This window comes from Dipodomys merriami, unplaced genomic scaffold (assembly GCF_024711535.1).
Source record: "Dipodomys merriami isolate MVZ:Mamm:240054 unplaced genomic scaffold, mDipMer1.0.p SCAF_116, whole genome shotgun sequence".
Lineage (NCBI taxonomy): Eukaryota > Metazoa > Chordata > Mammalia > Rodentia > Heteromyidae > Dipodomys > Dipodomys merriami.
Genome location: NW_027202449.1, coordinates 1,249,240 through 1,318,370, shown reverse-complemented (window position 1 = coordinate 1,318,370; position 69,131 = coordinate 1,249,240). Strand labels below are relative to the sequence as shown.

Genomic DNA, 69,131 nt, shown 5'->3' with positions numbered 1-69,131 from the left:
CGCTGCCCAGGCCTAGGAGCCACTGAGCCACGATGCGGCTGGGGAGGACTTCGATCTGACTTGCTCCAACTCCTCAGCCTGTGCTCCCGGCCTGCGGGCTCAGCCCTCACTTGCAGCCCACCATGTGTGTTACACCACCAAGAAGGGCGCCAGGAGGACGGGGGGCTCAGGAGCCTCGTGACCCCATGCCAGGCCACACAGCCAGGGCCGCGCTCTGCGGGTCGGTGCGGGGAGCCTGGCAGCCCCTGGGGCGGAGGCTGCGCGTGTGTGCACACCGCACTGCTGTGCGTGCTGCGCTCACACCCAGCGTGAGAGGCAGCGTCTTGCCGCTTCTCAACACCGTTCTCCATTAGATTCTCCACGGAGCCCCACCAAGGGCCGCCAGGGAGCCCCGCCGGCCTTCCCGCGTCTCTGCCCACAGAGATGTTTTTCTGTGCAGGTGATCACACAGGCGACCCCACTGGAGAAAAGAGCACAGGGAGAACATAGCACCCTGGACACAGCCGCCGCCGAGCGGGAGGCTTCTCGTGCTGACTTCTATGTGAGTGGAGGATTTCAGGCCAAAAAGCGACTCTCCTACATCAATCACACACCTCCCATCCCGACAGGAAGCCACACACAAATGCCGGAAAGGACATCAAACACGCCGGCCTGGGCTGCTACATGTGTATGTGAAATTACCGTCAGGGTTCAAAGGAAGGGCTGAGGTGTGGAGGGCACCATGTGTGTGTGTGTGTGTGTGTGTGTGTGTGTGTGTGGCAACAGCACCCACAACGAGGCACAAGGACAGGCTTACACACACACACACACACACACACACACACGCCCTGCTGGGTGTCTGAGCTGTGCTGTGGGCCGCAGGGTGCCAAGGCCCCCACAGCTCCACCATGACCTGCCCTTCCCCCCTCCATTCCTGATGGAAGCTTACAAGGCAGGAGCTCTCCACAGTCCCCATGTATGGAGGGGAAACTGAATGGAGTCAAGGCTCCCTGATGAGCCTGGGGTCACCGAGTGGATTCAAGCCTTGAGATCATCACCATCATCACCATCATCACCACCACCATCACCACCGCCACCATTATCACCAGCATCACCACCACCAGCATCTCCATTGCCATCATCATCACCACTGTCACTACCATCACCACCATCATCACCACCATCATCACCACCATCATCATCACCACCACCACCATTACCACCATCATCATCATCACCATCACCATCATCATCACCATCATCACCTCCACCACTATACCACCACCATCATCACCATCACTATCATCATCTCCATTGCCATCATCATCACCATCATCACCACCACCATCATCATCATCATCATCACCATCATCACCACCATCATCACCACCGCCATCATCATCTCCATCGCCATCATCATCACCATCATCACCTCCACCACCATCATCACCATCATCACCACCACCATCACCCTCGCCATCATCATCGCCATCATCACCACCACCATTACCACTGCCATCAGCTTCACGAGTTCACCAGCCCCTTGGTCACCGGGAGCCCTGGGTCTCCGTGGGAACCTGTGAACAGAGTCTCCCCTATGCTGGCAGAAGCGGCACGCCCGTCAGGGATCCTGACTCACGGAGCAAGGTCAGCCCCACGCCTTCGGACGCAGGTCTGCCCGGTCTGCCCACGTCTGTATCCGTGTTTGTTTCCTTCCAGAGTCCAAGGAGGACGGGGCCACGCGGGCCTCTGGGAAGCCGGGCGACGGAGCCGGAGCCTGCTGGTCCAGTGGCCCGGGGCTGGGGTCCCGCTCTGCCTTTCACTGTCGGAGCCTGAGACGTGCCTGAACCCTTCAGGGGCCCTCGGCGCTGGTGAAGGTGCGGCCGCGTGCGCTCTGCAGCGCTGGTGCGGGTGGGTGAATGGGACAGCGATCCAGACACCAGAAGCTCTGGCGGTGGGGGCGGGCGCTCCGCCTGGGCTCGTGAGGCCGCAGGATGCCGGTTTTACTTTACACGTGGTGGTGGCCTTGCGCCTTTGAAGCTCCTCGGTGTGCTCCACGTCCTGCCGTGTGTGGGGCAGGGAGCTCCGGGCCGAGGTGGGCTGTGCGGCTCGCGGTGTCTGCATGCGCGTTCCTCCTGGAGGAGGGGACGTGGAGGAGCCGGGGGTTGAGACAGGGAAGGCGGCCATTAAACCCTGCTCCTCTCCAGGCCTCCACCACCGTGGAGGCTGGAGCGGGTCTCTGGAAAGTTCTGGGGAGAGTTCCTTCCGAGGTGTCAGCGCTCCCAAACGCAGGGTCTGCAGGCACGCGGAGCAGAGACGCGGCACCAGCGAAGGAGCGGGCCCCCGCGCCCCTGCCGGGTGTAAGGCTCAGGGCCCCGCGCCCCTGCCTGGTGTAAGGCTCAGGGCCCCGTGCCCCTGCCGGGCGGCCGCCCTCCACTTCCTCTTTGCGCGGGGGTGCGTGCAGTGCCGGGCTTCAACTGTCTGTGCTCACGAAGCCCCCGGGTCCGCACAGGTCACACCGGGCACCCTGTTCACCCCAAGGGGGGCTCCGAAGGCATGGAGGGCGCTGGGTGCCTGGGGGAGGGGCGTGAGGGCCAGGGCAGGGTCTCCCTCTCGGGCTCTGCCCAGCCCGCCCTTCCCTCGCTGGAAAGCGCTCCGCCACGCTCCCCCACCCACCCACGGTGCCAGCAGAACGGGCAGACCATCAGGAGTGAACCCCACTGCCTTTCCAGATTCTCCCCCACCCATTGGATCCGCTGGGGTGACAATGAGCAAAGAGTGCGGCAAAGAGGGAAAAAGTACAAAAAGGAGAAAGCAGAGAGTGTGACAGGAGGGAGACAAAATGTCGACTCACGTGCACACGCACACAGAGGCACATGGAGACACACACACACACACACACAGCAAAGGGCAGCTGAGAGGCCCCGTGAGCGTGTAAACACGGGGGCCCAGGCAGCCTGCGAAGGCTTTCCCCTGACAGCCGGTGGCCGCGGTGATGAATTTGCAAAGTTATCTAATTTTCCACTGTTTTAATTAGAGACTTGGGCTCTGAGGCCCAGCAGCTGGCTGCTTTGTGCTGAGTTCTGTTGCCTGACAGAGAAAAATGCCTCCCGAAGCCAGGGCCAAGCTCTCCACCCGTCTCCTGAGCGAGCAGAACTCCCGGGATTCATAAGCATGTGGTACAGCCCGGCCTCTGCGGGGCAAGGGCCCCGGATCCAGGCCTGCTGGCCAGCCCCTCGGAGCCGAGGTTGGGGTACACCACCGTGGCCAGGTACTGGAGAGCAGGCAGAGCCCAGGAATGGCACAGGACAGTTGGTGGGGGGTTCTCTGTGCCCGGTCCATGAATATCGCTACCTGGTGGCTTCTGATTGAGCTCAGCTTGGAGAGGTGACCGCTCTGCTTCTTGCAGACCATACCTTAGACTGCGAGATTTAATTTACTGCTCATCTTCTGCCAAGTGATCTTACACATGGGGGGGGGGAATAGAAGGGGAAGGGGCTGGTCTCTTGATTGGCATCAGACAAGGAACCCGAAGTGAAGGAGCTCAAGGGTCCTCAGAAAACACCTACGATCGGCCAGTTTCTTCTCTTTTTCTAACCGGTTGTGCCCAGCGACGGGCCCGTGTTCACACCTGCAGGCCCAGTGCTCTGGCCGCACGCACCCTGTGACACCCTCTGGCCTCCCTCCCTTCACACTCCCCCCAGGTGGAGTTCCTGACCTGAAAACAGCCTGGCTCAGAGCCACACACACACTGCACACCGGCTTCCAAGGTGCGGGCCGCTGCTTACCTCTGACCACCTGGAGCCGGCGGCCACTCCCACTGCCGCCAGGTGCCAGCCCTTATCCATGGCCAAAATGGATGAAGAGGCTCGTCATGGCCTCCCTCCCAAACCATCGAGTTAAAACATGGATACCACACACACAGCTACAGTGAAGACATGGGGCATCCCCAGACAGCTCTGTGCCAGTAATAATAATAATAATAATAATGAAGTGGAGCTCAAGTGGTAGAATGTAGTCTCAAGTCAAAGAAACTCAGGGACGGTGCCCAGGCTGAGTTCAAGCCCCAGGACTGCTAATAATAATAATAATAATAATAATAATAATAATAATAGAAGTCCAAGGACCTGAGCAGGATAAATGGCTCCCAAACTGCTTAGTGTGTCTCTGGGCAGAATTCACAGATCTTGCCAGGAATAGGAACGAGCACAATGTGGGCAAAGAGATGGGATGGGGTAACCAGAGTGAGGCCCCGTCAGGGCAGGAAGGCACACCGACGATGATTAGCAGATGCACTGCCAGGCGTCCAAAAGGGGAGAGGCCACGAGCTCATGCAACGTGCGAGGTCGGGAGAGGCTGGCAGGACAGGTAGAACGGTGCGGTGTGCTTTACAAAGACCCAGCCAAGGCGTCAGCTGACCGGAGCAATGCACCGAGTGGGTAAACAGCCCATGAGGTGGGGGAGGAGCCCACGTGTCCTCATGGCTTCACCGTCCAAATGAAACAGAACGCTAAAAACGGGACCAGGAGTGTGGAGCAAGTTCCTGTGGTCCAACCTGCATGAAGTCAGAAGGGGAAAGAGAGAAGGAAGAGAGGGAGGGAGGGAGGGAGGGAGGGAGGGAGGGAGGGAGGGAGGAAGGAAGGAAGGAAGGAAGGAAGAGGAGAGGCAAGAAGAAAGAAAGAAGAAAGAGTTGAAGAAGTAATGACTGTAACATTCTCAAATTTGGTTTTAAAAAACCCACAAAACTATACACCAATAATGCCACAAATCTCAAGCAAAAGGAACAGATGATAGGTAGTAAGTGGATGGATGGACGGATGGATGTGGATGGGTGGGAGGTGGATGAGTGAATGGATAGTTGGATGGATGAATGGATGGTGGATGGATGAATGATGGGTGGATGGATGGGCAGATGGGTAAGTAGATGGATGGATGAATGGTAAATGGATAGGTGGATGGTGGATGGATAGATGGATGGGAGGATGGATGGGTGGGAAGATGAATCATGACTACTCGAATGACAACCCTTTCCTTTTCACTAGTAACTGCTGCGGCCTTTGAGCTTTCGGGCAGCCGAGTCAACCATTCCGCTTTTGGATGCATCCATCCTGAGGCGGGCCTCCTGGATCTGCCTAGGGTCGACTGTGCTGGTGCCGGTCCCTTCCGGTCCCCCTGGCTGGCGTGGAGGGGCGGCCTCTGCAGGTCAATCCCACTCTGTGGACGGCCGGTCATCCTGGGTGCTGCTCCCCAGCCCCCAGCCCCCCAGCCCCAGGGCCCTGACCCTTCACAGCGGCCCTCACAGAGGCCTTCGGGGCTCCCGATAAGCGGCCAGACGGGTCTGGGGAGGGGGGCTCGCCCCTTCCAGTGTCAGGCCTAATTAGATCCGAGGGCCCAGGGCCTGCACTTGGGGGCATTAACCATGCCCTGGTGTCGGATGGGAGAGTTCACATGCACACACACAGGCACACACACACACACACCAGGAACGCGATCTCCACAGTGGGCGGACACGGGGTGAGGGGTGCATCCTGCTGAGAAAGGAATCTCCAGCACCCGTCTCTGTGCGCACGGTCTGTCTCCCTGTCTCCCCTCCACTTGGCTTTCCTTCCCCCTCTTCTTTCCGTATTTCTCTATCCCTCCATTGCCTGCTCTCTGCTCCTGACCTACTTGCAGTCTGTCTGTCTCCACAGCTATCGGTGTCCATCTGTCCCAGTCTCTCTCAACTCCTGTCCTGTTTTCTCACACTTTGTCTCATCCCTCCCTCCCTTTCCTCCTCCCCCCTTTTCTCCCCCTCCCTCCTTCCCTCCTGGCCTCGGTCATTCTCCCCTTTTTCCTGTGCCCCCTTTCAATTTCCCCCTTTCCACAAAGACCACATCGGCGCTTGCGCAGCCTCCAAGTCCCAGAGCGCTCAGAGCTGAGCTGCCAGCCACAACCCCAACCTGTCCAACCGGCCCCTGCCCAGCACCGGCCAGCCTTTGCCTGAGCATTAAATGAGATATGGGTAGAGCAGCTGATGCTTCTGAGCACTGTCTGGCTGAGCGCTGTGCTTGGCCCTCTGCTCTCCCTCCCCTCCCAGACACCAGGGGTAGACACCACTTCCAAATGACTGCCCAGTCCCAGCTGTGCAGGCGTTTCTGGGCCCTCAGGTCTCCTAGCTCTATGGGGGGGGGCCCTGCCCACCCCCCCCCCCGCCCCAGCCCCAGCCTCTGCCCCACCGGTTCCTCGGAACCACAGACATTCCATGGTGGCCACACGGTGGATCGCCTCTGAGGAGACAGCCTTCTGGGCCCACACTGCTTCTCGACCCCAGCTCCCACCAGAGACAGGAGAAGCCACGGGCCCGGGCCCGGCCAGACACCTGCTGCCCAGCAGGAACAGACTTTGCACAAGTAAACACCGCGGGCTGGCCAGGGAAGGAATCCATCCGCCGCTCCGGATGTCCTGGACAGCGGTCAAAACCTTCTTCCATCGGCTCAGAGGAAGAAGCATGTCACGTTCACCCGGCCAATTCTTCTTTTCCTTTCAAGTAGAGAACAAAATGGAGTGGTTTCCGAAAAGCCAGAGCAACCTGGAAATACTCCCCGGGCTGAGCCGTCTGATGGCTCCAACCCTTCATGTTTATTCAACAGATATTTCTCCAGGCTGAGCCAATAAATAACCCGGTGCAGAGAACTCCATGCAAACGCCAGGACAGGCCGCGTCCCCGGGACTCCCAGACTGAGGAAGGAGCTCCTGCCCACACCCGGGGCTCCATCATGCCCCCCACCCCCCACCCCTTCCCCACGCATGGCCGGCTGCTGCCCCCACACCATTACACCCCCCGTGTGGCTGGCTGCTGGGTGACAGCCCCAGCCAGGAACTTGTGTGCCTGTCCCTGTCAAGGCCGGGTAGCCGGGATGGCATCACGCTCACCCCTCACCCAAGAATGGGCCAAGATCATCCATCCACCCTTGTATCCACCCACCTACCCACCCACTCATCCATCAATCCATCCATCCGTCCATCTACCTATCCACCCACCCATCCATCTATTCATCCACCTACCCACCCATCCACCCACCCATCCATCCATCCACCCACCCATCCACCCATCCATCTACCCATCCACCCATCCATCCATCCACCCATCCATCCACCCACCCATCTATCCATCCATCTACCCACTCACCCATCCACCTACCCACCCATCCACCCACCCATCCATCCATCCACCCACCCATCCACCCATCCATCCATCCATCCATCCACCCACTCACCCATCCACCCACCTACCTACTCACTGACCCATCCATCCACCCACCCATCCATCCAGACACCCATCCACCTATCCATCCATCTACTCACTCACCCATCCACCCACCCACCTACCCACCCATCCATCTACCCATCCACCCACCCATCCACCCACCCATCCACCCACCCATCCATCCACCCACCCATCCACCCATCCATCTACCCATCCACCCATCCATCCATCTACCCATCCATCCACCCACCCACCCATCCACCTATCCATCCATCTACCCACTCACCCATCCACCCACCCACCTACCCACCCATCCACCCACCCATCCATCCATCCACCCATCCACCCATCCACCCACCCATCCACCCATCCATCCACCCACCCACCCACCCACCCATCCACTCACCCATCCACCCACCCACCCACCCACCCATCCACTCATCCACCCATCCACCTACCCACCCATCCACCCACCCATCCATCCATCCACCCACCCATCCACCCATCCATCCACCCACTCACCCATCCACCCACCTACCTACTCACCGACCCATCCATCCACCCACCCACCTACCCACCCATCCTTCTACCCATCCACCCATCCACCCACTCACCCATCCACCCATCCACCCATCCACCTACCCACCCACCCACCCACCCATCCATCCATCCATCCACCCATCCATCCACCTATCTATCCATCCATTCACCCATCCACCCGTCCACCTATCCATCCATCCATCCATCCATCCATCCATCCATCCATCCATCCATCCATCCATCCATCCATCCATGGGGATAGAGCTCTGGCTAGATAGCTCATGAAAGGACTTTTCTGTGAGGAGACCATTTTGGGGGGACAGGGTGGGGTGGGGCTTACCTGAGTACCCACTTTTTAGTTCAAGCTCCTGGGGCATTTTGAGTGGAGTGTGAAATCTCATTTCTCCAGAGAGGTGGGAACTATTCTGAGCAGCCATTTATCCCCTGTCCCCAAAATAGGTTCCCAAGGCTTGTTGGAGGCAGAGCCCATGAATAATATTTCACGCTACCCCGGGCCTCCTCCGAGGCCCTGTTCCGAGCTCTGGCCTGGGCCAGGCTCGTGTCTATTTTTGCCCCCTAAATGTCTGGGTGCTCATTCACCGGGCCCAGGCCTGTGTTTAATTTGGCAGTGGGGCTCTGGAAGTGGTGGGCAGCGGTGGGGAGATAGTGCCTGGCCTAGAATGAATCTGCATTCCTCTGCGTGGGCTCTCCCCCAGGGACGGGTCTGAGAAGGAGGCTTGTTCACCAGCCAGGCTGGAATTGGGTCCCCGGGGTGGCTGGTGTTCATTCCTCTTGGCTGCCCGTGTAATCCATCATGCAAATGGCCACTTATCTGTGGCAGGGCTCTGTGCCTGGGGTCCTGTGAGGCTGGGCTTGAACTTGGCTATCAGAGAGGGACTGGGCAGTAAGCTGGGAACGGAGCCCAAATCGCCAGCGGCCTGGGAGCCTGAAAGGAGGCCAGAGGAGGAGGCAGGGAGGAGGCCGAGCGCTGACCTGGTCCCTGCCCTCTCAGAGACGCTGCCCCGAGCTGTGGGCACACAGGAGCCTCCAGTGAGGCCGACTCCACTTCCTGCCTCCTCGTCCACCGGCGCGTCCCTGACCAAGTGCTTCCCTGGGTTGCCCCGTCCTGAGGAAAGAGCGGCCGCACCCCCTCCCATGCTGGACGGACGGGCCGTGGTGGGGTGCTGGTGGTGAGCCCCAGCCTCAGACCAGAGCACTGCCTTTGAAGATGAGCCCAGATCCTCGCGTGAGCCGTGCAGCGCCCGCTGGGAGCGTCCACCCACGGGGATGCGCTGTGTGGATGGCGGCAGGGCTGGCAGGTGGAGCCCGGGTAGTGGAAGCAGGGACTGAGCGCTGGAGGATGGTCTCCTGGGGGGGAGTGCTCTGGTCCCTGCCCCCCCCCCAGCTCTGACGGCCTCTGCAGAAGCCGAAGAGTGCAGAGACTTTGCGATGGACCTGGGGCGTGTGCACTCCTGGGGGCAGCGTTTGTGGCGGCGCGGTGTGCTGGGGCTGAGGGGGCTTCTGGGAGCTCTGTTCTCAGACGCTGCGGTGACCGGGCAATGCAGGGCCTTCTCCTCCTCCCGCTGACCGAGCCGCCGAGCACGCGGGCGCGCTGCCCTCCCGGTCCCCGCCTCAGTCCTCTGCGCCACCGAGGTTTGGGGCTGCTTGTTACTGCAGCGGAACGCAGGTGCGCCTGACGGATGCACTGGCCACCTTACCCAAGGCCAGCTGCCATCGAGTCCCCTAAGTCTCCCTCCCTCCCCCTGTGCCACGCGGATGGAGACTACGTTTCTCCTGGTGTGTGTCGCACACCCGAGCGGAGGCCCGGCCGGTTGTGCTGCGGCGGCCGGCTCGGCGGTGCACACGCTGCCACCAGCTGCCCTCCCCTTCCCCGCCCCTCCTCATCCTCCCTGACTCTGTTCCCAGATGGTTGGATTTGGCCCAGGTCCCCGGGGTCTGGCGTGTGCTGTTTGACACCCAGGTGACATGCTGCAGACACCGGGAACCTCTGCGGAGAGGAGGGAGGCAGAGGGAGGCCTCCGGTCCTCGGCCTCCCGCCCCAGCCCACCCTTCCGTTAGGTGAACTTCTGCAGCCTGCTAGGAAGACAGCAGCTGCACGCGCTTCCAAGATTGCTAGGGGCCTGGCGTATGGCGCGCCAAGTTCGCACCCAAGCCCCGGAGATCTGGGCCAGAGACCTGCGAAGCCCGCGGGTCTGGGGTTCACTGGGGTTCACTGCTGGGGGACCTGACATGGCAGGAAGCTCGGGCCAGGTGGTGCGGGGTCTGGGGCCACCCACCTGCGACCTGTGACCTGTGACCTGCGACCTGCTCCCTACCGCCCCGAGCCCCAGCACCACTGTGGAGAGGAGTAAGAAGGCGGTGGCTACCGGGGCAGAACAGTTCATCTGTGAAAGATGTTGTTGTTTTATTATTATTGCTTTGGGTCCAGGGCAGCCTACCGCACCCGCCCCTCCCCCCCCCCCCGCCGGTCTTCTGTTCCCCTGACGTCCTTCCCGGACACGGTTTCAGACATTCTGACCAGTTGCAATCTACCTCCAGTGTAGACAGTCATGGAGAAGTCCCTGGAAAGATCTGTCGGGGTCTGGAAGCAGCAATGCGCAGACGCTGCCTCCCGCGCTTGTCGGTGGGGCCGGAGGTGCGGCCGGCCTTCGTGGCCCGCGGCCAGGTCTGGAGCACGTCCTTTGGGGTGCTTCAAGACCTCACCCACGAAGCAGGTTCGCAGCGGCAGAGACTTACACACACGGCAAAAACAGCCACCGGGCATCCCCTGCAGGTATGGCGGCCGCCTGCAGAGCCCCGGCCTCCACACGGGCAGTCTGTGCCTCGATGTCCCCAGGACACAGGGACCAGCATGTGGAGAGTGCTCCTCATTGCCCTCAGCTCTGAGTGGTGCAGAGGACACTCGGATTCTACGTGGGTGTCTGTCTGAAATGACCGTGGACAGCCTGACGTTCCCCCAGGCTTAGCTACTAGGTCGGGGGTCACTTGTTACACGGCCGTAGGTGACAGATACAGACTGAGATCGATTCCCTATGCTGAGCTATCAGCAGGAGCCTGCCTGTCGCCCGGCAGTCAGCCTACCAGCAAATTTAACATTAGAAGTAGGGGTTCACGCGCAGGAGGCTGAGACCCGAGGACCATGGTTTGAAGCCAGCCCGGGCTGAAAAGTCTGTGAGATGCCATCTGCACAAGGCAGGACTGGGGTGGGGTGCTGAAGCCGTGGAGTGCCCACAGGCCAAGCCAAGCCAGTGTGAGGCCCTGAGTTCAAATCCCAGCCCCACCAACCCGAGGAGGGTCGGAATTCTGCCCGGGGGGGGGGCGTTCTCGAACCCACGGCCCTTGCTGCCCCGGGGCGGGGCTCGGGCTGCGTCACCTCGCCTGTGTTTATGTTTCAGATGATGGGAGGGAGGAAAGGAGGGAGGGAGGGAGGAAGGAACCTTCACCACCACCAGCGCCATCACAGTCATCACCACCACCCTCACCACCAGCCTATCACCCGAACCACCATCCTCCTCCTCCTTTCCCTCCTCCTCCTCTTCGCACTCTCCTCCGCTCTGACGCAATTGGATCCTGAGAGGTTTTGAAGGAAAGAGCTGCGGAGCGAGCTCTGGGCTTGGTGTCGGCCGCCCCGAGCCTGCAACGCTGCTCCCTCCACTCCAAGCGGGCTTGCTCCGGACAGGGGACAGGTCGCCGTGTCCCCGCACCCCACTTTTCTTCCCTGGGGGTCACAGCCAGCGCCTTCCTGTTCCTGAAGCTGCTGCAAAGACTACATGACATAAGTATGTGTTGGCTTTCTAAACCAGTAGTAGGCACAAAATAGCTGCAAGGGTAATGAGCAGGAGGATGGTCATCATGAAGGTGGCCAGGATGGTGGTGATGCTGATGGCGGTGATGCTGATGGTGGTGGTGGTGATGGTGATGATGCTGATGGCGGTGATGATGGTGGTGATTGATGATGGTGATACTGATGGTGGTGGTGATGATGGTGGTGATGATGATGGTGATGATGATGGTGGTGGTGGTGATGATGGTGATGGTGATGATGCTGATGGCGGTGATGATGGTGGTGATGATGGTGATGCTGATGGTGGTGGTGATGATGGTGGTGGTGATGATGGTGATACTGATGGTGGTGGTGATGATGGTGGTGATGATAGTGGTGGTAATGATGGTGGTGATGCTGATGATGGTGATGATAGTGGTGGTGATGATGGTGGTGATGCTGATGATGATGGTGATGATGATGGTGGTGATGATGATGGTGATGATGATGGTGGTGATGGTGATGATGGTGATGATGGTGGTGATGATGGTAGTGATGATGGTGGTGATAGTGATGATGGTGGTGATGATGGTGGTGATGATGGTGGTGGTGACGGTGGTGATGATGGTGGTGATGATGATGGTGATGGTGGTGGTGATGATGGTGGTGATGATGGTGGTGATGATGATGTTGGTGATGATGGTGGTGATGATGGTAGTGATGATGGTGGTGATAGTGATGATGGTGGTGATGATGGTAGTGATGATGGTGGTGGTGACGGTGGTGATGATGGTGGTGATGATGGTGATGATGATGATGGTGGTGATGATGGTAGTGATGATGATGGTGATAGTGATGATGGTGGTGATGATGGTGGTGATGATGGTAGTGATGATGGTGGTGGTGACGGTGGTGATGATGGTGGTGATGATGGTGATGATGATGATGGTGGTGATGATGGTAGTGATGATGGTGGTGATAGTGATGATGGTGGTGATGGTGGTGATGATGGTGGTGGTGACGGTGGTGATGATGGTGGTGATGATGATGGTGATGGTGGTGGTGATGATGGTGGTGATGATGGTGGTGATGATGATGTTGGTGATGATGGTGGTGATGATGGTAGTGATGATGGTGGTGATAGTGATGATGGTGGTGATGATGGTAGTGATGATGGTGGTGGTGACGGTGGTGATGATGGTGGTGATGATGGTGATGATGATGATGGTGGTGATGATGGTAGTGATGATGGTGGTGATAGTGATGATGGTGGTGATGATGGTGGTGATGATGGTAGTGATGATGGTGGTGGTGACGGTGGTGATGATGGTGGTGATGATGGTGATGATGATGATGGTGGTGATGATGGTAGTGATGATGGTGGTGATAGTGATGATGGTGGTGATGATGGTGATGATGATGGTGGTGGTGATGGTGGTGGTGATGATGGTAGTGATGATGGTGGTGGTGACGGTGGTGATGATGGTGGTGATGATGGTGGTGATGATGGTAGTGATGATGGTGGTGGTGACGGTGGTGATGATGGTGGTGATGATGGTGATGATGATGATGGTGGTGATGATGGTAGTGATGATGGTGGTGATAGTGATGATGGTGGTGATGATGGTGGTGATGATGGTGGTGGTGATGGTGGTGGTGATGATGGTAGTGATGATGGTGGTGGTGACGGTGGTGATGATGGTGGTGGTGATGGTGGTGATAGTGATGATGGTGGTGATGATGGTGGTGATGATGGTAGTGATGATGGTGGTGGTGACGGTGGTGATGATGGTGGTGATGATGGTGATGATGATGATGGTGGTGATGATGGTAGTGATGATGGTGGTGATAGTGATGATGGTGGTGATGATGGTGGTGATGATGGTGGTGGTGATGGTGGTGGTGATGATGGTAGTGATGATGGTGGTGGTGACGGTGGTGATGATGGTGGTGGTGATGGTGGTGATGATGGTGGTGGTGATGATGGTGGTGATGATGGTGGTGGTGATGATGGTGGTGGTGATGGTGGTGATGATGGTGGTGATGATGGTGGTGATGATGGTAGTGATGATGGTGGTGGTGATGATGGTGGTGATGATGGTAGTGATGATGGTGGTGGTGATGATGGTGGTGATGATGGTGGTGGTGATGATGGTGGTGGTGATGGTGGTGGTGATGATGGTGGTGATGCTGATGCTAATGATGACGACCAGGCACATGGCTCAAGCAGTCCAGCACCTGCCTGGCAGGTGCAAAGCCCTGAATTCGAACCCCCCTGTGGAACGCCAGGGCTGGGAAGACTCACCCACTGCCGCAAGCCTGGGCATCCCGTGCTCAGTGCGTTGCTTCCTCCCGCGAGTCAGCACTGAACACACAAAGCCAGGCCCTCCGGGGCTGCATCCCGGAGCGGCACGGGAGGCCGGGAGCCGCCGGTCACGGTTCAAAGCCACCCAGAGAACACTCATACCTCAACCCGCCAGCACAAAGCCAGAGAGCCTCGGCGAGCCGAGGGGAGGTCCATGGACCCCCACACACAAGACGCGCCAGCTTCTCTTCTATACACAGCTGCCGGACGCCGGGAGAGGGGGGGAGCCGGGAGGGGGGGCGCCGGGAGGGCAGGGAGGACACCAGGAGGGCCCCGTCCCGGGCTGACATCTCGGGTGGAAGGTTCTAGCCCGGTCAGTCACCAGAGCCCCACAGCTGGGGGTGGGGGGAAGGGAGCTGCTGCTGACATGCAGTCCCACAAGCGCACGCACACACGTACACGTGTGCACACACGTATGCACACCCACCACACACCTGTGAGTCACCACTCACACGCGGTCCTCTCCTGGGAACTGAGCCCCCATGGCCCCAACTGGACCCAAGGCGGAGACCACCCCGGGGGTGGGGAAGGGACTTCCAGAAGCCCAGCCTCCCGCCTGTAAGAAGCATAGGACGCCATCCCTCCAGCCTCCCTCCCCCAGCCTCCTTCCCCCAGCCTCCCCCTCCTCCCCTCCCCCTCCTCCCCTCCCCCTCCTCTCCTCCCGGCCTCCTCCCCCCAGCCTCCCCCTCCTCCCCTCCCGGCCTCCTCCCCCCAGCCTCCCCCTCCTCCCCTCCCGGCCTCCTCCCCCCAGCCTCCCCCTCCTCCCCTCCCGGCCTCCTCCCCTCCCCCTCCTCCCCTCCCGGCCTCCTCCCCTCCCGGCCTCCTCCCCTCCCCCTCCTCCCCTCCCGGCCTCCTCCCCCCAGCCTCCCCCTCCTCCCCTCCCGGCCTCCTCCCCCCAGCCTCCCCCCCAGCCTCCCCCTCCTCTCCTCCCAGCCTCCTCCCCCCAGCCTCCCCCTCCTCCCCTCCCGGCCTCCTCCCCCCAGCCTCCTTCCCCCAGCCTCCCCCTCCTCCCCTCCTGGCCTCCCCCCCCCAGCCTCCCCCTCCTCCCCTCCCGGCCTCCTCCCCCCAGCCTCCCCCTCCTCTCCTCCCGGCCTCCTCCCCCCAGCCTCCCCCCCAGCCTCCCCCTCCTCCCCTCCCGGCCTCCTCCCCCCAGCCTCCCCCCCAGCCTCCCCCCCCAGCCTCCACGGCTGGGGTCCTGGGGTCCCCTTGCACCAAGTCAAGCTGGAGATGAATTACAGCAAGTCGGTCATAAATACTTGCTTTCCCCGGGAACGCGTTTACGATCCTCCCTCTCCTCAGGTGCCATAATTCACACTAATGGGGCCTCCGCGCGCCCCTCCGCACCACAGCCGCTTAAAGGCCGGCGGGCAGGACGGAGTAAATCGCCCGCAGGAGGGCGCGTCAGCGGCACGTCAGCGCCACGCGGCCAGGCCCCACGCCACCTTCGCTCACCGTGATGCCCCGCGAGCTGTGGCTGCTGCAGGACCCAGGCCCGCGTTGGCTGGATCTGCCGTGCGAGCACGCGCAGCCCATCCACGCGCCGTCCATCCACGCCTCCCATCCATGCGCCTCCCATCCACGCCTCCCATCCATGCGCCTCCTATCCACGCCTCCCATCCATGCGCCTCCCATCCACGCCTCCCATCCACGCCTCCCATCCACGCCTCCCATCCACGCCTCCCATCCACACCTCCCATCCACGCCTCCCATCCACGCCTCCCATCCACGCCTCCCATCCATGCGCCTCCCAACCACGCCTCCCATCCACGCCTCCCATCCACGCCTCCCATCCACGCCTCACATCCGCGCCTCACATCCACGCCTCCCATCCGCGCCTCACATCCACACCTCCCATCCACGCGCCTCCCATCCTCGCGCCTCCCATCCACGCCTCCCATCCACGCCTCCCATCCATGCCTCCCATCCACACACCTCCCATCCACGCCTCCCATCCATGCCTCCCATCCACGCCTCCCACCCACGCGCCTCCCATCCATGCCTCCCATCCACGCCTTCCTTCCACGCCTCCCATCCACACACCTCCCATCCACGCCTCCCATCCATGCCTCCCATCCACGCGCCTCCCATCCATGCGCCTCCCACCCACGCGCCTCCCACCCACGCGCCTCCCATCCACGCCTCCCATCCACGCCTCCCATCCACGCGCCTCCCATCCACGCCTCCCATCCACGCCTCCCATCCACGCCTCCCATCCACGCGCCGCCCATCCACGCCTCCCATCCACGCCTCCCATCCACGCCTCCCATCCACACCTCCCATCCACGCGCCTCCCACCCACGCGCCTCCCATCCACGCCTCCCACCCACGCCTCCCACCCACGCGCCTCCCATCCACACCTCCCACCCACGCCTCCCACCCACGCACCTCCCATCCACGCCTCCCACCCACGCGCCTCCCATCCACGCCTCCCATCCACGCGCCTCCCATCCACGCACCTCCCATCCATGCCTCCCACCCACGCGCCTCCCATCCACGCCTCCCATCCACGCGCCTCCCAACCACGCCTCCCATCCACACCTCCCATCCACGCCTCCCATCCACGCCTCCCGCCCACGCGCCTCCCATCCACACCTCCCACCCACGCCTCCCATCCACGCGCCTCCCATCCACGCACCTCCCATCCACGCCTCCTGCCCACGCGCCTCCCATCCACACCTCCCATCCACGCCTCACATCCACGCCTCCCATCCACGCCTCCCATCCACGCCTCCCATCCACGCCTCCCGCCCACGTGCCTCCCATCCACGCCTCCCACCCATGTGCCTCCCTTCCACGCCTCCCATCCACGCACCGCCCATCCACGCCTCCCATCCACGCACCTCCCACCCACGCCTCCCATCCACGCACCTCCCACCCACGCGCCTCCCATCCACGCGCCTCCCATCCACGCGCCTCCCATCCATGCGCCTCCCATCCACGTGCCTCCCATCCACGCCTCCCGCCCACGCGCCTCCCGCCCACGCCTCCCATCCACGCCTCCCGCTCGCGCACCACCCGCGCGCCCCACCTCCAGCCTCCCCGGCCGCCCAGCGGCGGGGCAGCGCGCTCTCCTGGGGTGGAAAGCAGCCCGACCACCTTTGGTGGCGGTCCGCAGACAGGTATGAGGTGGAAGACACTACACGGACGCACAGCTCACGCCAGCTCCGACCCAGGCGCTTCCTTCATAACTCGGGAAGGGACCTCGCCGCCAGGGCGCCGCCCGTGCGAACCCAGAAGGGGCCCGGCGCCATGCGGCCTCCCTGAAGTCAGGCTTCGCGCTCCAAGATGGCTGCCGGAGCTCCAGCCCACACATCCGAGTTTCTCACAGCAGGACAGGAGGATAGATGAGGGGCCGGGACCTCCTTCCGAAGGGCCACACCCCTCTTCAGAACAGGTTTAATGAGCAGAAGTAAGTGTTGTGGATGTGGTGCCAAGAGAGCCTTGAGTGCCCTACCCTGCCTCCTTACCATGAACGTCCTGCGGCGGTGTGTGTGTGTGCTTGCATTAGTGAACAAAGTTCTCCTCTTACTAGCTGTAAACCAGACTTTATTTGAAAAGAGAAGGGGTGGGGAGCCCTGCCCCACAGGAGCTGCGGCTCTTCTTGCGTGGACAAAACCATGGGTCTGCGGCCAGGTAGAACCCGGCTCCCAGCGCCACGGGGGGCCGTGCCGTGCCGCCGCTGTGCCCGGGCGGCGTCCCGGGGGCTGGAAGACGGAGCTCCCTGCGGCGTGTACGAGCATCCCCCGCCTGCTGGCACAGGCCCAGTTCCGGGGTCCCGCTGGGGTCACCCCGGGTGCTCACACTTGTCTCTCGTGGGGTGGGATGGTGGTGGTCTACGGAGAGTTCTGGAATCCAGGCCCCGTTTCGTTGGGTTGGGGGTCTTCAGCCAGTGGGTGGGGCCGGGAGCGTCCTGCTGCCGTGTCTCCCTCTGCTCCTGGCGGTCTCCATCTTCCTGGGCAGGGGACCCGCGGGGTCCGAGCCCTGGGGGCGGGGGCCGTGCCGGGGTCAGCGTGGGAGCAGGGGCAGGCCCTGGGGCTGGGCGCAGCCGCTGGACGGAGCGCCCCAGGCCGGTCTTGCTGGGGCGGGGCCGCTGGACGGAGCTGGCCCGCCCCTACCTCTAGATGTGGGTGCAGCCCAGGCTCTGAGCCGTAGGCGGGCTGTCCCGCTCCCAGGGTGGGCACGGCTGCCACCCGCCCTGGGCGAGTCCGGCCCGGGGTTTCCAGGAGACTCGGGGAGCACAGGGCGGCCAGTCCGAGTTGAGCCGGAGACAGGCGCTTACAAATGACCGCTGGAGCTGGGTGGGGATTAGGAGGGAGAGCGTATTTACATTTGCTGAAGGGCTCATTTGGGTGAGGGATGACAGGCCGTGCAGGCTGGCTTTCTCCTTTCCAGCAAACACTGCAGCTCTGCAGAGGTCAGATACAGTGCAAGGCAGACACCGCGGGGCTGGGGGGGTAGGGGGGACAGGGCTCTGCTAAGCTCCCCCTCCTCCTCCCCCTCCTCACCCCTCCCCTGGCTCCAGGGCTCCAGGCACCCCAGGGCAGCGGCCCACCCCCCAGACGTCCCGCTGTGACCAGGGCCAGGGCCGCGTGGGGCTTCCCACCACCCACACAGCTGGGGGGGGTGTGGGAGGGGGACACGCGGCAGGGGCTGGTGGAGTCTCACCCGCTTCTCCCCCGCAGACGGACGCGTTGAGCAGGGATGGCCCTTGCAGACCCCTGGGTGACTCCCTCCACACGGAGCAACTGTGGCCACGTTGGGTCCTGCGAGGCTTGGCACTCGGTTTATGCAGAACTGGACCTCGATCCCCCCGTGTTTACCTCCCGCGGGACTGGGAGCAGAGGTACCTGTCACAACCACTTGTGGAGATGGATCTCCAAAACACTTTTCACCAGGCTGACTCCTAGTTACCACCTTCAGCAAGTACCCTCCGTCCCAAGTGCTACCAGCTCCAAGCTGGGTCCTCCCTTCCCCCTTCCTCTCCCCGCCCCCCTCCTCTCCCCGCCCCCCCCCCCCCAGCACTATAACCCCATCAGAGAGGCCAAGGACAGCTCAGGCCCAGGGCCTGTGGTCTGGGGATTTAGGACAGAAAACAATGGGAGCCGTCTGGCTCTGCTAGCCAGCTGTGCGGCTGGGGTCTTGTGTGTAACCTCTCTGTGCGCCCGGCCCGTGAGGGGCGCAACGTGGAACCGTGCGTGGAACATGCCGGCGGTTGGGGTCGGTCAGGGCCCTTCCGAACCTGCCACACCTAGGCCATCCTGTCCCTGTCTACGCCCCTTCTCTGTCCCTCCAAAGTATGGACGACACATCCTGGCTCCAAACCCCGGCCTCGCGAGCAGACGGCCAATGTGAGTGATCACATGAACCCCTGAAGTGGGCGGACGTGCGGGGGGTAGCAGCAGGCATCCTGGGGTGTGTGTGTGCAGGTATACCGCTGCCCGGCCTGGGGGTCAGCACAGTGTGCCCCCAGGCCCCGGCCAGGAGCCCCGCGGGAGGCTGAGTGGCCGCCCCGGCCAGGGCGGGCAGAGAGGAGGCCCGAAGAGCTGAGGTCCTGGGCCAGGCCGGCACCACCACTATTCTGGGGTTACCAGAGGGGGGATCCCTCTGGTACGAAGCAGAACCGGTCACCTGTGGGGCAGCGCACCCACCGGGGACCGGAGCAGAACTGGGTGACCGCTAGGTTCTGTCCAGACAGCCATCCTTCCCTCCTTCCCTAACTCCCTCCTTCCTTCCCTCCCTCCCTCCTTCCCTCTTCCTTCTCTTTTTTCCACTGTGCTGCAAGCACTGACATCTAATAATAAAGTCTCATTGCTTTCACTTAATCCCCCTCCCCCCACTGGCCTTTTCCATTGTTGTGGGTTTTACGGCCGTGTCTACATAACCCCGGGGAGAGATTTCTTGCCATTAGAAACAGCTGTAACACACTCCGAGATGGCTCTGCTTCTATTTTAGGGCGCTGTGAGTTCCCACGTGATCCCAGTCCCTCTCATGGGGGGGAAGAGAACCAAGAGGCGCGCCCCGCGTGGACCGATCTCCCGTGGCGACACCTGCCGTGGCTGAGGTAGGATGCGCAGAGCCGCCGCGCGGGAGCCATCGCTCATCCCCACGTCCTCCCTTCCACCCCGAGCCGCTGGTGCCAGCCTTGCTCTACCCAGGCTGGCCCAGGCTCAGAGAGGAGAAGCCACGGGAGGACGGCTCGGCTCTCAGGCTGTGTGCGGCCTCTCCCACGGCGGCCCGGCCTCACGAGGAACGCCACGCGCCGGCCGCTGTAGTCCTGGCTACCGAGGAGGCTGAGATCCGAGGATCCCGGTTTGAAGCCAGCCTGGGGAAGAAAAGTCCCTAAGACCCTTATCTCCAATTATCCGCCCCAAAGCCAGAAGTGGAGCTGTGGTTCAAGTGGTAGAGTGCCTTGAGTTCAACACCAAGACCAGCACGTGTGCGCGTGTGCACACACACTTAAGTGACACTAAAATAAAATAAGACAAAGCAGAACAAAGTAAAATCAAATGACAGAAGAAAGATCCTGCCGGTACAGCGCAGAGCTCCCTCCACGTCGGGGCCCCGGGGTTGCGTGGCTGAGGAGACCAGCAACATGGCTTCAACCCGGGGATTTGAACCTAGCTCTCTTGAGCTTCCAGAAGCAACCCTCGAAGAGCACTCGAGGATGGGCATGTGCCCAGCGGTAGAGCGCCCAGGTTTCACGCCCGGCCCTGCTAACGGAAATCAACTGCACCCCTCCCGGACCCACGCAGGGCGGCCCTGCCCCAGCCTCCCACAGCCGCCCAGGGTGAGGTGGCTGCCACATGCGCGTGTGTCCGTGCCCCCACGGGACACCACGGGGCACAAGCCCAGGCCTTGGGAGACGTTTTAAATATGTGCTGAAGAGCTATTTTTACAAATAGTCCTACAGCGGGCGCCGGTGGCTCGCGCCTGTCATCCTAGCTACTCAGGAGGCTGAGATCTGAGGATCGCGGTTCAAAGCCAGCCCGGACAGGGAAGTGGTGAGACTATCTCCCATGAACCACCAGAAACACTGGAAGTGCAGCTGTGGCTTAAGTGGTAAAGCTCTAGCTTTGAGCAAAAAGGCTTTTTACAAAGCTCAGGGGCAGTGCCCGGCCTTGAGTTCAGGACTCCAGCCCCTCCCCCCATCTTTAGCCTTGACTTGGGAAGTCATCGCCTGCCACAGAAGCACCCCCTGGGACCCTGGGGTCTCTTAAAGGCCGTCACCGGTCAGGGGTGGGGCTGCGGGTCAGTGCCGTCCACCCCGCCGTCCGGACAGCTGGTCAATTGTGTCCGGCCGAATGCAGAAAGCACATGGCGGGCGCTCGCTCCACGTACACAGGCATTGTTCACCCTCCCGCCCCCACCCTGCGAAAGCGCCCTGGGAAGCCCGTAAAACCGCAGCGCGGCACCAACCTTCCTGTTTGTCCAGACCCGGCTCCCGAGGGAAGCGCATCACGGGGGGGGGGGGGGTCACGCCGGCTCGGGCCTGCCACAGGCAATGGGGGGCAGCAGCTCCGGGGGTGAAGGGCGGAGCCCTCACCTGCGCTCTCCTCGGAGGGTGGCCGGGCAGGTGCCCTGTGCCTGCGTGGCAGGAATTCGTCCATACCACAGGTGGGGTCCTTCCTGTCTTCAAGAGGGCGAGGCCTTGGGGGGGTCCTAGCAAATCACCCCGAAACACAGAGCCGTGGGCGGTATGCATTTCCCAGGACCCCGAGGGTTTACACCCAGGACCTGGTTTTGTCTGAAGCCCAAGCGTAAGTCCAAGCCGCCAGCCACTGGCTCCCGGGGGGGGGCAGGCCTGGCCCCCGCTTCTGCTGTCCTGGGTTGTAGCTGGCCCCATCTCTGCCCCCGACCCCCACGTTGGTGCATTTGGGGCCAGCTTCCCTCGGTGTGGGCCTGAGCTCTGAATCAAGCCCTGTTCTGACAGCTGCAACGTTGCCACTCAGCGTCTCCACACACGCGTGGACGCCGGAGGACGCCGTGCACCCGGCTGTGAGACGCTGGACATCACAGCGCTCGGCGGCGCCCTGCGGCCCCGGGGGGGGACGGCAGAGACACGTGTGTACAGACTGCGGGGCGGCCCGGGCGCAGCGCCCACAGCGGCAGGACAAGCCCTGGGCGCTGCCCGTGTCCCGTGTGCACTGTCCCATGTCCCCTGTGTGCTGCCCATGTCCCCTGTGCGCTGTCCCCATGTCCCCTGTGTGCTGCCCATGTCCCCTGTGCGCTGTCCCCATGTCCCCTGTGCACTGTCCCATGTCCCCTGTGTGCTGCCCATGTCCCCTGTGCGCTGTCCCCATGTCCCCTGTGCACTGTCCCATGTCCCCTGTGTGTTGCCCATGTCCCCTGTGCGCTGTCCCCATGTCCCCTGTGCGCTGTGTCCCCTGTGCGCTGTCCCGTGTCCCCTGTCCCGTGTCCCCTGTGCAGTGGGCTGTTCTCTTCCCCTGAGCAGAAGAGATCTAAGCACCCACCTTGTAGCACTGTGGGAGCAGTCAGAGTTCGTCGGGTATCCGGGTCACTTCCCAAAGGCCACCCGCGGGGTGGTGGGTGGTGAGAGCCGCGGGACAGGGGGAGGGGACAGCAGAGCCTTGGGGATGGCCACGGGGACACACGAAGGCCTACTGCACCCGTGAGGGGCTGCAGCCTGGATGTCCTGTGTGGACTCCCGGTCCTCAGGGGACTCGGGGCCTCTGGCCCCCCCGGGCCCAGTCCCAGGCCAGGTCTTCCTGTCTCCACTTCCGTCTCCTCCTAACTACAGGCACAAGCCAGCTCACCTACACCACCGGGCTGAGCTAGGGTCTTGCAGGACTCTTTCTTTATATGGCCACCGCTAGCTGGGATTAGAGACGTGAGCCACCGCGCCCAGACTGCTGGATTGTGTTTTGAGATAGGGTCTTGTTAAGGTTTTGCCCGGGGTCCAGCCACTCTTCCCACAGCGCCACGGTAGATGGGATGGTAAGGCCAGAGCCCTACACACTCGTACTTAAGGTCACCAGATTTCTTCCTTCTTGGTACACTGAGATCAGACGTCAAATTGAAGGGAGGGACTGGGGGGGGGCGTGGGGTGGGAGTGGCGGAGGGCCAAGGCACACCCCCCCCACCCCCCACCCCCGTCCTCCCGTCCCCAGGGTGGAGCAGGGAGGAGGAGGGCAGGAGGGCGGGAGTAGGGATGCGGGGGTGGGGCGGACAGACCGGTGCTTCCTTGCTTTGAACCCACAGACCTGCCCTCCCGTGTAGAGGAAGACTCGGCCTAGCCCCCGCGTGGAGCAGGGACGTCCTATTCTTTAAAGCAAGCCAGTTGCTTCACAGCCCTGCTTTGGACGACTTCAAAAACATAAAGGCTCACGAATCAAAGGCTTCCTGTTATAAATTCACTCCTCCACCTCAGGTGCTGCCTGGGCCGGGAGCCGGAGCCTAAGGTCCAGAAGGAACTGCAGATGCTCTAAAAATACTCTGCCCTGGGTGGCCTGCAGCTGCGGAGGGCATTTCACACATCCTGACACGCAGGATTCTCCTCGCTCCACAGCCTTCATGTCTTCGCTTCTTTGTTTAGTATTGGGAGCAGAGAGAGGCTAGGACGTGGGAGCAGAAGGCCGTGCAGCCGGCCACGTGTGCCCAACTCATTTTGTTTAAAGGATTGAGACTGCCAGGTGCTGGTGGCTCACGCCCGTAAAACTGGGTACTCGGGAGGCTGAGATCTGAGAAGCATGGCTCAAAGCCAGCCTGGACAGGGAAGCCTATGAAATTCTTACCTACAATGAACCATACCGAGAGGCTGGAAGTGGAGTTACGGTTCACGTAGTAGAAAGGCTTGAGTGGAAGAGCTGAGGCATGGCTCACAGGCCCTGGGTTCAAGCCCCAGGACCAGCAGAAAATTAATGAATTAACTAGTTAATTAATTGATTAGAGTGGTGCCAAAGAGCCCTGGAGCTGCCACCACTCTGTGGTCTTGGCGTGACCCCAGCCAGCCCGGGAGCCACGGCGGCCTCCAGGGGGCTCCACGGGCCCCATCCACCTGCCACGTAATGTGGGAGCAACGGCACCGACCCAACAGCGACACACGATGGAAATAAGAAACACGGAGCGAGCCGAGCGGCCGGCCGGGCGCGCGGAGCGCTTGGCTTTAGGGCTCCCTAAAGTAACATTATCTCGTTACAGACATTAACCTCGGGCCTCTCCGTTGCATATTTACTTTTATTGTTTTTTCATTCTGGGGAGGGATCCGTGGGAGACCCCGCTCTGCGAGAACGGGGTCAGGGGTCACACAAACGTTGGTTTTCAAGGTGGCCAAGTGCGCAGCCGCCTGGGGAACAGACCGTGCTCAGCACAGCCTGCTTTTCCATTTAAAAAGAGTAGCAAACCCCACACATTAGTAACGGCTGCGCGGCACGGTCCAGCGGGACACACGGCGCGGGGAGGGGCTGGACACCTCCTCCCTGTGGGCCCAGCCCGCCCTGCGTGGGGCAGCTCTGCGGGGCTGCTCCCCTCTCACCCCCCCACCCCTCCCTCCCCCATGTGGTCCCTGCTGCCCAGGCCGGCTGGAAACGCATCTCTCTTTGCTTATAGGGTTACTTTGGGGCTCTGCTTCAGATGGGGGGCTGGCTGCTTTCACCAGGAAGCCGGGGGGCTTGTGAGCCGGGGAGGGTGGGTCCACCTTCCCCCTGGACCCGGGCTGTGGCCCCAGGACCTCCCCTCCTGCTGTCACTGTGCACCGGGTGCCAGGCCGGCCCCGGCCCGCGCTGCCCCAGCTCTTGCTGCCTGAGACACCTCGTCAGGCCGCACAAGGCGCAGGGCTGGGGTTGGCTGGATACCTGTCCCAGACCCTGGCTCTTCCCAATGAATCCCTGACCGCCGTAGGAGCCCCTGGCTGTGCTGGTGCTGGGAAGGCCCAGGCCCGGGCCGCCAGGACTCTGCCATGTGGGTGGACGGACCTCGAGACCCCTACCTCCCTCTAACGGAGCAGGGCCGCCTCATGAGCTCACTGCCTGACACTCACTGCTCCACACACACCCCGAGCTCAGGAACAGACCGGGGCCTCCGAGTGTTCACCCCACACGGGGCCAGGGTAAATGAGCTGGCCACCGGCAGCCGCTGGGGAAAGTCTCCCCCGACCGGGCGGCAGGGATGGCCGCCTGGGCCCCCAGGGACCTGGAACTCTCTACCTTGGAACGCCAGGATGGCCTCTGTGACAGCAGAAGTTTTCAAAGCCCCGGGGTCCTGCATAGATTGTGCCCTTGGAAGTCACTTCACCCAGCTTTCCACAGACTCGGCTTCCCCCCAGAGGGATTACAGAAAGGAAATGATTTAGGATGCATCTGGGAGGCCCCAAGCGTCCATGCAGATTGATCTACATGTCTGGTACTAAGGAGTGACAGACCCAGCCCAGCCTCCAGGCAAAGACACGAGATGCAGAGGATTCTATTTGGTGGGGTGGAAGTGGGGCCGGCTCTATGGGCTGAGCAAAAGCTGTCGGTGCAGCCAGGCACCCATGGCTCATGCCTGTCATTCTGACTACCCAGGAGGCTGAGCTCCGAGGATCTCAGGAACTCATCTCTAATTAACTAGCAAAAAAGCCAGAAGTGGAGCTGTAGCTCAAGTGGTAGTGTGCCAGGCTTGAGAGAAAAGCAAAGAGGACAAGGCCCTGAGTTCAAACCCCAGTCCCATCCCCACCACCGCCCCTCATAGAAAACAGCAATGATTCTAGCTCAGCACACAGCTGCAGACAAGAGCGGCGGAGCACCTGCACCGCAGGCGGGCGCGGGCGCACTCAACCCGCGCCTACGGCCCCACGGCCCCACTGGGCAGCGTCCTGCACCGACAGGACAGGGCCTGCGACTCCCTAAGTGAAGCCCAGGCCAGGCTGGCGCGGGCAGCCTAGCTCAAGCAGGAAACATCCAGGCCGGGGTCCCCAGGCCCCGGGCCCAGCCCTTCCTCCTCACCAGGGGCCACGGCCCAGCATGCCTTGCCAGGCTTCCTGCTGAGCTCGGCCAATGAGAGGCACCCACAGGGGTGGGGAGGCGGGACGAGGAAGGGGAAGGGGTGTTACTCCCTGGCTTCCTTCCTACTGCGGCTGTGGGTTATGGCTGACCCCCCCAATGGCCCCCGTGGCCGTTTTCAGCCTCCCAGGGCCGTCCCTCCACACGCAGCACCCCGCACCTCACCCCCATTCCGTCGGGGTGGATTCTGTCTCCTGCTGGGATATAGACCAGAAAAAGCCTGCAGCGCGGGCGGGCGTGAGCGTGGCTGGGTGCCGCAGCGCCCGGAGAGGCGCAGGAACAGGGTGAGGGAGAGGGCGGGGGCAGGAGGCAGAGGCAGCGCCGTTTTTATCATCCTAATGTCTGCTCCCAGAGGTCCAGCCAGCTGGAAGGTGACCACATGGGGGGGGGGGTCCAGAGAAGCCAGGCTCAGGTGTGGTTCACAAGAGAATCTTCCAGAAATGGCGAATGAGTGTGGGGAAGGGAGGGGGCCTGGGCGGAGGCCAGTGCCTGTTGGAGGCTGTGACTGGGAGACAGGTGATTTCTGGGTACCCTCTCTTCCTGAGCCTCCCTCTATTCCTGGCCTCCCTCTCTTCCTGAGCCTCCTTCTCTTCCTGGCCTCGCTCTTTCTGAGCCTCCTCTCCCTGAGCCTCCCCTTCCTGGCCACCCTCTCCCTTGGTGTGGGGGCTGTTGCCCTAAAGAACCACAAACCTGAGAGCCCCCCACAGCTCTGCAGGCCGGACGGGACGGCCTGAGCGCAGCCTTGCTTCCCTGCGGCGATCTCTGCGTCTGCAGCGGCCGCCTCGGCCGTGGACACAGTCCACAGATGTGTGGCGCCCTCCCTCCAAGATGGCGTTTGCACGCATGACCTTCCTTCCTTCCCTCTGGGCTGGTCCTGCCTACAGCACAGCCGTGCCCCATTGTGGGATGGAGCAGAACCTCCTCAGCCATGGGGGCGGGCCAAGGGGGGAAGGGTGTCGGGGGAGGGAGGGGGCCCAGGGGAGGGAGGGAGCCACAGTGGGAGGGAGGGGGCCACGGGGGAAGGGGGAGCCACGGGGGGGTGGGGAGCCACGGGGGAGGGAGAGGGTCCGGGGGAGGGAGGGGCCACACCCTCCAGGCCCAGGGAGGGCTCAGGCTGCCGCTGCCCTGATACAAAGTCTGCCACAGGTGCTGCCTGGCCGTGCCTTCAAACACGTGTGCATGCGTGCATACACGCGCCCGGGACAGGGCCCGGGACAGCCAGGTCCCAGGGAGACGAGGGACCCTTAGGACTAGATTCAGAAGTTGGCCGCTTGGGGCAGGATGAGCGTGGAGGAGGGCAGGAGGAGGAGGCCGGTCCTCACCTGTCCCGCCAGGCACACCCCTTTGAGACGCTGTCTTTGATGCAGAGTCTGGTCCTGGGAGAGAGCCGCAGCCGGCCCCTGACCCTGACCCCCCTGACCCCCTCAGAGCTTCCAGGGTGGCCAGGCGACATTCCCCTTGTTTATGTGACCGCCTGTGGCATCTTCTCACCGCAGCACCACAAGGACTGGCGCCCGTGGGTTCTCGGCCTTTTGTTCCCAGCGGCCTCCTTGGTGGCAATGCTCCCGTTTGCTCTCCTTCCTCGGTTCTCCACCTGCAGCCTCTAAGAGGCCCGGGACGGGCCCCCCGCACTGCCCGGCTGGTGCGCCGCAGGGCAAAGCCCGGCCCGGGACGGGGCCCTGCACTGCCCGGCTGGTGCGCCGCAGGGCAAAGCTACCGGATGAGCTGCTCCCCGGTGCCACCCCCACTTCCAGCTCACGCCCATCAGAAATCATGCAGCCCTCACATGGGGGTGAGCGAGCCTCCTGGGGGCGGCTTGGAATAAAAGCCAGCACAGGGGCTGCATTGGGCGGGCGAGGCCTGTGCTGTTCTGACCTCTGCAGGGCACAGGGGAGGGAGGGAGGAGCCCATGACGCACACAGGGGTCCCCTGTGCTTCTGGCAGTGCCCTGGGCCTTCCCAGCAGCCTCCAGGCTGGAGAAAGCCCCGCCATCGTGAACTCACCGTGAGCCACTGAGGGCCTCCACCTCCCCGGCCCCTGAGCAGGTGTTCACCGCCCGGCCGAGGTCTCCCTGCTTACATAACCCTTGTTCCATTTGGAGGGATGAAAAATCTCTCTGTGGTTTATTGTAAACAGGCTTAAGTTCACCCAAACATGGAAAACCAAGGTCAGCAGGTTATTCATGGGCCTCTCTCTCCTCTGCCCACCCAGTCCATCTGCAGCTGTGGACACCTCCCCACCCCCACACCCCCAGACTCAACCTGCCTGCCAGGCAGCCAGGCTCAGGGCCTGTGATGACAGTCCAGGGCCCACTCCACAGCCTGCAGCCCTGTGGTCCAGGTCTCTCCCTGCACCTTCTAGAAGGCACAGGGTTGGGGATGAGGATCTGAGATGCCACCAGGAGTCAAAACTTGTTGACGGAAAGGCAATTATTGCTTATGACAGAAGGGGTTAGGAAATGCAATCCTGTCACCACCAAACCTAGGGAGACTCCACGTGCGGGTAAGGCCACCACATCTTTGTTTTTCAGCTCCCCACGAGTACACCCACTGCAGAACCCCAAGAGAGTCTCTCTCAGCCCCGGGAACAAACCAAGAGGGTGGGAGCAAGACTGAATCCTTCAGCCTCCAGAAGTGGTCAGGCCATGGTGCTGAGGGGTGGCCCTGCATGTCCACCTGTGTGCACAGAGCTGGCCTGACCAATGCCTGGACAGCAGGCTCCAGATGGGACCTGAGCACCATGAGAAGGTCTGGTCACCAAGGATGGCTTGGCGGACACTGGGGTGGGAGTGAGGACCAGGAGGATGGCTGGGGGGGGACCAGGAGGATGGCTGGGGGGGGAGGAACAGGAGGATGGCTGGGGGGGGAGGACCAGGAGGATGGCTTGGGAAGCATGAATGGGACCAGGCAGATTCTCAAGACAGCTACAAGCTGTCCAATTACTGAGGACAGCATTGGAACACTTAACAAATGCCCCAAGCTCCACAGATCCTACTGTGAAACAGGCATAGAAAGGGCGCCCAGCCCTCAGTGGGCAGAGTGGTTTCCCTGAGCACCAGGTCAGGCGTTTCCTTTGCCTTGGTGTGTAGATGCTCCGGTGTCTCTCACTGACTCCGAGACGGGCAGAGCAGAGAACCCAGGGGAGTGCTCAGGACTGGTCTGGCTCCGTGGAGGCAGCAGGAGTGAGCCCAGCCTGGGGGGGAGCTGGGGAGGGCAGGACACAGCAGGGATTCTCTGGGCAGTGCCCGTGCTCCTCGGGGGGAAGGTGGCCCCACACCTCACACCCGCCCAGGTGTTCTGACGGCTCCCTGTCAGGTGAACACACCGTCCTTGCTTCTACTCTAACAGGACTGGAGCAGCCTTAGCTTCCCCAGCTGCTGGTACAATCTGTAAGCCCCACAGGCAACCCAGTACAGAGCGGACACCAGTCCAGACCCTGCCCTCACCAGCTGTGAAGGACCAAGTACTCGCCCCTGTAAGCCTCAGTTTCCCCGTCCACACAGTGGGGATGATGGGACCCCCTTCTCTAGAGGGAAATGAATTGTGCCACATGATGTATGATCCCCAAAAATGACTTCAACAGTGGTAGCTGATGTAGCTTCCATGATGGTGGTGGTGGTCATGGTGGCGGTGGTGGTCATGGTGGTGGTGGTGGTGAATGTCTTAACGCTGGTGGTGATGATGGCAGTGGCAGTGGTGCTGGTGCTGGTGAACTCTAGCTTCGGGTTCTATCTTGTTGCAGGAAGACGCCCCCCCTTCCTATCTCTCTAAAAAAGTGGAGGGTGCCATTGTGCTTTACTCCCCCCCCCAGGTGGCCACCTCTACCTGGCCCCCTCCCTTGCCACTTCCTTCCCGGGCAGCTGGGCCCTAGGAATGTGCCCAGGGCCTGGATGACCGGGTCTTTGCTCATCCTACACAGCAGCTTCAGTAAACACAGGAAATGTGGTTTTGTTCCCACACACGCTGTACAAGACTCCAGTGAAGAGAACCAGCTACTTCCAAAGTCTCAAGCCCAGACTCCAGGTGGACCTCCCCTGAGGCTGCGTGCAGATGATCCCCCAGCCCCAGGGGAGACCTTCCAGACTGGGTGAGGAGGCGGGTGAAAGCTGGTGGCAATCACGCCATGCCCTGAGACCAGTGGTCACTCACCAGTGATGGTGGGCACCACACCACGCATCCATCCTTCATGAGGAAGCACCAGGTAGTGACCAGGGAGCCTCAGGCACCAGTATGGACAAGTCTATAGTCCTGAGGTCAAAGCCTGGCACTGCTGGTTGGAGCTGTTTGATGTTGAGTCACTGTGCCTCAGTTTCCCCATGCCCAAAGCAGGCAGCAATGGTGGAACCCATCTGTGAGAATTGTCATGGAGATTGAGGGAGGGACACATTTTGACTTAGGATTCATGGGCAGCTCTGTGGAAGGATGGACTGAATAGTTGGGTGGATGGCTTATGGATGGGTGGGTGGATGAGTGGTTGAGTGAGTGGGTAGGTGGATGTTTGAGTGGATGGATGGACGGGTGGGTGGGTGGATGGATGGCTGAATGGCTGGGTAGGTGGATGGATGGATGATGGATGGATGGGAAGGTGGATGGAGTGATGGGTAGATGGATGGGTGGGTTGGTGGGTGGATGGATGGATGGGTGGATGGATGGATGGGTAGATAGATGGGTGGCTGGCTGGATAGGTGGATGGGTGGATGGATGGCTGGGTGGGTGGATGGATGGGTGGGTGGGTGGGTAGATGGATGGATGGTTGGGTGAGTGGATGGATGGATGGGTGGGTAGATGGGTGGGTAAGTGGATGGATGGATAGGTGGGTGGATGGACAGATGGATGGGTGGGTGGTGGATAGATGGATGGATGGATGGGTGGATGGGTGGGTGGATGGCTGGCTGGGTGGGTGGATGGATGGATGGGTGAGTAGGTGGATGGATGATGGATGGATGGGTGGAGGGATGGCCTGGTGGATGGATGTGTGGCTGGCTGGCTGGGTGGATGGATGGATGGGTGAATGGGTGGGTGGATGGATGGATGGCTGGCTGGATGAATAGATGGATGGGTGAGTAGGAGGATGGGTGAATGGATGCGTGGCTGGGTAGATGGATGGCTGGGTGGGTGGATGGATAGATGGGTGGGTGGGTAGATGGATGGATGGGTGGGTGGGTGGATGGATGGGTCGGTGAGTAGGTAGGTGGGTGGCTGGCTGGCTGGCTGGCTGGGTGGGTGGATGGGTGGGTAGGTGGATGGATGGATGGGTGGGTAGGTGGGTAGGTGGCTGGCTGGCTGGGTGTGTGGTGGTTGATAGGTTAGTGATGAAGGATAGGTGAGCGATTCAGTCTTTCCTTTTCATTTGCTCAGGCCTCCGTAGAGCCTTGTAGTCTGTGTAGTTCCCTCTCCCTCTATCTGCCAGGAAAGCACTTGTTTCTGACTCTTCCCAGCAGCTACTGAAGGAGAACTGCATTTCTGCACTACTGAAATAAAGGCGTGTGGGCTGGGTAAACCGGGCCCCAGAAGTAAGGTCTGATGCTTGGTTTTTAATAACGGTGGTGACAGTAATAGCAATGTGAGCCCAGTGTGGGTGGTTCAGGTTCCCAGCCGCTCAGGAGGCTGAGGTCTGACAATCGAGGTTCGAAGCCAGACAGGGCAGACAAGTCCTCAAGAGTCTTATTTCCGGTTAACCAGTAAAGAAGTGGGAAGCAAGCCGGGCGCCGGTGGCTCACGCCTGTCATCCTAGCTACTCAGGAGGCTGAGATCTGAGGATCGCAGGAAAGTCTGTAAAACTCTTATCTCCAATAAGCCACTAGAAAACAGGAAGTGGCACTGTGGCTCAAGTGGTAGACGCTCGCCTTGAGCTGAAGAGCTGAGGGACAGCGCCCAGGCCCAGAGTTCAAGCCCCACGACCGACCAAAAAAAAAAAAAAAAGAAGTGGGAAGCATACAGGCCTGGCTCAAGCCGTGCATCTTGGAGTTCAAACCCCAGTTCCAGCACAAAATAATTATCATCAATAATAATAATGCTGTGCTGAAGGAGGAGGCAACGGTGACTTTGATGACAATGCACTAAATGAACACTGTTTTAAAACAGAGTCGGAGGGGTGGGTGGAGGGAGGGAGGGGAAGGGGCTCCTGACGAGGAACTTGGCGTGGCTGGAAGCATTCTGCATTTAAACCCCCGCGCGGCACTGCGGCTGTCATCCCTGCCTGCAGATAGGGAAACTGAGGCACCTGCGTGCGCTCACTTTCTACTAAGATCCACATCAGGGCTTTGATGTGAACCTGCCCCTCACGCATGCCGGGCGTCTGCGGCCAGCCGCGCTTCCTTCCTCCTCCCGCCGTGGCTGGGCCGGGCAGCGTGGCTGAGGCTGGTCCCGGTCGGCTGGCTGCCTCCACGTGGCCTGAGCCAAGGACCGCGAGCCACCGAGCCTGCTGGGCCTGAGAGCCCCGCCACCCGGGGCTCGGGCAGTGGAGAGGTTTCCCTTGCGGGCGGGCAGCGGAAGGAAAGCTCAGATGTGGGAGATGAGTCACCCAGATTCTGTCATAACAACAACAATAATAAAATAATAATGCTGGCACTATCTGGCATCTGGGCCAAGCCAAACAAACGGCCGGGAGCGAGGAGCGGCGAGCTGGAGAGCTGTTGTTTTAGTTTATGGCTCCCTGGGCAGTTTACGAGGCCCATGGTCACCAGCTAAGTGGACGGCGTGGTCGGTTCTGTTAGGCCTGGGCGCCTTCCAGGCCTCAGTGGTCGAAGGAAATCCACAGAGTAACCCCCCTCCCCCGCCACTGTGTCCCAAGACACGAGCTCCTTGGTGATACCTTGGCCACCTCCCATCCCCCACCATGCTCTCCTCAGCGGGTCCCCAACTCTACCCAATGGTGATGGGCTCTACTCAAGGGGCGGGGCAGAGCGACCCCTGGTCCTGGACCTCAGGAAACCTCAGGGCGTGTGCCAGGCTCAGCCCTGGGGAGCTGGTGGCCCAGACGGGGGTGGCCGTGCACAGACAGCGGGGGTGTGGCCAGACCTCCCCACTTTCCACCTGGGGGGCAGGGGTCCAAGGGGAACTTCCGGCCGGATGGGGCTGACGTGGAGCCTGGGAATCTGTGATTTTTCTGCTGCTGTGCAGACAGCACCCACGTTCCCGACTCTCTCCCTCATCCCCATAGGTCTGGCCGCGGCCCCTTCGGCGCTGGGACTGGGGTGCACCAGCCCGGACACCCCCAGGTCCCCCACTGGTGGAGCCTCTGTGTGTGCAGAGAGAACCGTCGGCTCTGGGGCTGCTGACAAGGCAGACCCTGTGCCAGGAGGATTTGCATCAAAGCCTTCTCAACTTTAATGGTGTATGACATTTTTTGAGACAAAATACGGCTTAGCTAATCATATTTTAATAGCTCTACCTTCATAAGTGGCCCGTCTCGGAGTATCGACAGTAATATCTTAATTTCTTAGCTCTGATGAGTCTCCTTCTAACCAGGTATTCGATTTCTCCATTTATACAATTCGCTCCCAGATGTCGGATGCCAGGGCCTCTAAGAACAGCTCTGCGAGTGGACTACTTCATATTGGATGTCAGTTTGGGTGTTCCACTCAATTTCCTGGACCGAGGTAGAAACTCCCCTCCTCCAGACAGAATAGCCAATCAGGCCACGCGGCGGCCCAGCCCGGATTGCCGTGCGCACCACGTGAGCGGCTTCTCTGATTTCGGACATGCAAATGTGGAGCAGATGTAGGAAAAGTGTGTCATTTATTTCCAAATGCAACAGTTATCAGGCTAAGCAACAGAGAGGGGTAACTGGCCGGGGCCGTGTTCACGAGCCGGTCCCTGACGCGGGAGCCTGCTGGGCAGCCAAGGCTGCCAAGGGTGGCGGGGTGGGCGTCGCTGGTGGAGCTAGTCAGACCTGGGGCCGGCGGCGGGCTCTGCCCTGGGCTCAGTGCTGGCCTGTTCCGGAAGGAAGGTGTGCAGCGGGCAATGCAGGCGCCAGGCTCGGCTGTCCAGCCCCCATCCCGGCCGGAACCCTGTGCTTCATTCTGCGAGGTCACTCAGGGCCTTGGGACTCAGAGAAGATTCTTGATCTTGGCGCTGCCTGCTGGGCGATGTTACCGCTGGGGAAAGACTCCCGGGGTACAGAGGCGGGGGAAGACCACTACCCCGATATCCAGCACCCCAGGGGACCAGCCCCAGCCTGGGCGGAGGGTAGGACGTCCGGGTTGGAAGGCATGGACAACGCAGGGCAGTCTTCCTGTAACGTAAATGGGGCAAAGGACATGGCCCGTGTGCTCCGAGCCTCCCAGGAGGCAAGGGGAAAGTTCCCCTCACCCGGTACTGCTTATCCTTGGTCGGAGCATGGAGGAGACGGGCACGAGAGGCTTCTGCAGACAAACAAAGCGCCACGGGGGCAGGAAGGAGGCTCCTGGGTCAGACCCGCTCTCCTGGGATCTCTCTGAGCCTCAGTTTCCCCTTCTGTCAAAGGGGAGGCTGGACTCGGGAGCTAGCGATTTCTCTCCCCTCTCCCTGCAGGGAGTCTGGAGGATGAGGCCAGGGCTGACCCCACCCGAGGCCAGGAGAGCAAGGCTGCGCGTGAGGCTCGAGTGGAACTTGCGCTGTCGGGCCGGGAGGCCGTGTGGGGCGGCGTGGGGGCCGCTCCGGCCTCTTCCTGGTCTGCCAGCCGGAGTGAGGGCTGCATGGTGAGCCGGGCCTCGTGGGCAGCGGTGGCCCCGCTGGCTGTGTGCCCCGGCCTGCGATCCCCGCGCCTCATCCAGGAGGCCATCGCCAGGCTCCGGAACTCCAGAGCCCGGCGGCCGTCCAGCGCCCTGGCCGTGACTCGGGGTGAGCCAGCCGAGACGGACAGGCTCACCGTCCCGGGAGGACGCGTCGGAAACTTACTTGGAGGAGCCAGGCGCCGGTGCCCACGCCTGTCACCCCAGCGACTCGGGAGGCTGAGATCTGAGGAGTGAGCACCAAAGGCAGCTCAGTCAGAAAAGGTCCATCCAATTAACCGGCAAAAAGCCGGAAGCGGAGCTGTGGCTCAACTGGTAGAGCACTGAGCCCTGAGCACAAAAGCCACAGTGGGTGCTCAGGCCCTGAGTTCAGGCCCCAAGACCAGCACAAACCTTGAAAATCATCATTAAAATACCACCTGGGAGGCCCACGTGTGGCCAGCCCCGCTGCCCCCCCGGGGCTCAGGCAGCGGGGTGGACGGTGCCCCGGGGCCTGCACAGCGGTGGCCAGAAGGCTCCGGGCCCTACTGCCTGCGCCCACCTCTGTGCTGCGGAAGATGGGGTGCGCACAGCATGGCGGCCGCTGCCCTCCCCCCGCATCCACCTGCGGCTTCGGGCTGTGCCGCGCCCGGCAAGGAGCAAGGCAGCCCTCTCCCCCAGGACCGCTGGCCTTCATGCGTCCTAAACTGGAAATGCTTCTCCCTCCCCAGTTTCTGGGGCCCCGACTTCTGGAGTCACAGTCCTAAGAGTAAAAGCCAAAACATGGTCTCCAACGCTTCCCGCAGGGCGGGCGGCAGGGCGGGGCGGCGGGGTGGTGGGCTGCGGGGAGGCAGGGCCGCGGGGGACCCCCCCCCAGGTCGATTCTCAGCCCCGGAAGCCTTAGATGTGCATGTAGGTATGTTTATTTGGTTTTCAGCTGTGTTTTTCACTTAAAATCAGGGTGGCATGTCTGATCTCAAAGGGTAAAGCAGCTGGCACACACACTTGGCACGCCTTCCGATCGGGTTAACATCCACAAACGGCTTCTCCAGAGGATTCCCAATCTCACTCCGCAAACGCAGCTCCACACAGCTCCTCCCGACCGACCGCTAGCAACAAGCCTGGGTGGGTTTTTTTTTCATTTGAAAAGAAAAAAGAAAAGAAAAACTTGCCCAGCCCTTTCATGGGAAAACGAGCCGGGCTCTGTGTATCTTTCTGCCACATGAAAGCAGTTCTGCCTTCACTTGTGATGGCCCTGACTACAAAGACAATATCTCTAATTAAAATTGGTTTGGTGGTGTGCGTTGCTTTCAAAGGAAACCATGGACGCAGCACTTGTGACTCATTACCCTCCTTGCAGGGATGAGCCCCCGTTCGGCCTGGTTATTCAGCCCCTTTTGGCAGAGACCCTGATCCTGGCAGCAGGAGGCGGGGTCAGCTGGGAGCCTAGTCAGGTTCCAGAAGGTGGCTTTCTGCTGTGCCATTGGGTGTGGCTCTGGTGGACTGTTCTCCTCTGTGTGTGTGTGTGCGCGCGCGCACGCACATGCGTGCCGGTGCTGGAGCTTGAACTCAGGGCACAGCCCTCTCATCTGCCTTTTTCACCCTCAGGATCCAGGCTCCAGCCACCGGCGCCTAGCGTGGGGTTATTCCCAGGTGATGGAGCCCCTGCGTACTCGGTGAGTGCTGGAGGCCCGGCCGCGGCTTCAGGGCGCAGGGCCCAGCCCCAGGGAAGCCCAGCTGCTTGGCACAGCCCCGCGAGGGCTGGGGCGGACTCTCTGTTTACTGCTTGCCCGGGTGGATCTGGGATCACGTGGCTTTCGGGAACTGTTTCCAGCCAAGGAACAAGATCGCCGAGATCCAGCCTGACATGTTAGCGAAATTAGTGCTTAGCAATAGTTTTGAGAATTCTGTGGTTGGGCGTTTTGTGTTTTGTCCTCTGCCAAAAAAAAGCTTGCTAACTTCTTTGCCTCTCTGCTTCCTGAGAGGAGAAACAGGAGGCGTCCAAAGCATTCGCACGCTGCCTGGCCAAGTCCTGCGCCAGCCGGAGGCTCGGGGAGGAAGGCTCCTCCACTCTGGCTGTGCTAGCAGAGACACACACACACACATACACAGACACACACACACACACACGGCATCACTCACACACACACAGACACACACACACATACACATGGAGTCACACACACACACAGACACACACACGGCGTCACTCACACACACACACACACAGCGTCACTCACACACACACACACACACACACACACGGCGTCTACCACCTGGTCCTAAACACAGCCCCCCTCTCCCCTGCCCCTCACGCTCCCACCCACCACAGAGGGAAGCTGGATCTTTGGTTTTTTGAAGTAACGTGGCATTTCCCATCTCTTCCTTCCTCACCAGCAGCGCTGGACCAGCTAAGCGAACCAGGAGGAAATGCTACGCAGCCAGCAAAAAGAGCTCATCACTGGCAGGAAGACAGGACCGGGTCGCACCACGGAGCTGTGTGCCTTCACGTTGGGCAATCACACGTTGTTTATGAAAATAAAATGTATTTTACTGGGCAGAGCAGCTGCCTAGTAAACACGAGGCCCTGAGTTCAAATCCCAACAAAAACCAAACAAACGAATTTTATCTCATGAACCTAAAGGAACTGGAAAAGAATAAAGGTGGCTAACTAGAGGCGGCGGCGCTGGGGCCCGCGTGGCAGAGCGCCAGCCTTGAGAGGAAGAGCCAGGGGAGTGCGCAGGCTCCACAGCCGCAGCTGGATTCTAACCCTGCTGCACAACTACTTAAAGATCATCAAAATTAAACAAAAGAGGGCAAGGCCCTGAGTCCAAGCCCAGGTCGAGCAGAAAGGAAAGGTGAGGCAGAGGTGGCCAGGGTGGATGGGCCACAGGTCAGCGCACATGTGTGCAACACACGCACGCCGTGTGTGCACATTCTATTATATTGTGCATACGGCAGTTAGCACGCATGTATCTGCAGCCTGACCATCTCTAATCCAGAGATCTGAAATCCAAAGGATCCAAAATCCAGACTGTGGGAGGGACAACAGGACGCCCCAGCGGAGCTTGTGCGGCCGCCCCGGCAGCCTCAACGGAGGCGAGACTCAGCCGGGAATCAGCATGGCGGCGTCTGAAGAGTCACGCGCGCGAGCGGAGGGCAGGGAGCCGCCCCGCAAGCCACCCGGCTACCGCGTGAGGAATGAGGGGAGTGTGCTCCACACCAGCTCACACCACTCCACACTGCCCCGCACTGGTTCACCGCTCCAGCCATCCCTGATGCCAGGCCAGGTGTTAAACCTGCTCAGCCGGGAAGTTCGAGGCGACACCACTGAGCACAGCGAGGCGACCCGGGAGCGAGGGAAGAGAACAGGAGCGTCCAGGCCCAGCTCCGTTGGGAAGGAACAAGGAGAAGAAGCTGGCGGCTGCGGTCGGGGGGAGAGCGGAGCAATTGCGGAGCCCACGCGGGTCAGGGGAGAGCCGAGAAACGCCCCGGACATCGGCGTCAGCAAAGGCAGTGCTGGACGGAACAGAGAAGCCCCCTGAAGCGCGGCTGACCAGAGCCACACAGCCACGCAGAGCCCAACCCCGCAGACAACTCCAACCTAGTGACGAGAGGCGGCCCTGCCTCCGGGGCCCCTCCTCCACGCGTGGACCGGCCCTGAGCTCCAGCGGCCTGCATCCAGACACATCCTCACCGGGGATGGCGGCTCACGCCTGTAATCCCAGACACCCTGGAGGCTGAGCTCCGGCGACCGCGGTGCACAGCCGGCCGGGCCGGGCGAGTCCGTCGGCGCCCTCTCCACCGCTCCACCGGAGCCACCAAAAGCGCTGCCCTGCGGGCACCGGACAGCGAGCAACACCGCAGCCCTCCCTCCAGCCCGGGCAGCCATGTTGTACCTGAAAACAGAAGGGGCCTGGTTGCCGGCGAAGATGGGCGTGAACTCCAGGTCCACGTGCAGTCACGTCCACCCCAGCCCACGCTTCAATCACACAGCCCGCAGGGTTGTAGAACTTCCCCAACGTGCACACACACGTGCACACAGATGCGGGTACACACACAGGCAGGCCTGGGCACACGGAGACACACGTGTGTATACACATGTGCACACACACAGCCAGCAACACTTCTCACCCCAAGTGCCCCGGCCTCAAGCTCTGGGCACTGTAGGTGCCGTCTGCCCCCCGAGACTTGTCCCCCAAGACACCGGGGAGCCCGCCCCACCCGCGGGCGCTGGGCAGACCTCCACTGTCTGGACATCAGCCAGGCTCCGGCAGGACACTGGAGATCTCGGAGGGAGCAGTGCCAGGACTCGAACCCCAGGCCGCTGTGCCCAGAGCCGGCTAAGGGAAGAGCCTCAGCACGCAGGCGTGCGTGTGTGCATGAGCACGCGCACGCGCGCGCACACACCCCATCGGCAGCTGTGAAAGGCCCCTTTGTGCCAGGGACGGCCGGCAGGACACAATGCCCTCTTGTCCGGGCCTCCCGGCCCCGCCTGGGAGGAAGGGAGCAATTTTGCAGTGGTTTTCGCGGGGCGGTGGATTCGGTGAGACTTGGGTTTCGTGGCCCGCACCGCGGGCGGGGCCTCGCTCACAGACGGCCGGCCTCGGCCCGGAGCCGCGCTCATCCGTCACCCCAGCTGCTCGGGAGGCTGAGATCCAAGGGTGGCAGACTGAAGCCAGCGTGGGCAGGAAAGTCTGCAAGACTCTGACCTCCATCAAACCAGCACACGTGGTAGATTAACCATGAGCGGACAAAAACACTCAGAGACAGCATCCGGGCCCAGAGTTCGAGCCTCAAGATGGCACAAACACAGAACCAGCTCGCGAGGAAACTGTTTTCCGTTCACTGGAGGGGTGGAAGCGGGTGGGGGGGGGCTCTGTGGCCTCCGGGTCACCCCAAAGGCAAACCTAGAACCAATTCAAAGAAGCAAAACCGGCGTCTGAAACTTTCTTTGTGCGCTGCTCAGAGTGCGGGACGGACACGGACTCGCGTCGTGCCAGGGCCACGGGCGCCGGCGGAGGCCCGCGCGGGCCTCGGGACGCCGCTGCGCCACAAAGTACTATGCAGCAGGGAACATGACCAGGCCCTGGCCCGGCCCGCACCTCAGCCTCACACACGGAACGCGGGGCAGGGAGCCGTACACACAGCCGGATTCTATCCACCCGCGGTCCCCCGCCGGTGCAGACAAGCAATGCCCAGTCAGGGCTCGTGGGGAGGGGCAGTGGAGGGGGCTGCATCTGCATCTGCACCCCTCCCCGCCCGCCCGTGTTCTGCCTGGGAAAAACACCGAGCCAAGCTCATCTGCAGACTTCTTTGCAGACATCTCGCATCCCAATAAGGAGGTTTACCTAAGAAACACGTAAGTGGCTTTTTTTCTGGTTCTCTGCGGCTGCGTAACCAATCCCACCAACAGGGAGCGGCTTCGAGAACCGTCTTCCGTGATTTCTCTCAGCTTCCCCGGGCCTGGTGTTGTGGGGGCTGGGCTGGGCCGCGGGGCTCCGGCCCCTGTGGCGTATGTGGCCAGTCGGTCCCTGCCAGCGGCCACACAGGCTCTGCAGAGGTGTCTTTGCCCCTGGGGGGGGCGCCTGGCTGGGGCACGCACACAGCAGGGGGGGGAGGCTCCCAGCTCTTCAGGGAGGAGCACGAGAAGGTGCGCGCTCCCCACAGCCCCCACACGCCAGTCATTCCCCGGTGTGCTGACCCACACTCGTGGCCGGGCAGGATCCTGCTGACCTCCGCCCACCCTCCCCCTCCCGATCCACCTCCTCTGCCGCTTTAGCTCTCTACTCCCCTAACTCCAGCCACGCAGGCCTCCTCCCAAATCCTGGAAATACTACGCTGCTGTGACCTCAGGACCTTTCCACGTGCTATTGATTTCTTGCCTCCCCTTTCTGCCTCTCCTTGTTTTTGAAGCCTTGGCTCACGGGCACCTCTCAGGTACAATCTCCCCCTCCCATCCCTCCATCCCGTCCCTCCTGCCAGGTGAGGAGATGGCGCTGGGAAGCCAGGTGGAGACCGGCAGCACCACACCGTGAGTGCCGGGCCTCCGAGCTGAGGGAGGAGATGTCTGTTGTTGTAGGCTCTCTGAAGGCCGCCCTCACTGGCCAGGGCGTGCTGCAGACACATCCTGGTTACTTTATTCAGCCGAGAGGCAGGACAGTTAAAAGAAAGGTCAGTAAATAATAACTCGGTGCACAAGTGACCGGTAGCTCCCGGCTCCAGTGTGCCGGCCGCTCTCTGCCTGGCCCTCACGCAATACAGGTGTGACTCAACCAAAGGCCGCGCGGGAACATGGCGAGGAGACACCTGTGCGCGATTCCTTGCTGCTAATAATCCTTCTGTTTTAAGGAAAGGCAATTTCATTGCTTTCCTTTTTGATCTTGAACAAAATAAAACAGGAAAGTGAGCCGCAAAAATCAGCCTCCACAGACCAGTGCCAGGCTTTGCCCCCCCAGCTCCACTCCACTGCACCCCGAGTCACTCAGGAGCCACCCATGTGTTTCCCGTGGGAATCCCCAGGAGACACGGGGGGGGCACAGAGGGGTTACTCTGACGATGCCACACCACTTCGTACCCAACACTGTCTTAAATGCGGGACATCTGTCGGGCAACGATAGCTCACGCCTGTAATCCCACCCAAGACACTGAGCTCTGAGGACTGAGGTTCAAAGCCAGCCCAGGGAACACAGTCCATGAGACTCTAATCTGCAGTTAACCCGCTGCCCCAGCGGCCTCCACCGCCGGGCTTAGGAAACCTCATGGAGCTGTCAGACGAGATCACCCCAAATAAACCAGGGCCCCCGGCACGAGAAACTACGCATTTCTCTTAACGAGCAAAAATTACAGGCCAAACGCCTCCTGCCACAACACTTCCACAGGGCCTTGCAGTGGTCAAGCTGGTGGCTGCACCCCAGAATGACCCCAGTCACCACCCCCACCGCGCCCCGGGGGGGGGCAGGGTCGGCCCAGAGCTGACAGCCCAGTCTGCTCTCTGGGCTTTGTTAAAGTGTTCTGACGCTCAGTCCCCCATCTAGAAAACGAGAGGAGTCCCAAGGGTAGTGAGGCTGGAACCCCGTGAAACTCCGGCAGGTGCTTCTAGACGGAGCAGGGAGGAGGTGGCGGAGATGGGGGGGGGGGGGCGTCAGCGAGACGGGGCGCTCACTCCTCCGCACGCCGGCACACACCCCGAGGACTGACCAAGAGGCCCAGAGGCCAGCGGCAGCCGGTCCAGGAGGCTGAGGCCTGAGCATCACACTCGAAGCCAGCCTGGGCAGGAACCCACAGAGACTCCAAGCAACACCAGCAAGCCTCAAGTGGAGCTGCGGCTCGAGTGAGAGAGTTAGCCCTGAGTGGGAAAGCAAAGCCACAGGCCCAGGCCCTGAGTTCAAGCCCCAGGACCAGGAGACAGGCAGGAAAGGGAAGGAGGGAAGGAGGGAAGGAAGGAAGGAAGGAGGGAAGGAAGGAAAGAGGGAAGGAAGGAAAGAGGGAAGGAAGGAGGGAAGGAAGGAAGGAAGGAAGGAAGGAAGGAAGGAAGGAAGGAAGGAAGGAAGGAAGGAAGGAAGGTAGGTAGGCAGGCAGGCAGGCAGGCAAAACCAAACAGGCCAGCCCCCCATTTCTCTGGTGGGGGTGCCATGCTGGACAAGCAGAGGATAGCACCCCAGGTGGGTTGGGGTGTCCCCAGGCGGGTGGGGCAGGGTCTGCCGGCTGTGCTGGGGGGTGTGGCCGTGTCAGCTGTCCTGTGGGATGGGGCTAAGGCTCTCGGGCTCCCAGGAGCCCTGGGCAGGGTCAGGTCTGAGGCAGCCCTCGACCGCTGGCCAGAACAACTGGAATGAGGGGTACCCCGTTTCCTTTCAGCACAGGGTGGCCACGCGGGGCCTTGCCTGCGGTGGGGCCCCCCTGAAAACCTCGGGCAGGCATCCAGCCCGGGACTCCCTCGACGTTTATCCAAATATTTGCAGCTTGTGGGTCACCGGCCACTTCCGCAAGGCAATGTCTGGGGGTGTTCCCACCCACACAACCCCGACTCCCTCCAGAGCACTGCCACGCCAGAATGGGCACCGCCGGGGCATCTGGAAGCTTCTAGTTCCAGCTGTGGCCACCTGCTGCCCGGGGGAGGCCTGGGCTCCCGGGGAGTCTCAGCTGGCCCGGCCGGGCTGGCTCACGTGGTGTGGGCAGACAGAAACCGGGCCTACATGAGGCACCGACGCTGCGGGAGGGGTGACGTGACAAGGGCCCCAGCTCCAGCAACCCCACGCCGATTAGAGGGAGGGAAGGGCTGGCCATCAAACCCAGAGCCCAGATGGCCAGCCGAGGCTCTACCTCCGGGAGGCCAGGACCTTCCTCCCTGAGCTGCTCCCTGACCTGGTCTGACTTCATCCTCCTCCAGCTTTCCTGTACACCCACCCCAGGCAGCCAGGGGTGCGGCCCCTCCCGGCCCAGGCTCCTCAGGCCAAACCCCATCCAGGGCAGTGCTGCCCCGGGAGGCCTCGGCTAGATTCGCACCTGGTGCCTGGCCGTTGTTGGGGTGCAGGCAGAGCAGGACAGGGCCTGGAGACGAGGCTGGTCCTGCTGGGGCCGCCTGGAAAACGCAGCCTGTACTTAGTTCTCCGTGGTAAATAACAGCTCTGGTTTCTGCTAAAAGGATTCATTCCCGGAGCACGATCATTTTCATTCCCGCTCTCTGCAACCCCTATTTTACGGCTAAATATACGCCTTAATGAGCCGCCGGCCTGATAGCGTCGTCACAGGGAGATGTGACCTGGAGTTTAATTACAGGATGGGGAAGATGGCGGGACGCGCACGGGGGCCAGGGGGGCGCGCAAGGGGCTGACATCTGGCATCCGCTGGTCCCAGGGAAAGTGCCCAGGCCGGCGAGGGCCACGCCCATGCCCGGGGAGGTGAGCGAGGGCAGGGGGCGCCCTCGGGCCGAGCCTGGAGCCCCCACCCCAGGTTAGGGTGGGTAACGCCCAACACAGGTCCCGATGCCCCTCCAGCAGCAGGCTGAGTACCGGCGTGCACACCCCCTGCTCCCCCAGTCCCTCCCAGACCCCACACCTGCTGAAGGGTTTTTGTAGATGGGGGGGGGCCCCCCCGCGGGGCCCAGGCCCTGGCTTCGGCCACTGGGGCAGGGGAGGGGAATGGATTCTGCAGGACTCTCTCTCCCTCCTGGGGCTTCTCTAAGGGTGCCAGGAACTCGGCCTGAGAGGGCCTTGGTTGGGGCTTGAAGGGTGGGAGCGGCCTAAGGCTCGGGGCTGCCGCTGTACACCTGGCTCTGCACCTCCTGTCTAGAGACCTGTGGCTGTCCCAACAATTCCACAGACCTCATCATCAGGCCACAGTGCCTCTGCTCCCTTGGGGGAGCCCCGCCCCCACCAGCAGCTTCTCTACCTGGAACTCAAGATAAATCACCCCAAGGGCCAGGGAGGGGGAGGGGCGGGACTAGTATGGGGCCCAGCGACCACCTTCTCCTCTTCCTCCCCCTCTCCTTTTCCCCCCTCTCCTTTCCCCCTCCTTTTCCTTCTTTTCCCCTCTCTTCTCTTCCCCTCTCCTCTCCTCCCCCTCTCCCCTCCTCTCCTCTCTTTCCCCTTCTCCCGTCTTCCCTCCTCTCCTCCCCCTCTCCCCTCCTCTCCTCTCCTCCCCCTCTCCCCTCCTCTCCCCTCCTCTCCTTTCTTGCCCCCTCTCCTCTCTCCCCTGCTTTGCATCTGGTTGGTTTCTTCAGCCCCGGTGATTCAGGCCTTCAGGGCTGACATCCGGCTGCCAGGTCCGCGGGCAGGAGGAAGCAGAGAGGAGGGGCCTGCCCGGGTGTCCCCTCGGCTGGGCAGCTTCCCTCTGCCCCTCACCCCCACACCTGAGTCTGGAAAGGGACCTTGACTCCTTTGGAAGGAAGCGGGCCTCTGGCAGCCGGCCGGGCTCAGGTCCAGGCAACACCTTTCCTACCCAGCCTCCCTCCTCCCTCCTCCCTCCTCCCTCGGGCTCGGCCGGCCCGGCCTCCGCCAGCCTCCAGCAGGCGCCGGAATCCACCCGCTGGGCGCAGTTTGCTCCTGCTTGGCTTTTCCTACCCCTGAGCCTCATTTAGCTGAGGAAGGGCTGGGTAGCTCCTTCCTTCCCACTGGGAGGGCAGGGCGGAAAGAAGAGGAAAGGCTTTCTTGGGATAGGGGACGCCGGTGCTGATGGGGAGCCCAGCTACTTCTGCTGGGCGGGGGGGGGGGGGGGTCCGGGCTGGGAAACAAACCTAGAGACCCTGTTTAATGATACTGCAGCATAAAAAGACAGGACTTCCGCCCCGGGGAGCGCGGGGTTCGCCGCCCCAGGCTCCGGGCCACTTTAGAAACTGCGCTGAGATCTGTTTTTCTCGTGCACAAACCTGGTCACCCCGGCGAGGCCTGGGGGGGGCGAGCTGCCGGCCTTCCCGGGTTGGGGGGGTGATTGCAGTCAGAGCCCGGGCTGGGGAGGGGGTTAAAGAGTGGGGTTCGGTACGGTTCTCCCAGCCGGCAGGAAGGGGTTCTGGTAAAAGCCCCGGGGTGGGCGGGCGCGCGCCCTTTGATTGCACGCGGACCCCGCCGCGCGCTCCCGCCGGCTGTTTGTAATTCCATCCTTTTCATTAACATAAACACCACTTGAACAAAAATATACACGGCCACCTACTTCGCCGGGAAAGGTCCCTGCGCCCCGCCCCCTGCCAGGCCCGGGCACCTGGTCCGCCGGGGCCTGGTCGGCTTTGCAGCCCTGGGCTACCCCGGGGCGGGCGCACCCCACAGACCAGCCGTCACCCGGGTGGGCGGCCTCGGAGCCCCCGAGGACGAGGACGCGCCGAGTTGTCACCACACACTCACAGTGAAGCCGCCCAGATAAAGCGCACAGGCCTCCCGACCTGCCCGCCCGCCCGCAGCTTCCAGCTCTCCCTCTGAAGGGGCGGGAAAAGGGTCTGGGCGGGGGAGAGTGACCCGGGACCCCAGCCTGGACCCTGGCCTGGACATAGGGCGGCCCTCCCCACGGGGCACAGCCCCAGACACCCCAGGCCCTTGGGTCTTCAAGTCTGTCCGCACGTGTGGGCCTGCGCCCGTGGGAATTGAACGCCGGTGGTGCCCTGCGTTTAAGGGGCACCGGCACGCGGTCCGGGATCCCGCGTTTGGGGGATCCGCAGGCTGTCGGGGCCTGGCATGGGGGCCGCTCGCACCGGAGCCCCCGCCCTGGTCACCCACCTGTGCAGGGGAGATGCGTCCCTCGGAGTCCTCTGGCCAGCAAGCCCGCCTGGCCTCCGCGCCCGACGGCATCCCGCATCCTCTCACTCTGGTCGAGGGGGGAAGGCTGGAACGACCTTTCTCCCGCAGCGGCTCCGGGGGCGGGGGGGGGGTAGCAGAGGGAACGTTCCGGAAGCACCCCTTGGCGGCGGGATCTCGGGTTCTGGTGTGGAGCCGCGGCCCCAGGGCTCTAGGTCGCACCCCGAGGTGAGTGCAGAGCCGAACGCGGCGTCCGGGTGGGGAGATGCGGGGCTTGGTCTCCCCAAGGCCGGCACCAGCCTGCTGCCCGGCGGAAGGCAGCCTGAGTCCACCCCGACGCCCGCACGGCCGAGCCCAGCGGGCAGGAAACGGGAGAGGAGACTGGCGGGAAGGGGCACCAACGCGCTTCCCTGGGCACCGGAGCCTGCGTGTGGCTCCAGCGCCCCGCGCCCGGCCCCCTCCCCCGGCCGCTAGCGTAAAATAAACACCGCGTCCGCCCAGCCAGCACCCGGCCCCATCATTAGCCCAAACCACGCTTAAAAAGAACCGCTGGTCTCCTTCCACAGCGGCAGCAGCGCGCCGGGTGCGGGACCCCCGCGGGACCCCGCAGGCCCACACCGCCTCTGCCCTGCACGCGCACACGCGCTTTCCGCTCGCCCAGTGCCGGCCGCACCGCCTCGGCCGAACTCAGCTCTCCACGGCGCTTTTCTGGGAAATGACAGAAAGAATGTTCCAGTCAGAGTTGAGAAAGCAGAGTGAGTCTGGGCTGGTTCGAAAGGAGCCTGGGGCAGGTGGCCAGAGCAGAAAATGCCCGGACGGAGGGACAGAGGGAGAAAACGCGGGGTGGGGGGAGGCAAAGGGGGAGTCGGCACTTGTCTGCTCCCACAAGAGAGCCCGTTTGCCTGCTAATTAAGTTAGTTTTCGCGGTGAATTTAATGGGACTCAGCCCAATTTGGAGGAGCGCGGGGAGCCGAGGGGCGGGTGGAACTCACACCCGGACCTTTCCAGAGAGAACGGAGGCGGGGAGAGGTGGGCTGGACACGGGGAGCCTAAGAAAACACACCCAGCACCGTTTGTGCGTTCTTTAAAAACAATCCGACCCTGCCCACCTCCCCTGCGGGGAACAGAACTGGGTAAAGCGCACGCTTTGCCGAGAAGCACTGCGGGCTCACACACAGTCCAAGCGCACGGAAGAACTCGTTTTCAGAACGAATCGGTGTCCAAGCTCTTGTCGGAAGGTGAAGAGAGGATCTGCCTCTTTAAGAACTGGAAACTCGGGATAACCTTATGCTTTAATGTCTACTGGAATTTTTTTTTAATTTCAGGGTAGAAAACTGGTGAGCACTGAATGCAAAGCCAAAGCCCACCCTGGGCCGGGGCAGAGGCGTGCACGCTGAACTGGAAGGGGCTCTGCTGCCAGGGCCTGTGGGCGGCAGGGCCTGGCTGGTCCGCTCTGCTCCCCAAGGAATTCCGCCCAGGAGTTTTTCTCTGGGGGGGGGAGCAGAGGGAGGGCAGCCCCAGAGGTCTTTTTGGCTCAGCACCCATCCCAGGCGTTGAAAACAAACTTGGTAAAGAAAGATTCCCTGACACCCGCGAGATGAGATCGGCCGTGCTCGTGATGGCCCGAGCCTCCTCTCCCGAGCCTCCTCTCTCTCCCGCGCCTCCTCTGGACCTGGAGGCCAGGAGCAGAGCTGGCAGCGCACGCCTCCCTGCTCTTTTGGGAGAGGGTGCCGAGCAGACCATGGCCGAAGGCCACTTTTTTATTATTAAGTGTGCAGAGCTGGGAGGTAGGAACCCTGCCTTAGTCAACAGCGTTGGAAGGCGTCTTCGCCGCCGGCATCGCTCGCTCCCGTAGCTCAAGGTGGGGCTTCCACAGGGTCCCATGGCATTGCCTTAAAAGCGACTCTGCATTTATTAGACCTTTCCCATTCGCCCGGTCGGTGCCATGAAAATGGGTTTGTAGCAATTCTCTAAATACTAGCCACATTCGTACATAGCAGGTGTGTAACGATCTCTAATGATAAAGCTATCCGGCCCCCAGACTTCACGGCAGCCTAGATGCAAAGGAGGAACAGGGTTCAGAGAGGTCAGGCAGCCGCACAGAAAGCACACAGCTGGAAGGTAGAGAGCCAGCTCTCCTGGGCACCCCATCAGGGTTTATGGGGAGCCCTGGAAGCTTCTGCCCACGGCTCAGCCCCAATGGGCAGGGTCCACTGTGCCCACACAAATCCACCCAGTTCTGGGGGGGCCCTAGCAGACCCCTCTGAGCCTGCGCTCTTCTCCAGAGCCGTGGCAGAAAAGCGACCGTGCTCCATGCCACCAAAGGCCCACCACCGATTTCCACCCACTGCCTCTTCTGCCGTAGCGGCCAAGCAGCCACCCAGACCCTGCGCCCCCTGGGCCTCTGCACCTGGGACCGTCAACCCCAGCCGGCCACGGCTGACTCCTCTGACCTCCGCACCACCCACCAGGGGCCTCACCCTGATCTTGTCTGGAAGTTGAGAAAAATGAGGCGCGGAGGCCCTGAACTCCAAGTTCCTAAACGCACGTGGCCACGTTTGTGCACTTAACAATTGTGACACGGTTTGAATCTACGCTTGAGCCCCCTCCTGCTCCGTTCAAGTCTGGTGTTTGTCCCCCCACCACCACCCGTTGGCCCTGTGGGTGGACAGATACCCGCCTGCAAGCATCTGCCCAAGATTCAAACGTTGCAGCTAGGCCCAGGGCAGGAATGTACTCTTCTCCTCTGGGGACCCTCCCCCCCACACACACACAGGCTGGGTGCTAAATCAGAGTGAAGGCACTCCCAAACCCCTTCTTACCAAGGCCTACCCGCAGCTCATCCTGGGAACCATCCACCCCGTGAGCTCTGCCTGCCTGGCCTTCACCCCCATCTCTGCCAGTCTCCTGTGGCCCCACTCCCTCCCCCCAACTTCTACAGGCCCCCTCAGTTCTGGTATGGAACCCTCCTCGGGCCCCCGTCTCCCCGTCTCCACTCCAAATGCACCCACGGGCTCCCAGACCGCAGATCCAGGAGTCACCTCACCCACAGTCCCCACCGCACAAAAGCAGGCTGGTCTATCCCCATCCAAGCTCCAATCCCGGGACACCGGGGAGCTGGGGCCTCAACCCCGCTGGGGCGAAAGGCCGAAGGGCAGCCTGGGGGTGGGGAGGAGTTTCCTCCCCCGGCCGCTGAACCCCCTCCGCCTCAGGGCCCTTCCCCGCGCGCCTGACCCCTGCTTTCAGTGCCCTGGCGGTGCTGATCACATGCACGGGCGACACCCACGGAGGCCAGCCGGCACCCGCGTGCGCACCGCAGGGTTCTGGGGACCAGTGACGCGGCTGCTTTTGATTAGGAAACAAATCCAGACAAGCTCCCCTTTCACTCCTGCACACCGGACACATTTCTTGGGGTCCCCCTCCGTCTTTGCCCTCAGTTCTCAGCTGCACACGTGCCTTGGGGTACAGCTTGCTCTTGCTCTGAAAAAAACCTACCTGCTCCCTTAAATTTAATTATATTTGAAACCCATTCGTTTCCCTCTCCTCTCCCATCGTCTCCCCCTCCTCCCCTCCCTTCCTCTGAACAGCACCAGGACAGAAGCAAGTTCTGGAAGCCCTACACACACACACACACACACACACACACACACACACACACACACACACACACACACACACACACACACACACACACACACACGAAGCCCCAGCCTCGGGGCGCAGGGGGACGCAGCCCAGGGCCAGGAGGTCCCAGGCTGGGGAGCCGCAAGCCCTGCTCCCGCCAGCAAACGCCCCGAACTCTCACAGGGAAGAGAGCTGGAAATTCCTGGGTTGCTATGTTGTCAAATATTTCACTGAAGAGCGTCATGGAAAATGCGTGCGTTTAGGTAAAAGGGCCAAGAGGAACGGGGTGAGCTCATCCTTCTTTCTCTCCTTCTGTCTCTCCTTGCTCTTTCTCCATCTCCCCCCTCCCTCCCTCCCTCCCTCCCTCCTTCCTTCCTTCCTTCCTTCCCACCTTCCCTCTCTCCCTTCCTCCTTTCCTGCTTTGTCTGTTGAACCAAACTAGGAACCTCTTGCTGACACAGATCCCCCCAGAGAGAAACTACCCTTGTTGCAGCTGCACCCCAAACTCTTGCTGGGCGAGGCAGAGGGGGGCTGCCTCCCCTGCCCCTTCCTCTCCTACCACTCCCACTCGCTCGGTTGGTGTTTGGTGGACAGTGACAGTGACGGTACAAGTAGATCAGTTCCCCCAAATGTCAGAGCCCAGCACGGGCCTTCCCCGGGGCCTCGGGGCCCCTCCCCAGGAGAGCCCTCATCTTGGTAGGTAGGGAATTTGGCTGCAGGCCCATGAAGAGCAGAAAACAAGAGTCCTCACATGCCTCCTCGCCCAGGCACCGCCACCACTGTCTCCCATTGCTACAGAACACGGTGTGGTGCGGGTGTGAGCTGGTGAGCTCCTGGATCTCATGGGGAGGGGGTCAGGTGGGCCCAGTGACTGTCCAGCTGTGAGCTCTGTACATGTTAGAACGCAGCCCCCCCCATGCTGCCCTGGGAGTTGGGGGGCAGGAGCGTCTGCACCTGGAGGATCTCCTCATGAACCTCCGTGCTGAGTGAGCCCTGCCGCCCGGCTGTGACATCAGCACCTATGGCATCAACTGTAGCTGCCTTCAGAAGTGCCAGGCCCTGAACCCCCAGAGAACACACACATGTGCATCGTGCCACCGCGTCCGTTTCCTGCAACACCCCGCAATGGTGGGGGGCGGCCTGCACACACCCCAGGACCCAGCGTCGGCCACGCACATGCATCTCCTCATGTGCTCTGTGCAGGAAGACTCACTCACTCCAACAGTGACAGACACAGCAGGTTATACTGTTCCAGTCTTCAAATCTTTGTTGCACGGTGAGCCACCCCACACTGGAACATGGCCACAAGTGTTTGCACGCCTTCACACCCGCCACCCGCATTCCACCTCTGCCCCCAGCAACCGTGGAAGGGTAGGAGGTCCCAGTCAAGGTAACTTCCAATAGGGGCGCACAGCACCCTACCTCCCAGGAACCCTACCTTCTCTGCTGTCATCCTGCATACACAAGAGCTGAATTTGCACCCTGAATGTCTTCTCCCCACCCCGCCCTCGTGCCCCTGCAGGGTCTTCCTGCCCTTCCCGCCCCACACCCTCTTCCCCGCCCCTGGCACCCCTGCGGGTCTGGCTGGGCTGCCCTACCTAGAGGCCACGCTTGGACCTCACCCTGCAGGGGGCTCAGGGGAGGGGCAGGGGGGGGTGCGGCTGCCCTCGCGGTGGGTGGCCGGCTGCCCCCCCCCGCCCCCACCCGGCACAGCCCCGGCTGGATCTGGTTCCCTGCTCGGGTTACTGCGCTCGAGGCCTTCGGCTTCACTTAAGCAATTAGCCAGTAAAAGTGCCTTGTCCCGGGGAGCAGAGGCGGCCCGGGCGGGTCTGCTTTCACGAGCCCCTCCCCAGCTTGGGGATTCCTGGGGCGCACAGTTGATTTGGGATGGGGTGGGTGGGGGGTCGTTAGGAGCTGTAAGCCACGAGTGGAGAGCTGCGCACGGGCCGGCCCCCGTGATTCTCCCACTGTCCGTCCGTGCTTCTGGCTGGGGGGGGGGCGAGTGGGGGTCGGACCCTCCCCCTCAGCCCAGGAGACGGTGCCCACATCACCCCATTTTGTTTGGATGAAGAAACGAAGGCACGGGCAATTTAAACAGCACCCCAAAGTGAGGGGGTGCAGAGCCCGTCAGAGGGAAACTGCAGGGAAGCAGCTCTGCCCTGCCTCCAGAGGCCCTCACCCCTGCACCCACGCCGCCGCCCACCCTGGAGGATAGGGGCCGCTGCCCACTCTGGGGGACGGAGTACCCCTTAAGCACACCTGCAAAGACGGGGGGTAGAGTGACCCCGCGGGGGCTTCTGAGGCACATGCTGGGCGGCGTCACGCACAGAGAGGTGTGGGCTGTGGAGAGGACCCTGGAGAGGTCGGGGGCACCCTGGAAGGTGTGCATCGTGCACGGGGGAACTTCACGCAGATGTGGGTGCCTGGCGGGTGGGGTCGGCCGGGCCGCGGCCGGGGCGAGGTGGTCACCCGGGCGGCTTGTAGAGTGAGCAGACCTGCTGCACGCTGGGCCACCAGCACTTGACAGGTCTCTGACTGTCCCTGGGCTGGTGGTTTTCCGGGTCATTCTAACGACTGATTTTCCAGAGAGTCTCTGGCCCCCGAGCCCAGGAGGCCGGCGCTGAGGCACCTGTCCTGGAAGGAACGTGTGGCTAATCTCAGCATCCCCCGCCCCGTTCTCAGGAGGGGGGACCCCAATCTGAAAGATGCACCGTTAAGGAGGCCCTCACAGGGTGCCTTGGGGGCCAGGGCGCGCTTTCTGGACTCGTGGAGAGCTCTCCTGGCTGCAGCTTTTCCCAAAATTGGGGAATGAGCGGGGGGAGCTCATTCCTTCCTTCTCCCGGGCCCTGGCTCCCCTCACATCCCCGCCCCCCCAGGCCTAAGGAATACACAGAAGACAAATGGAACCCTGGCTCCACTGCCCCTGCCCAGCAAGGCCGGGGAGCCCTGAGATCCCTCACCCCAAGACCTAGGGTGCCGCATCGGGGTCTATGAAGCAGGAAGGGCGGCAACGCAGACCTCAGGGAGAGCGGCACGGCCCCCACGGCCGCAGCCCCCCCCCCAGCTTCGTGGATGATAAGTCCACTTGGCCTCGGAGGAACCTGGGGGGAGGGCTGGGCAGAAGGGGGAGTTCTACCTCACCTTTGGGGGCCGGCGGGTGTAGGCACTTCTCCGAACTCCCCCTCGACTGCGGGGCGCCCGGGGTCTGGGGGAGACGCGTGTGCAGGCGGGCAGCACCTCGCAGCGGTGGGGGCGCGGGCGGCTGCGGGGCGGGGAGGCCGGGCGCCCCGCGGCGGGCCCGACTCTGAGGACGTGGACAGCAGGTGGGCTGCGTGACCGGGCGGGGGTTCGCCCGCGCCCGTCCTCTCCCCCGGCCGCGCTCCGCGGACCCTGCTGCGACCCGGCTCCGCCCGAGGAGGCGGCAGCGCGGGGCCACCTCCCCCGGCCACCCGGCTCTCACACGGACGTGCCAGGCGCCCGCGAGGCGACGGGGCGCGGGGAGCCGCGGGGCCGGGGGCTTTGAAGCGCCGCAGGCCTCGGCTCCGGCCGGGACGCCGCTGCCCGGCGTCGGCGCCGACCCGCAGAGGACCCGGGCCGCCCCCCAGCCCGCCTCCGCCGCGGGGCACCGGTGGGGAGGGCGCCCCCCCCGCCTCGCGCCCAGCGAGGGACCCGCACTCACCTGGTCCGCGCGCGCTGCGTGGCGCCCGGCCTCGGCGCGGCGAGGGCGGCCGGGGAGGGCGCGTCCGCGCGAGCCGCCCTCCGCCCTCCGCCGCCCGGCTCCCCGGCCCCGGCTCCCGGGCCCCGCTCCCGCCCGCGCCCTCAGCTTCCCGGAACGGGGCCGGCGCGCGGCGCCGCAGGCCGAGCCCGCGGAGGCTCCGGGCCAACCCCCCCCCCCCAGCCCTCTATTATGATCACTGAAGAACCCTCCAGAACGTGTTTACTCCGAGCCGCGTAAACTTCCTGCCCGGGCCCGGCCACCGCTCAGGAAGCCGGGACTTGTGCTTGGAAGGGCCGGGGCCCGGGCGCCCCGAGCGGGGGCGCGGGGTGCGGGGGGAGGGTCGCCACGCGTGACCTCGGACGGGGGGGTCGGGCTGACCCCGCGGGGCGGGCGCGCACGTGCGGGGCCGCGGGGCGCGTGGGCACCGCGCGCGGGTGCCGGGCGCGGACCGGGCCCGCGGGGCGCAGGCGCGGGCGGGCGGGCGGGCGCGCGTCCGTTACCCGGGGACCCCGCGGCTCCGCCGGGCGCGGAGCCCCGCGCTTTCGTTTTCCGCCCGCGTCCGGCGAGTCGCCGCGCGCCGCCGTGCGGCCCGGGCCGGTGCCTGCCGGGAGCCGCGGCTGGAGGCGGCCGCGGCGCGGGCCGTGCGCGTCGGGCAAGGCCGGGGGTGGCCGGCGCGTTTCCGGGGCCGGGGCCGAGCCGCGGGCGGAGGGCGCGCGCTCGCTCGCTCGCCCGGCTGGTGGCGGCGCGGGCGGGGAGGGCGCGCGGGGCGGAGCGGGGCGGGCGGCGGGGCCCCGGCGCTGCTCCCGGCCGGGGGGGGGGGGCGCACGGCCGCGGGCCCGGGAGGCGGCGCCTGGGCGCGCGGCCCTGCGCCCGGCTGCTCCCCGGGAGGGAGGGCGGGGAGGCGGGGGGGACGGGAGGAGGGGACGGGGCGGGGGGGGGGTGGGCCGCGGCTCCCGGGGAGGGCGGGCCGGGCCGGGCGGCCGCGCTGACGGCAGAGGCGCGGGCCGGGCGCGCGCCCCCTCCCCCGCCCCTCCCCGCCCCCTCCCCTTCCTCCTCCTCCTCCTCCTCCTCCCGGGCCCGCGGCGGCGCAGAGCAGCGGCGGCAGCGGCGGCGGCGGGAGCAGCCACCCGATGTCCTCGGCGCCCGACAAGCAGCAGCCTCCGCACGGCGGCGGCGGGGGCGGCGGCGGCGGCGCGGCGGCCATGGACCCCGCGGCGTCCGGCCCGGCCAAGGCCAAGAAGACCAACGCGGGCATCCGGCGGCCCGAGAAGCCGCCGTACTCGTACATCGCGCTCATCGTCATGGCCATCCAGAGCTCGCCCAGCAAGCGCCTGACGCTCAGCGAGATCTACCAGTTCCTGCAGAGCCGCTTCCCCTTCTTCCGCGGCGCCTACCAGGGCTGGAAGAACTCGGTGCGCCACAACCTCTCGCTCAACGAGTGCTTCATCAAGCTGCCCAAGGGGCTCGGGCGCCCGGGCAAGGGCCACTACTGGACCATCGACCCGGCCAGCGAGTTCATGTTCGAGGAAGGCTCGTTCCGCCGGCGCCCGCGCGGCTTCCGGAGAAAGTGCCAGGCGCTCAAGCCCATGTACAGCATGGTGAACGGGCTGGCCTTCAACCACCTCCCGGACACCTACGGCTTCCAGGGCGCGCCCGGAGGCCTCTCCTGCCCGCCCAACAGCCTGGCGCTGGACGGCGGCCTGGGCATGATGAACGGCCACTTGCCCGGCAACGTGGACGGCATGGCCCTGCCCGGCCACTCCGTGCCCCACCTGCCCTCCAACGGTGGCCACTCCTACATGGGCGGCTGCGGGGCCTCGGCGGCGGCCGGCGACTACCCGCACCACGACGCGTCGGTGCCCGCCTCGCCCCTGCTGCCCGCACCCGCCGGCGGGGTCATGGAGCCCCACGCCGTCTACTCGGGCTCGGCCGCGGCCTGGCCGCCCGCCGCCTCTGCCGCCCTCAACAGCGGCTCCTCCTACATCAAGCAGCAGCCCCTGTCCCCCTGCAACCCCCCGGCCAACCCCCTGCCCGGCAGCCTCTCCACGCACTCCCTGGACCAGCCCTACCTGCACCAGAACAGCCACAACGCCCCGGCCGACCTCCAAGGTGAGAGGGGAGGCCGGGCCTTGGGGCGGAGGCCGGGCCTCAGCAGGGAGGCCGGCTCTGTGACCGCCCGCGGATGACCGGGGACCACTGAGCCCAGCTCGGCTTCTGGGGCTCAGGCTCCGTGGGAGGGCTAGCTAGACACCCGCTACCAGGGGCCCCTGGGTCCCGCTTCCATACCTCTGGGGGATGAGGGCATTTGAGACGCCCCAGTGCTCCCCTCCGTTCCAGCCCTGCTCTGTGGGGCGCCCTCAGCCTGACCAGGTAGGCCCCGTTCTCATCGAAGTGTCTCTGGGGTCCCCAAAGTGTCCTCACTCCTCAGAAAGGTCCCTATGTAGAGTCAGGGGACCCCAGCCCAGGACAGCAGGCTCAGGGTCCCCCAGCTCAGCCAACTGGAGGAGTTAGGCCTGCGCTAGCGAGCGGCCAGCCGGGCCTCGCGGGTCCAGCCTGGCCGCGGTGGCCGGCGCTGGGTGGTGAGAGGCAGGCTGCGGCCGTCCAGACCCGAGCGGGGTCCCGGTGCAGGCTCCGGGGACGCTTTGTTTTTCAAGACCCAGGTTTCCCGGTCTGCAGACACCCCAGCCCCTGGGAAGGAAGAGAGGTGGCCTGCCCTGGCCGCCATGGCCTTCTGGGCCTCGTTGGGGAAGGACGGGGCGGGGGGCGGGTGGGGTACAGGCTGTCCGGGCTGGCAGGGTGGGAGACTGAGGAGCTGGGGCCGCGCGGGGCCCAGCGCAGCAGCTGCCGCCCGGCGGTGGGAAGGGCGGGACGGGGCTCATGGAGGGGGTGGTCGGGCACCCTGGGGGCCAGCGCGGCGGCCGGCTCAGCCCGCGTCCCTCCCCGCAGGCATCCCCCGCTACCACTCGCAGTCGCCCAGCATGTGTGACCGCAAGGAGTTCGTGTTCTCCTTCAACGCCATGGCGTCGTCCTCCGTGCACGCCGCCGCCGGCGGGGGCTCCTACTACCACCAGCAGGTCACCTACCAGGACATCAAGCCCTGCGTGATGTAGGCGCGGCCGGCGCCCGGACGCCGCCAGAAGGACACTCTGCGTCCTCGAGGTATAACGCGGGACGGACCGGCCTGCCGGCGGCAGACCCCCGCCCTGCGCCGGGAAGGAGCCCGAGCCCCGCCGCAGCCGCGCCGCCCTCCTCCCCGCGGCTGACAAACCCCAAAATGCTGACGCTGGGGCCTGCTCCTCCTTTCGATCTGGTGGGATCTGGCGGGACCCGGCGGTGGCGGCGGCGGCGGCAGTGACGGCGGCGGCGGGCAGTTGCTCCCGGGGAAGAAAGCCTTCCATGGGGACCGGAGCCCGCCCGGCCCCTGCCCGGCGCCCGCCCCGGCCCCGCGGCTATGGTGAGGGCAGATCGGCGGAAGAAATGGAAACAAGCGATCAAATGCTTATCCTTACCAAATACTTTCATTCTTCGGTTGAGTATTTATCTTTGTACCTTTTTTGGGGGGTGAGGGGTGTCTCCTGTCTCCCTTTAGAGCCGTCCTGTGCTGGGCGCGGGAGGAGGGCGCAAAGCCCACCCCTCCCCACCCCACAAGTGTCCACCGGTTGCCGCAAGTGGATGGGGCACCCATTACTTGCTTTTTGGAAGCCACCGTTCGTCTTGAAAAGGAAAATAGGAGTCCAGAAATGAGCGGCTGGCCAGCCCGAACCCCCCAGGCCGCCCGCCCGCCCTCCTTTCTCCTTCCTTCTCTTCAGGGTGTTTTGTTTCGAATTTCATTTTGACGTTTTCCGGGTGTTTTTCTCTCTCCCTGTCTCTCCTGTTCGCTTTCTGGTTGGAGAAGGAGGCAGCGCGCGGGGAAGGGCTGGAGGCCGCGGCGGCGGGCAGCGTGGCGTAGGATGGTTAAGGCACTTTCTAAACTCTAGCGAGGCTCATGGTGTTATTTATTCTCCTTTTCCTCCCTAACACAGACGCTCCGTTATCAGTATTAATGGTGTAACATTGTTGGCAATATTTGCCGTGTAGTTTTTTTTAGATATTCCTTGTAAATTTGAAACAAAGACCGATCCATGTAAAAACAAATTTCCATATGTTTTATATAAATATATATATTATATGAAGGACTATCCCCTCCTTTTTTTTTTTTTTTACTATTTTTGCTGCAGGAGTGCGGCGTTGTGACACATTTTTAATTCCCTTGTGCACTGTATAAAACGACAATTTGAGGATGTTTTGCCTTTTGTGTATTTTTTCCTAAAAAAAGAACAAAAATAAAAATGTATAACATTTGTACATGGCCTTTAAAACTGTATCAAGTAGAAATAAAATCAAAGGACTATCGTATTAGGGGTGAAGTTGCAGGATTTCTCCAGTCTCACAGATGCAGAGGGTTCTTAAACATTTAAATCTGAGCAACTCTCTTTTTCTTCCCTCTCTGTCCTTCCCCCCCACGTCCTTCTTTCCTTCCTTCTTCTTTTTACTCTTTTCCCATTCCACGTTGAAGTAAAACCTGGATGAGTATTTTTTGGGGGGGGGGGAGAGCTTCTGCTTATTAAGAAAAGCCCGCTGTCCCTCTAAATGTCATTTGTCCTTTAAAGGAATTATCCGACATTTAAAGAAAACTTGCAGTCCCTTCCTCCCGGCCTGGGGAAGCCAGACCCTCTGTATCCACGCACAGATGCGTGTGTGTCTCGGGGATAGACTTGCGTACCAATGCCTATGGGATTCATACATCTTAAGTGTTGCCACTAGAGAGCTTGACCCCGCCTCGGGCTTTCTGGGACCTGTATGTTCTAGCTGTTACAAACAATGAAACGCCTTTATAAATTTCTTTTAATTTTTGGTGCCCCATACTTGGTTTTTTCTCTAGCTGAAAATCCAAATCGGGTTCATTCCTGACCTGATCACAGTGTCCCACTAAATTACCTATTTCCCCTTCTGGGGAGAGAAAAGTTCACGTGGCGCTGCTCCCGTGGATGGTGCCCAGGCCACGGGGGAGGCCCGTGGGGCGGCCGCCTGGCCCCTCGCCCGACCGGCCCGGGCTGAGCACCGAGCACCGAGATGATCGGTGAACTCTCCCAGGCGGGCCGTGAACGTCCAGAGGAGCTGCAGTGTATAGAACTGAGAAACGGGATGGAAGGGCTGCCGGCCATCCCCAAGATCTCTGGCCCGGGTGGGGCAGTGCAGGCTGTGGGCGCCGGGCTCTGCGGGTGTGGGCGCCGGCTGACTCCGCCCGGCCCTGCTGTCCAGGACGGGTTGGAAGCCCGGGAGCGTCGATCTGCCCCGCCGCGGCCCCGCTGCTCTCCAGCTCTGGAAAAGGAGCCCAGCTCCCAGCACAGGAGCATTGCACACGCCCCCGGTACGGCTCGGCGCGCCGCATCCCCTTGTAGTCAGAGACTGCACCTCGATTCCAGCCAGAGGCCCTGGGGAAGGAGAAGCTGGTGGCGGCGGAGCCTGCGCTCCCCGGGAACTCCTGCCCCGTCTCCAGCCCCGCACCGCGCACAGCGCCGCCAGCCTCCTCTGCCTGCGGACCAGGGCCCAGGTGGCCGCGAATCCTGGCTCACCACGGGGCAGGCTGCGGGCTCCTCCGGCCATGGCTCACTGCGGGTGGAGGTGGGGAGGGTGGAGGACCTGTGAGGCCTCACCCGAGGCCCGGCCTCCTCTCCAGGCCTCACCAAGCACCTGTGGGTGCGGGAAGAGCAGCTGGGACTGGAGGGGGCGGCCCCAGCCAAGCCCAGAAAGGCCAGATTCCCGCAGCCACCGGGAGAGAGGCTGCTCGGTAGTGCTGGTAGTGCTGGGTTGCGCTGGGTAGTGCCGGGTCGTGTGTCCCCCGTTTACTGTGTTCAGCCTGCGCTTTCCCTGGGTCGTGGCGCAGCCACAGACATGAGCTTCCAGCCTGGCGTGGGATCTAGGGCCTGCGGAGGCTGCACCCAGGAGCGAGCCCTGGCGAGGAATCTCCACGCCTGCTGCCTGCCGTGGGGGCTGATCCTGGGAGCAGCGACTTTCTGGGACCCCAGGACTCCAGCTCTGTACCTGGGAGCTGCTCCATGCCGCCCGCGCCCTCCCCCGGCCCAGCCCGGCCCAGCCAAGGCTGGTGGGCACCGACTTGGGCTGCCAGTCTCATTTGGGAGGAACTTCGGGCCATGCGGGACTGCGAGCGGCTCGGCGGCTGGGTCAGGCGGCCGCAGCGGCGGCTGGAGGACGCCCTGGCTGTGAGGCACCTTGCTGGCCACAGGGCCTTGGTCTCACCTCGTCCTCGCTGAGGTGGGAGGCAGGCCCGAGAGGGAGAGGAGGCCCCGCTTTCGGGCCACCTGTCACCAGGGGATTTGTTTCTGTCACGGACCAGGATGTCTTGAGTGGATGTAGAGAGGGGCCCTGGGGCCCCGGGGGAGCCCGACCTGGTGCCCAGCATGCCTGGCATTTCACCCTGGACGTCGGGGTGTCCTGGACGTGTCCTGAGTGTGCCAGGCCATGAGGGGAGCTCCCAAATCACCCTCACCAGGGTGGCCGCCGGCTCCCGGGGCACCCAGCCCAGGCGCTGCTGGACCCCATCCGCTGGCCGCACCTGGTCTCCCCTCCCTTCTCCGAGAGTCGCTCACCACTGTGTGTGGCATGGTGGCTGAGGGAGGCTGAGGCAGGAGGGTCAGGGGCAGAGGCCAGCCTGGGCTGCGTCGCAAGACTCTGCAGATCTCCACACAAACACAGCAAAAAGGGGCAGAACTTGAACGGTGGGTCTGGCGGGGGGGGGTCCGCATAGACCCACCAGTGAATGCAATCACCTCACCCTGCCCACCCAGGGAGGCCAGCAGGGCCCAGCCCCCAGCCCCAGGGGGAGAATACTATCCAAGCCCAGCGTTCTTCCTAGTGCGGTCCCCGGGATCTATCCACGGAACGTCGGGTGGTGGCGCCTGAGCACCTTCAGTCTTCATAGCTTGTCCACGGCCCAGGTGAGCCTAGGCTGGGACTCTGCTCGGGCTGAGTACCGGCCGGGCAGCTCGGCCTGGCCTCTGCTGCCCCCTGCCGCCTGCTGGTGGTATTGGCTCCTGTGGCCGTAAAAGCAAAAGCCTGGTGGGCAGGCATTGGTTCAGGAGACCCAGCCGGCATGGGAGCCAGCCCAGCACATCTTCTTAGACTTGCCTCGCTGATCCGCTTGCAGAGACAAAGCATGACCTGCCGTGGCATGGAACAGGTGTGCACCTGTGCCGGTTCTGGGGCTTGAACTCAGAACCTCCAGGTCTTGCCCTCTTTCACTCAAGGCTGGTTCTCTACCACTTAAGTCATAGTTCCAGCTTTTTGTTGGCTAACCAGAGATAAGAGGAGTCTCTTGGACGTGTCTGCCCTGGCTGGCTTTGAACCGCGATCCTCAAATCTCAGCCTCCTGAGTAGCTAGGATGACAGGCGTGAGCCACCGGCACCCAGCTTCCATGAGACTCTTATCTCTAACCACCACAAAGCCAGAAGTGGAGCTGTGGCTCAAGTGGTAGAGTACCAGACTTGAGCATAATCTAAGGGACAGTGCCCAGGCCTCAAGACTGCTACACACACACACACACACACACACACACACACACACACACACAAAGGTGTCTTTATCAATGATACTCTACTTCCTTTGCGTTCCTTCCCCCGATGGAGGGCTGAGCCCCTGCCTCACTCTTAGCGCCGTGTCCCGGGCGCTACATGCCTCCTCCGCTCTGGGGCCAGGCGGCAGAGGTGGCGCCTGGAGCCTGCAGGACAGACCGCGGTCTGGTCTGCGAGACGGATGAGGAGCAGCTGCTGCAGCCGTCCCATGCTGCAGACCGAGGCCCATGGCGCCCTCCAGGCACAGAGCACAGCCGACAGACAGCCCTGGCCACATCGAGGACAGGCCAGAGCCCGCGGCCCCCGACCAGCCACGCCAGAGGCCGGGCCCCACGCAGTGCTCGGTGTGCCCGACCCACGCAGAGCCGAGTCCGGGGCCTTGTGCTGCCCACTTGGGGTCTGCAGCCATGTGCAAGACCAGGGTGTGGGGCTCGTGCGGACACCCGAGAGACCAGCAGGCCACAGCCCCAGACATTGCGGTGGAAAATGGCCTGAGTGGAGCGGAAGCCAGCCCAACACAGTTCTGCGGGGTCTGGGACGGCCTCGCTCCTACCCTGGCCTCACCCCTGCCTGTCCAGCCCAGCTGAGCCCATGACAGCCTCACCCCACCTGTGCAGCCCTGGCTGCTTGCCTGCCCTCAGTGGGCAGCGTAGGGCCCTGGGCCTCGCACCCACCCACCTGGAGGGCATTTGTGGCACTGGTGGCGCTGCTGTGGTGGCGTGGGGAACAATGTGCTCACGCTCTCTGAGGCGGGGACCCTGGGTCCCTCAGCCCTTGGCTGTAGCCCTATGGAAGCTGGTCAGGTCCCCCATGGCCCTGGAAAACAATAAAATACCTGAGCCTCTGGGAACCCCAAGGCCAGCCACAGACCAGAGGCGGCGTTTCTGCACTGCCCAGCACCCCCTGCTGCCTACTGGACCCTTGACCCCATCGCCCCTGGTTGGGAGCAGATTGGCGGTCCCTGGGAAGTGAAGGGCTCAGTCAGTGCCCTGGTCAAGATGCAGGGGACCGCCTGTGGGGGGCTGGCACTCCACAAGGCGGCAGATGCCACAGTGGAGATGTGGGGGGGGCACAGGGCGAGGAGCCCAGGCGGGGACCCCTCCGGGAAGGCAGGGAGTCCAGGCCGGCCTGGGAGCCTCGCGCCAGCTCCTGGCTTTCTGGTGTGGCAGCAGTGCCCCCTGGCGGCCATGTCCTGTACGTCCGTCCTCGCCGGTTGGCAGTGGAGGTGAGCACCTTGGTGAGGAGTGGCTTGGGGGTGCTCCTGAGGGCCAGGGGCGCCGTCCACACTCACCACACGGCACCTCGGGGCTGTGCTGACAGCTTCCCAGACACGTCCACAGCACACGGCCACAGGCTCTCCTCGGGCCTCCTCGCTTCCCATCCGAGATCGGGCTCCGATCACAGGAGGAGCCGGCTCTGGGAGGGGGAGCGGACAAGGCGTGGGTCCCCGGCGTGAATCTCGGTTTGTTTACAGCTGCCCGGGCAGTCTCCAGCAAACCATCGCTGACCACCGAGACGGGGATGTGGCAGACACTTGTGGAGGGTGGGCGGCCCTGCCTGGGCAGCACCGGGCTGCTGGGCCCTGGGCTGCAGAGCGATCGCATACTGGACACCTGAGCACCAGGGGCAGAGCTGGCTGCAGCAGCGCCCAAGGCCCCTGCGGGCATCACAGACCGGACCAATCACAGTCACCTGCCTGGCCAGCTGGAGGCCATGATTACCCTGAGGGGCGGGGCCTGGCCCTGCCCCGCCCTCCCTTGACACAGGTGGGGGGCAGCCCAGGGCGGAGGGGAGACCCGCTGTGGTTTAGATCTCAGCTCTCTCGCTACTGTGTAGCCCCAGGGCCTTGACTACCAAATCCAAGCACAACTGATGGCAGAGTGTGAGTAGGCACTTGAGTCTGTTAGAGCCTGTATCGTCTTCCATGGGAATGCACCACACACCCACAGCTCAGCACCATGGGCGGGGCACAGGACGGCTCACAGGCAGAGTGGAATGCAGCTTCTTAGGTGAGCCGGCAGTGACCCTGGGGGGGGGGGGCGGCGGGGGGCGGGGCAAGGGAAGGGGTGTGGCCCACTCGCCCCTTAGAACTGCACAGAAGACAGGAAAAGGCGTGCCCGCTTTGACCACTGTGCATTTGTGGTTTGGTCCAGGGCTGGGGCCGGGGAGTCAGGTTCAGGCCTCTGACCTGAAGGGCAGAGCCTAAGGTGTGGCCAGGCTGGTGGCCCGCAGTGCACAGGCCTGGGCACCCAGCCTCAGCTGTGCGTGTGTGTGTTTGCGCGCGTGTGCGCGTGCATACCTGTCCTGGGCTTGAACTCAGGGCCTGGGTGCTGGGTGCATTCCCTAAGCTTTTATGCGCAAGGCTAGCACTCTACTGCTTGGGCTGCAGCTCCATTTCAGACTATTTCCAGTGACTAATTGAACAGTCTCACAGACTTTCCTGCCCAGGCTGGCTTTGAACTGCCATCTTGAGCTTCTGAGTCACTAGGATCATGGGTGTGAGCCGCCGGCACTTGGCTGGGACGAGTACTTTTGGCCAATGGTGCAGCTGTGGTTTCGCCCAGGTCACAGGGTCACTGCGTGAGCAGGCAGGCCGCGTGCCCGCCCGCCCGCCCTCCCTCCCAGGGACACAGTGCGCACGCAGCGCGCAGGCACACAGGGTTCACTGGGGCATCTGTATTTCAGGCACGGGATCTGTGGTTTTTCTTGTACCGTTTTCCACAAGTATAAAAGCGACGAGCTCCTGAGCATCATGTCTGCGGGCTACCCTGCCTCTCTCCAGAGGCTGGCAGCGCCCGCTGCGTCCCAGGGGACGGTTGCGTCAGCACCGGGTCCCCACGCCCCAGGCTCTTCTCTGCTGCTGCTGTCCTGTCACTCCACGCCCTCAACGCCTGTGCACTGTGCCCAGGGCGCTGCTGTCATGCGGGCTCAGACCCCCAGAGCCCAGAACAGAGATGGGGACTCGCACGCCAGCGCGCGGCGGCGGGCGTCCCTCAAGCTCCGCTTTCCTGGAAGGACGGCAGGTCTGCGGGCCCCACACCCGAGGCGTGCGGGCTGCGGTGAGCGTGGCTCCGCTCTAGCTCCCGGGCTGCCCTCCGGGCCCTGTGGGCCCCTGTGACACAGTCAGGGCGCCGGAGCCCAGGCGCAGGCCCTGCAGGGCGGCGGCGGCCCGCTGGGCAGCGGCTGCGTGCGGGTACTGCAGCAGCGCCCTGCGCTGCTCACCCTGCCAGACCAGCCGCTGGGGCGCCGCCCGGAGCTCCCGCAGCGCTTGCTTCAGGTCCCTCACGCGGGCGCCGGGAGGCAGGTTCCCCACACACACGGTGGCAGCCGGGGGGCTGTCCTCCGCTGGCGGGGGGCCGCAGGCCGCTCCCAGAGCACCTGTGTCCAGCTGCGGCACATCGTGGGGTCTTCCAGCACTGCTCTGCGGGGCCGGGTGCTTGCTGCGGGGTCCCGGCAGGGGCTGGGCCTCAGTCCGAATGGAGACTTCCTTCCCCGCGCGCCTCTCCCGGTCCCGGAGGCTTCTAAGTACTGGGATTTTCCCCAGCATCTCACTGGTGATCTGAAAGAGCAAAATGCCCAGCTGCTCTCAAAGGGACAGGGCCAGGCAGCGGCCACCCAGGGAGGCCCCACCTGGAGGCAGCCACGAGCGGCCTTCTGTTTTCTGGTACACACAGCCTCCTTGACTTGGGAGCTGTGGAGGCCAGTCCTGGCTCTGGGGCTGCTGCTCACACGGGGGTCCTGCTCCCAACGACTTCGGGGGTGCGTGAGTTAAGTAACGCAGGGGACGAGTCCTAGAGGGACCGGGTGGAGCCACAGCCTGGCCGGGTGGAGCCCACGTCTTGTGCGGGGCAGTGCTGGGCAGGGTCCTCCCACTGGCCAACAGCCACCTTGTTTTGTGACAGTGGCGATGACGGGGGGGGGGGGGGCACCAGCAAGGCCCAGGTTGAGTGCTCCACACACAGCGGGGCACCAGGTGCGAGGAACAAGGCTGAGGGCGGCCGTGGTGGAGGAGCTGGGGCAGGACGAGACTCCGCACACACTGGCGACCTGGTCCCCCTTGTGAAAGCATGCATGTGGGCCCAGTGGTGGGTCAGGGATGCTGTCCTGCTGTCTGAGGTGGGCTGTTGGGCGGGGGGGGGGGCCTGATCTCATAGGCCCCACGGAGCCAGGCAAATAGCCGGCATTTCTGCCATCTGGAGTGGAGACCTCACCCGGCCACTCCACAGTGCCTGCAGGGTGCGCCAAGCTCCTGGCTGCACGGAGGTGGCCAGGCCACAGAGCGCGCTGAGAGGAGCCGCTAGAGAGCACCCACCTTGGACCATGTGACTCCCACTGGCTTCGGGCGCACACAGCCCGTGGCGATGACCCGGGTGGGGGTGAGGATGTAATCCACGGAGAGGTCGTGGTCCTCAAGCAGGGACTCGGGGATGTCTGTGACCTGTGTAAACCCAAGTGGGTGACAGGACTGCAGATGCTGGAGCCATGGCCACCCCACGGCCCCGCAGGACCGCAAGGCCGGCGGGAGGAGCCCCCACGCCCGCTCTGCCCAGGCTCGCCCTCCCCCACTCTGCTCAGGCTCCGCGGCCGCCCCAGCACGCCCCGCTGGGGAGACCCCCCTCCCGCCCCTCCCGCTCCGAGTGCTGGCCACACCCTGCTGCAAGCACCTGGCAGTCGTGGACCACGGTGACCACGGGCGTGTCCTCGCACACGGCACCCATCGACACCATCATGGCGTACTCAAGATCGGCGTAGCCTTCGCCCTTCCCAATCCTCCAGCCTAAGAGACCATGCCAGCCTCAGAGACCCTGCTGAGGGGTGGGACGCGGCCTTCCCAGTCCCCAGCCCCACGGCGGCCCCTGAGCACGGACTTGTGGGTGCTCAGCACTGGGAAAGCGCGAATGCCAGCTGTGCAGGGGTTGAAACATTTAAACATCATGGGAGAACCCAGCTCGCCTCACCGCAAACTGCGGCAAGACCGGCCCAGCCCCACTTAACTGCTTCCGGACTGTCATGGTGTGTCGGGGGAGGGGGCTGGGGCCTCGGCTGGGCACAGCGCAGGGCCCGGCGGCGGAGGGAGACTCGTGCGGGCCTCACCTTTCTCAGAGACGGCCACAGAGCCCACCACAAGGAGGTCCACGCAGACGCTGGAGTCTAAGCCGATGGGGACGCTGAAGTCCCGCACGCCCTGCGGAGGGAGGCACCCAGCTCAAGGTCCCCATGGGTCCTTCTCTTCCCTCCAACCTGAGGTCACACCAGGGACACACAGCCAGCACACGGGTTCCGGAAGCCTTGTGTGGCCAGAAGGAAGTGGTGACAGTCACAGCACGTGAGTTTCCGGTATTTAGGCCACTTCCCACCAGGCAGCGGGGCAGGTCAGGGCACACCCGGCTCAGCCAGGGCTCTGCAGCGCGGGCTCCTCACCGCCTCGCCTAGACAAGGGCCGGCACTACAGGACGGACGCCCTGGAGGCTGCGCGCACAGTCCGGACACGCCACACACATCCTGTGTGTACCCAGCGGCCTCCCCTCTAAATGCCAGCAAGGCTGTCCACCCGCCCCAACTCCAGACACCAGCACACACACCGTGAGGAGGCCGTGTCCATGGGCGTGGCCCTGTGCTGTTGGGGAGCGCAAGTCACCTGTGTGGGGCCCAGAGTCCATGTTCCTTCTGGAGTCTGCACGTGGCGTTGGGCTGAGGCCTGGCTGTAGAACTCCAGAGCTCAGAGCCCCAGGTACACACCACGAGCCTCATGTCCTCCCACAGTGCCCCAAGTACCACACCCACAACCCCCCCCCCCCCCCCCCCCGTCTCAGGGACCACGGAGGGGCCAGATGCCTGCTGGTTTCCAGAGGTTTGCATCTGGGAGCCATGGCCACAGCTAAGATTTTCATCCCAGCTTTCCTTCTCTCACACTGGTTGAGCAGGTCACTTTCCTGGGTTGGAGTGTACAGAGTGAAACTCGGGGCTTCACAACTGCCAGGCAAGTGCTCTGCTACAGAATTACATCCCCAACCATTGAAACAAGGTCTCTCTTAACCCTCTCTTGGACAGCCTCAAATTCTTCATCTCCTGTCTCCGCCTCCTGAGTGCTGGGATTGTAGGCAGGCACCACACCTGGCCTCTTCTACTCCACACCCGTTCTATATTTTTTATACCTCATCATGTATGTTTTCATAAGCCACAGCAAGTCGTATTTTCAGGGTAAGACGAGAGTATGAGTACGTAATACATTACTCATTCTTTATACCTTAGACTCGAGGGAAATTTCCTAAAAAGGAGTATCGTGAATTGCCTTATTTTTCATTCTCAGTAGATTAGGAATCAAATGACCCGAGTTTAAGAATTCTTTTAAAAAGTCACCAGGTTTTATTTAGCTATAAAATACACAGATTCTATGACCACACACAAGAGATTTACCAGATGGTGACGCCTTCCCATCTAACACACGCAACAGCCTGCAACCACTCACAAGTGGAGAGGAGATCGCCCTCTGCAGGAGAGGAGCCGCGGTGGCCACAGGGAGAGCAGGGTGCTGACGCTAGAGGGCACCCGGGTGAACTGCTTACACTAACGGGGAATTGGGGTTTGCTTGGGGCAAATGACTGAGTTTCAGGAGCAGAGTTCGTCCACCTGGCTGCAGGTATTTTAATGGGGGCGTGGGGGCTGCTTGTAGCACTTACCTGAGAGGTGGCACATTTCCTCAGCACGGCTGCAGTGGCCCCAGCAGGTGGTGCGATCTTATTAAACAATCCAGTCCTCAGTCGTGGCGTAGGGACCAGCAATGTTTTTCCGCTCTTTGAAGAAACAGATAATAAATTTCAAGATTCAACTTTTACACAGCACTTTCTTGTATATACTTCTGCCATTTAGGAAAGGGAAGCAGCTGACTGTTCTCTGAACACCTGACCCAGCACACAGAGGCCTGGTTGAGGGGGGGGCGGGGAGGTATCCCCAGTCCCCACGTGGGGGACGGGAATGGTGGCGCCCGCAGGGAAATGCTCTCAGACAGGATAGGTCTCTCACACAGGGGACCACACAGGACACAACTCCTGACTGCCCTCGGGGGAGCAGTAGAAGGACACGAACAAGAGGCCAGACCCCCTTGGAGCCCCCACCGAGTCTCATGAGGCTGAACCATGGGTCAGCAATGTCTCTCACAGGGGTTAACGTAGCATAGCGGGGAGCTGTGAGGCCCCAGTGCTGAGTGCCGCAGTCACCCCCCACATCAGCTGGAGAGAACACAGCCACAGCTGCAGAGGCTGACTTGCAAGGACCCTGAGCCTCCCCGGACAGCCAGCCCTGGCCCTCGTCAGCAGGGAGGTGTCCTGCCTCTGCCAAACACCAGCCATCGCACTGACTTCATGGGCGCGTCTGAACCTCGCTCCTTTTACAACTCTGCACTTAAGTTATATGCCCATTCTGGTTTCATAGCTGCTAAAGAACTGAGCGTATCACACATTATGCTTAATTATAATAAATTAGTAATATTAAAATAGTTCTTCCTGAAACATATTTGATTTTTTTTTTTTGCCTGTACTGGGGCTTGAATTCAGTGCCTACACATGTGCTACACTTGCTTTGCTCATGGCTGGTGCTCTACTGCTTGAGCCTCCTGCCTGGATTTTTACTGGTTAATTACAGATTAAGTCTTTTTTTTTTTTGTCGGTCGTGGGGCTTGAACTCTGGGCCTGGGCGCTGTCCCTCAGCTCTTCAGCTCAAGGCAAGTGCTCTACCACTTGAGCTACAGCGCCACTTCTGGTTTTCTGGTGGTTTATTGGAGATAAGAGTCTCACGGTCTCTCCTGCCCGGGCTGGCTTTGAACCGCGATCCTCAAATCTCAGCCTCCTGAGTAGCTAGGATTACAGGCGTGAGCCACCAGCGCCCGGCCAGATGAAGTCTTAAAGACTTTTCTGCCTAGGTTGGCTTTGAACTGAGATTTTCCAGGTCTTAGCCTCCTGATTTACAGACATGAGCCAACAGTGCTTGGACATTTCTAAATGTATTCTAAAGAAAATCCAAACAATTTTAAGTTGAAAATGGTGCTAGAGCTTAGATTTGGGGGACACAGTTATCAGACTCTGATGAGCCCCTTGCACTCAGGCGTTGCCCCATCACAGAGGGAGGAGGGAGCGAGGCAGGCGCCCTTCCTCTTCTGATGGGCATGCGGCACCGAGAGCCTCTGTGCCAGCACTCGGCAGCCCTCCATCTCTGTGCTGAGACATTCAGAAATGAGATGCTGGTCTGCTCTTGAGACCCGCCACAGGGCATGCCACTCATCTAAGTATAGACTGCTCCCACTTACCAGACCCGAGCCAGTACCCTGGAGGTCAGGG

General features: G+C 62.4%; 2 protein-coding genes and 1 long non-coding RNA gene across 7 annotated transcripts in view; 1 reads left to right on the top strand and 2 right to left on the bottom strand.

The window, feature by feature from the left end:
- Positions 1–17,449: 17,449 nt before the first annotated feature.
- Positions 17,450–53,207, bottom strand: LOC138822850 (uncharacterized). Of its 2 annotated transcripts, none has more exons than XR_011370643.1 (3): positions 53,128–53,207; positions 18,580–18,745; positions 17,450–18,360 (listed from the first exon to the last, which is right to left on the bottom strand). It is a non-coding gene; the product is annotated as an uncharacterized lncRNA (long non-coding RNA). The 2 variants fall into 2 exon arrangements; XR_011370642.1 differs by lacking the exon at positions 53,128–53,207 and adding an exon at positions 45,807–45,868 and having other exon boundaries at positions 18,580–18,761.
- A 1,083-nt stretch (positions 53,208–54,290) lies between these two features.
- LOC138822845 (forkhead box protein F1) lies at positions 54,291–57,572 on the top strand. The gene is made up of 2 exons (XM_070015796.1): positions 54,291–55,275; positions 56,113–57,572. The coding sequence occupies exons 1-2, from the start codon at positions 54,297–54,299 to the stop codon at positions 56,274–56,276; spliced, it is 1,143 nt and encodes a 380-aa protein (XP_069871897.1). The 5' UTR covers positions 54,291–54,296; the 3' UTR covers positions 56,277–57,572.
- A 5,887-nt stretch (positions 57,573–63,459) lies between these two features.
- LOC138822843 (methenyltetrahydrofolate synthase domain-containing protein-like) overlaps positions 63,460–69,131 on the bottom strand; it is an 8,382-nt gene continuing 2,710 nt past the window's right edge. For all 4 annotated transcript variants that reach the window (XM_070015794.1, XM_070015793.1, XM_070015792.1 and 1 more), the window contains 5 exons: positions 67,479–67,592; positions 65,893–65,983; positions 65,463–65,575; positions 65,111–65,236; positions 63,460–64,357 (listed from right to left, as the gene is read on the bottom strand). In XM_070015794.1, the coding sequence (XP_069871895.1) occupies positions 63,875–64,357; positions 65,111–65,236; positions 65,463–65,575; positions 65,893–65,983; positions 67,479–67,592 (927 nt within the window). In that variant the 3' untranslated portion in view covers positions 63,460–63,874. The remainder of the gene's footprint in view (positions 64,358–65,110; positions 65,237–65,462; positions 65,576–65,892; positions 65,984–67,478; positions 67,593–69,131) is intronic.

Excerpts from the sequence above, each read along its gene's own strand:
- LOC138822845 (XM_070015796.1), top strand. The coding sequence starts at position 54,297 with ATGTCCTCGGCGCCCGACAAGCAGCAGCCTCCGCACGGCGGCGGCGGG. Across the intron at positions 55,276-56,112 it reads CGCCCCGGCCGACCTCCAAG|GCATCCCCCGCTACCACTCG; the intron begins GTGAGAGGGGAG and ends CCCTCCCCGCAG.